Genomic DNA, 71,723 nt, shown 5'->3' on the forward strand with positions numbered 1-71,723 from the left:
GGCTTTGAATTAGAGTACATAATTTTCCATGCTCTTAGTCAGTTTTGCATTCTTGCTTTGTATGTTAATTAAAAACAGACAACACATTTTACATAAACCAAATAATGAAGCTTGGCCTAAACATCATGAGGAACAACTAAAAGATGCGTCTTGGAGCTTAGCAGAGAAACTGTAATTTCTTACGGGAAATGCTCAGAGAAAGGCACGTGAATCAAGATCGGATTCAAATGTTTGTCACTACATAGAACAATATAACATGGTTTGATTCTTCTTTTACTCACCGTGATTTATTAGCTTAAATATAAGAAATACAAACAGCAATTTAAACCAATTCAAACCAAATCCAAAGGAATAACATTTACATGCTTAAACACAGCACATAAGATGGAAACGTTCTTTTGTTCAGAAGGAATACAGGAGACCTTTGGGAAAAACAATTTAAGGTTGCATTTTGAATTAGTAATGAGACCATATTAAACATACAAGATATTAAATGCAGCACCGGTCATGCACTTCATTCCAATTAGATCTATGCTTTACTCATTATAGAAAGACATTAAAATTTATGAAAAATATTATTTTTGAATTTATTTTCTAAAAAAGCTTGAAAAATATGGTAGAGTGATCCCGTTAAACAAACATGATCCGTATAAATAGCCCTTATGGATCCCAGTAGTGGCCTCATTTCCTCTGCCAACAGCAGCATGAAACAGAATAGGGGAATTCCATCAACATTTTCTCCATATCCCTCTTCAACTTAAAAAGAGCCGAGGTGGCGCAGTGGTTAGAGTGCAGCACTGCAGGCTACTTCAGCTGACTGCAGTTCTGCAGTTCGGCTGTTCAAATCTCACCGGCTCAAGGTTGACTCAGCCTTCCATCCTTCCGAGGTGGGTAAAATGAGGACCTGGATTGTTGTTGGGGGCGATATGCTGACTCTGTAAACCGCTTAGAGAGGGCTGAAAGCCCTATGAAGCGGCATATAAGTCTAACTATTGCTATTGCTATTGCTATAATATCTAGCTTTAGAATGGAAAGCTGAATATAGGAGACATACAGTATATGTGCCTTTTCTGACTTTTCTCTTCAATCTCCTTTCTGTAAAATACAGGGCTGCAGTGGAAGGCCATGAAAAGAGTCTCCTAATGGATTTTTCCTTCAGGAGCCCACATTCAACTGATTCAGAAAAGTATAAAATGACCAGTCTTATGTTTACTTAAGAAAAGGATACCAATCAAAAGTATAAGGCCATTTTAAAGTAAATACTTTAGTTCAGTGTTACATAATTAGCAGGAAAAATGCCAGTCCTGCCGTGTAAACTTCCTTCCCACCAATCAAATTGGGAATCAGTTTTTGTTGTGACCTTGATTTTGTCTCCAGGGTTAAAAGTCAAATCTCCTGGCTGCTGTCCTTGAAAGGGATATATGGCTGTCACAATTGTAGGATTGAACTTGGAGTTTTCTGGGGGGGAAAAGAAAGAAAGTTAGCTTTGTACAAATTTAGCTGTGTCAAATTTTACCAGGAACAGCTAATTTCACAATCCAGAAACCTAAGACGCCCATGTAAACATCTGAGGAACTGCCTAGAACAGCAAGAAATATAGAAATTCTTAGTCAATGTATCACATTAGTCTTCCTTAACTTTAGTTTCTTAAAAGCCCAAATGCTTTTGAAACGGTGCAAAACAGCTAAATTGGCCAAGTTAATCTTTTTGTTGTTGTTGTTTTCATTCTAACACAGAATTGTTACTTATTTCAGCTGGATTAACTTTAAGAAAGTGATTGACTGGATTGGAAAGGGCCTAAATCTTGAGAAAAAGATGTTCTCAACTCAACTAAAAACACATTTTGAAAATATACTGGTTACTTGCTTCTGCATAAGTAGGCAAGATCATGCAGTACAAGCTTGCTTAATCATTATGTGCATTTAAGTTCTTTCAATTGTAACTTTTACGTATAAAGCATTCACAAGATGGTGCTACAGTGCTACCTTAAAAAAATAGATCTAAGTGACCGAGTCATGCTGATCCATTAATCTGTAACTTCTAAATCAAATAGTTTGACTTTATGAGTTATGCTGTTAGTATTTCTACATTAGAATAGGAAACAATAGTACAGAAACAGGTACATACGTCAGCTGAAAGAAGGCACCTCTGGTCAATTCCTCAATGCAAACTTGAAATTCGTTAGAGATCATTTTATGTGTACAGCTTTGATTACTGAACCTGATTCAGATGTGTTGTTGCTCTCCTCTCAGTGATTTCAGAGGAAAGAAGATCATAATCAGCCTATCCCAGAGAGACCTCATTAATCTAGACAGAACTTCCACCTTATTAAATTTTGTGAATTCCATATAGCACCCTTTACTGGCTCAGATTCGTAAATGGGACATGCCTATATTTTAGAAAAAGAAATAGAATAACCGAGTCGGAAGGGACCTTGGAGGTCTCCTAGTCCAACCCCCTGCCTAGGCAGGGAACCCTACACCCTTCCAGACAAATTGCTATCCAACATCTTGCCAGAAAGTTCCAATTTTGGAGCAGTCACCACTTCTGGAGGGAAGTTGTTCCACCGATTAATTTACTATCTACATATTTTGCAAAATAATCAGAAGACACTTGTTATTTATCATTGATCATGACAGCCAACGTTGGTGTGTCGTCAGATTTTGGCAGCAATATTTGCTCTCCTTTTTATGTGTTAGGCAGTGTTTCTCAACCTCCGTGACTTTAAGATACATGGACATCAGTTACCAGAATCCCCCCCCCCCCCAGCCAGCTAGTTGTAGTCCATACATTTTAAAGATACCGACGTTGAGAAACATTATATTCCATCACCCAGGCCAGGTCCAATATCTCCTGTGCAAACGCCAGAGAACCTTGAGCCTGGCGTGTCATCTGGCAGATTCTCTCATATAGTTTTTAAGCCCCCTTCTACTAAGAGGTGACCTATAATAAACCAAGTATATTGACAAAGTCTAAGGCTTCTCTTCTCGACATTCTCATGAAGCAGACGTTGGGAAAGTTTAAATATTTAAGCTATTTAAATGGCTATCCAGAATGACCTGACATATCTATGACTATTAATTTGATTTAAATAAAAAAAGCTGGTTTTTTTGCTGTCGGTACTGGAAAATACTTGCAGCTTTTGCAATAATATATCTACCATAATCTTCAATCATACTTTTGTCGGAGTTTAATCTTAGTAGAATTCTTGGATCATCTCTCAACGGATAATTACATTGCAAAAGGAAACTGTAAACTGAATGTTTCCCAGATTTCCAAATTCATTTCTGAAAAGTTAATATCTACCTGCTAAAATTGGCATAAAAGTCATTTTGTGGCAATGAAAGAGTAACTAATTATGAAATAAACTTTAACAATGAAGACAAAAAACACTTAGTAGCAATTTTTTTAAAAGCCAAACTATCATCTAATATTCTCAATGAGCACATATGCATATATATATCCCTACAGCAATTTGCAGGCATTACTTTGATCCTTTATTTTTGTACTGCTCTGTCCTGGAGAGACCCATGTAGAGCAAGCAATATCCACTTATCTAGTTTTTATTATTAAAACATATATTAATAATAATTGCTGCAGTGCATTGTTTTCACAGTGTCTAAGCTGGACATCATTAAATACAATGAACAAGAGACTCCATGCTACGTTTTGTAAAATATGCAAGATGCTTGTATTCTAGGGGTGTCAAACTCAAGGCTCGGGCTTGGGTTTGGCCCGTGCGGCCGCCCTGGAAACAGCAAAGGGCTGGCCCGGGGTGCCTCTGCCAGCAAAAACAGAGCACGGGAGGGCCGCGTTTTTGCTGGCAGCGGGTTGCAGGAGGCCGTCGCAGCTGAAAATGCAGCTTGGGAGCCTGTTTTCTCTGGCAGAGTGCTTGGGCCACCACAGGCGCCCCAACCAGAGTGATGGTGAGCTGGCCACGCCCACCCTGGCCACACCCACTCCAGCTCCCTCAGGTCAAGCACAACCCTCATGCGGCTGTCAATGAAATCGAGTTTGACACCCCTGTTGTATTTGGACAATATCAGCCTTTGGGTACAAAAAATTCAATGGATCCATATTGCCCCTGGAACTGGTATTTACACAAATATAAATTTTTCTATATCTCTGCACTGTTTAAGTATTGTAACCTTTACTACTTGCCTCAAAACTCTAGCACTGCTAGATGGAGAAGCGTTTTAAAGTTTTAGTGATAATTTCAATGATCTGAATGGCTGAAAAGACCATTGCACACTGTAAGAATCTATTTCTTTGGCAAAAACAGCAGAAGTACCAAGTTAAGAATGCTAGAAAAATACATGCTTCTAGTGCCTGCCTATTATTCAGTAAGTTTAACATAATGGCATTGGCCCAAAACACACATAAAACAAAGACCTCGGTTTTCTAGTCCTAGCATGCGCTGACCTCAGTTGCTATCTGCCTTCGCAATCAGCTGGCTCAGCAGGAGAATGGAGTTTTCAGGGTTTCTTTTTAATCCTTGTTACACTGCAACTTTTTTTGTGTCACTTCAAGAAAGTACACGTCAAAAAAGAGGCTTCCTTCAAAACGATTGTAGAATCGATCACAGCAATGTTTATTGTAGCTGAGTTGTTATAAAATAATCTTAGCAAGATTCCTGTGATTCAGTGGTGGGTTACGGCCGGTACGCCCTGGTACGGGCACAGCGGTGCCTCCTGGGAGCACCGGGTACCGTTCTGGTACAGTGCTCTGGAGGGATCGCCCGCCCGCCCACCCTCCTTACCTGTATTTGACCCAACCGGGCCATTTGCGCACACGCACGGAGCATACAGCACTGCGCAATGCTCCACCGAGCGGCTGGAGCATCACGGGCGGTGGGTGCGCATGCATGAGCAGCACACGTGCATGTGGTGAATGCCCGGCCCCGTCGCAGCAAACCGGTTGCGACGGGATCCTGAACCCACCACTGCTGTGATTTCCTGCTTCAGGAACAGCATTAAGGAAATTCAGCTTAGTTATAACAGCAAGAGAGATACTATTAAATGCATGCTTATTTTTCTTTAAAATCAGCGGTTAAGTTCCACCAGAGAATCACAAAAATAGACTATGCTCTCATAAATCTCCTTAAAAGGGGAAAGGATTCAGCGTTGCATGTCATGTTTTATAAACCTATATAGATTATACTTTTGCTTATGGATCTTCAGGTATACATATCTATCAGTCACCTTGATCTGGCTTGCTACCCTTATAGTTTATAACTAACTATAGGCTATTCCCTTAACATTATTACAAATATATTGGAACCCAGATTATGAGCCTCAGTTCTGATTATCCCAAAGCAGTTCAACACAGTGGCCCCCAACCTTTTGGCCCCCAGGGAACGGTTCCGTGGAGAGAGAGGTTTCTCTGTGGACTGGAGGAGGTTTTGCATCCTGCCTTTGCCCAACGGATGGGGCTTCACTTGTTTGCATGGCCCGGGGTCGGTCCATGGACCGGGGGTTGGGGTCAGAAATATTTTACCTTGCCTCAAAGGGCCATATGCAGTCTGTTCTTATGAGAGGCAAACATTATTATTTAGGTACTTTTTCAATGCTATTAGGAAAGCTGTTACTCAAGGGTGCGGTTAAATACAGCTATTAAGGCAAAGCCTGCTAGATGAGCCAGATGTGTTCATCCTGACTAAGTTTGCAACCCAACTCTTTCTGTTTCTATATTACAACTGTAGTGTGGGAGTCACCTTCCTATAAGCCTATTCTGTACAAACTGTGTCTACACTTAGAAACTACAACTACGCTTAGCTATTTGTTATTTGGTCTGAAAAGGGCAAAATATTACTATTTCTATGAAGTAATATAAGGATATTATGCACAACAGTCTGTGAGTATATTACTGTATCATTTAAAACAAGTTGATTTAAATCATGATTTAAATCACTACTAAAAAGGCTTGATTTAAATCAACTCAATTGAAATCATAATTTTAAAAGAGCCGCTGTCATCTCTGTCCCAGAACGGCTCCTCCTCTGACCCGCTACTGACTCACCGACCGTCTCGTTTGCTTTAGTGGGACGGCTGGTGATGCGGCAGTGACACAACAAGGTGAGGGACGCGGCAGGCAGCAGGTGAGTGGATGCCTGCTGACAGGGGCTGCCATGATGGATCTGAAGTGACAGGCGCTCTTTAATGTTATATTTATAAGCTGCTTAGAAGGCTTCACTCTCTCTCTCCCTCCCTCCCTCCCGCTCTCCCTCTCTCTCTCTCTCTCATACACGCACAGACACCTAACTGTTACTTTAAGCTTCTTTTAGCCAGGCACCACATTCCAAGAATCAAATTCTTCTGGATCAGAGAAAGAAAATAATAGCAGTAATGAGAAAAAGAGGTTTTTTGTTTGTACGTATGTTCCAGGATTGGAGAACTTTGGCCAAAAAAGTTTACCAAGCAAGTTTTCTAGAATCAGGATGAATAAGAATATGTAAAATAAGAATGTGTTCCTTCCTATTTACTTTTGAGAAGGAGAATGGAGGACTGATAGGCAAAAAGTGGAAAGGGAATATAAACTGTAGATTTTGCTCTATTTATTTATGCTGGTCCATGACCACAATATAGATTGGATTTGGTCTCTGCATTCTGAAAACAGCCCTGAGCATAGTAGAAAACATACCATCATGTTTTACTTACACTGAAACATTCACTTTCTGATTTTTCCAACGTATTTTCCACTGATCCAATAAGAAACCTCCCCACCTCCACATTTATAGGTTATGCCTGTGCAGAATGTTGTGAGCCATAGTCCGTATTCAAAGGTTCCCGAAAGAGGAATATGCTGGCATCAAACATCAACTAACCAGAGTAGAGCTGGAAGGAACCTTGGCAGTCTTCTAGTCCCCCCGCCCCCCCTGCTCAAGCAGGAGACCCTCTACCATTTCAGACAGTCTCCTCCTCTTAAAAACCGCCAGTGATGAAGAACCCACGACTTCTGGAGGCCACTTCTGTTCCACTGGTGAATTGTCCTCACTCTTAGGAAGTTCCTCCTTGGTTCCAGGTTGCTCCTCTCCTTGATTAGGAGATCCGTTTCTTCTTCTTGTCCTGCCTTCTTTGGTGCTTTGGAAAATAAATTGACTCCTTCTTCTTTGTGGCCGTCCATCGAACACTGGAATGCTGCTATCATATCGTCCTTCTTTTCTCTAGACTAGCCAAACCCAGATCCTTCAACCGTTCTTCATATGTTTTAGTCGTCTTAGTTGCTCTTCTTTGCAATTTTTCCAAAGTCTCAACAGCTTTCTTGTAATGTGGTGACCAAAACTGGATGCAGTATTCCAGGTGTGGCTTTACAAAGGCTTTATAAAGCGGTACTAATATTTTATCAGTTTACACAGCTTTCTTTTTCAAGAATACCAGGCTGACTTGCCAGTTCGGGCCAAAGGTTTTGGCTGTTTGGGTCATATGAGCATAAGAAAACCGAAAGTTTGAAGAACTCTGGATTATTGGTATCTCATTTTCTTTCAAAGTAACACCAAAAAGTAACATTCTAAAAACCAGTGTTTCTCAACCTTGGTCACTTTTAAGATGTGTGAACTTCACCTTCCGGAATTCCCCAGACAGCTATGTTGACTGGTGAATTCTGGGAGTTGGAAGTCCACACATCTTCAAAGTGGCCAAGAAAATACTGCTATAGACAGTAATTATTTGTTCTACTTGTTCTGTTCTGGTAGACCAAAACTGCTGAAATTCTAAATAACTGTAACCAATCTATGTGTCTATGTGTTGCCCCTTACCAAAAGCCGTATGTTTTTAACAGCTTAATCTTCTCCAATCATATAAATCATATTTAAATTGTAGGCTGGAATAAATTTCTACATGGGCATCTGTAGGTGGAACAAGCAAGAACAAATGACAAAACAGGCATCGCAACATTGCAACAGGAACGGCATCTCTTATGTATCAGTGTTGTAAGATTCTGTGGTCCTTTCTGAGTTCTATGTGGAGAAGTGGACCAATATCTCAGAAACCTCCATTTACTTCTATTCAAACAACTTCCTGGGTTCTAGAACTCTCTGTGTTGAACATGATGACTTACAACACTATAAATACTCACCTACTGCAGTGCAGTTCTTGGGAATCTCAGGATAAAGTCTGTTTGATGTTCTTGGAGCTATAGAAGAATTCAGAACATTACTATGTTAGTTAACACATCCTATATGATGGTAACTTCCTGTCCTATTATAAAGCTAAAACTACTGGCCCAAGCCAGTCGGGAACTACAGTATTAAGAAAATAAAGAGAGGAGACTAAATACTAACTTACCACGAGAAGGAATTCATAAAGCAACAGAAGGGAAAGCCCAGTCTTAATAGGTGTTGGTGATTATTTGATGCAGCACATTGTGTCTTCACAAAGCAGAAATTTAAGAAGATTATGGGAAAAAATGAATTTTTCTTTGAAAATATGTAATATAAATAATGGAAAATTGATGAGGGTAAAGTTGGAACATTTAATGTACCAAGAAGAAAATAATCTCCACTATTCTCAACCAAATCAGTGTAAGAAAAATAAAGATTTTCAAATTTAATTCAGTGTATTATAGTATTATAATTTCAACTTGTGAGTTATACTGTATTTACAATGAACTTAATTACATACTCTTAATATTTATTCCTAGTTTTGTAAATCATGTAGTTTATAATTCATAAGTAATTAATGATATATGTAGAACATAATCCTCATAACAGTACAGCTCCTTTATTCATTTGTATGTTACTATTTATATTTTATTCTTTTTACATGTTTTCTCTGTTTATACTCTTCCTCTAAAGTCTTTAATCACAAAGTAGAAAACAAAGATAATAATGAAGAAGAAGAATTAGAGTGTTTGTTAAAACATGCTTTAACACGCTTAACTCCTGATGCAAAGGCATTACTAAAATAAGCTTAGATTAAAATGAATAAAAAATGCAATGAATGTTCTACTGACTGATTCAAAAGTCCTCTGTTATTCTATTGTACAAATGAGAAAAATCAGTCAGTACTTAAAGATTGTTTTAAACTGTTTTAAACAACCCTTGTGTTAAAGAGGTGAATTTAATTTGTCTTTGTTTGACCACAGGACAAGGAAGAACACTGTCAAATTTTGGAGTTGCTTCATTTATAACATCATTTCCAGGCTCACTGCCCTGTTATTTTTTTTAAATGGCTGTTCTTTATCAGGAATTTTTATTATTTTTTTTTTAACGGTGCTATGTGTATTTGCATTTTTCTTTTAGTGTTACGAATGTATCTTGATTACCACTGTTTGTCAACAGCCCTTTGAGTTGGAACAAATATCAAAAGGTCTACTGGAAGTTGACTCAACAACAGAATATAATACAACACAATGTCACCTTGAACCAAGGAAAAAGAAGTGAAAACATTACTATGTTCTTAAAGAATGGCAGATCAACCATGAAATGCTGTCATGAAGCATCCTTTTTGTGGCAACGTATGATGTGTTCCCATAAAGCTGCAGTTTACACCCCTATTGCTTGGCAAAAGGAATCCCGGTCCCAATTGCCATCATAGCCTGAGGGCGACGTGTGCACCAAACTGGCTCTAGATTCCATTTACTGTCTCTTTTATCTGCTGAAGGTTCTCGCATTCCTTGGCCAACCTTTATCTTTGCCATTCTGTCTAAAAGTAGCCTTAGTCACAATACACACATCACTGTTTCAGACATTCACTCTGCATCCGTGCATGTGAGAGCAGAACCTTCCACCGCATATGGAGCAGAGGAGGGTTACCAATTTTCTTACTATTGGTTTGGGCGCGCTCCCATGCACACTTGCGCAGAAGCATCTGTGCATGCGCAGAAGTGTCCAGGGGTGGGCAGAGCCTCCCACCACTGCTACTACCGGTTCAGCCAATCCGGGCCGATACGGCAGCAACCCACCTCTAATACGGAGTCCGATTACTCCAACCCCCCCCCCTCTCAATGTCCAAAAGGATCGATCATTTAAAAAAGAACAGCCAAGGGCCAGAAAGGAGACTGAGAAAGGAAGAGCACTATAATTATTTCCCCTCAGCTTCTGATTAAAGTTTCCTCAGGAAAATGGAAGAACCGGTAACTGAGCAGGAAAAAAAATATATATATTTCTCCAGACTCTTCTGTTTTTGAAGAAATTGTTAAGATGTTTAGCAAGGATGTTGCACTGTAGATTTGATTTCTGTTTTCTATGTGGCCCCCTCTGCGAAAGCTGGGAACCACAAATATCTTCAGCCACTATCTATCGTTCAGGGTGGCTTCAAACATGCTTTCCTTACAATCTATTTGTAATAATATGAGAACAGACAGACCAGTACTATCTGGAGGACTAGATTTCTTAATTAAATTGACAGTTATGTGATTTGGATGGCTCTGTAGCAGAACCTCTCCATAAATGAATGTCCGCATTTTAAGTTCTAGAGTTAAAAGTTATTTTTAATGTTTTATATTTTTCTTTGGAAAAAAAAGAGTTCGATTTTGTTCATCTCTGAGGTAATTAATCCTCTACCCAAAAGGCAAGAAAGGGCTGGACCTTGGGGGGAGAAAAAGCATTTTTCAAGCAATATTGCAAATTGCACATTACCTTCTCTTGGAATGTTCTGCGGTGTCCTACTTGGCTGTTGCTTTACATGATTCTGTCAGGAAACAGCCAAAAGCTTCATCAATATACATTATAAACAGTTTCCTGATACCTTATAAACATACTGGGTTACAACTGTCATAATTTCCTAGCCAATATGGTTGTTGGCTAAGTATGTGGGAAAAGGAAGATACGGAATAATTCTTAGAATATGCACACGCTTTCTATGAGTAATTATTTCAGTTTGTGATTAGCTAATTCTGCACAAGCCCGACTCCGGCCTGAAAAAGTATACTGTCAGAGTTTATGGATATTATATTGTTAAATTTGGCCCTTTCTCTGCGGGCCTGGATATCAAGAGCAGCTCTCCATCACTTAATCCCCACATGTCACCTACAATTCCTCAACTGAGATAGCTTACACTTCCTTATCCATGCACCAGCAACAAGTCTTTGAGTCCACTGCAACACATCATAGCGATGGGCTGCCTTGTTGTTGAAAAACAGAGCAATCGTAGCTACCAGCTACCAGAATTGAAGTGAGCCTTGGAGTATCTTTATGGTTTTCATGTATACTAAGAGTCCCTGCCTCCTATTTTCACATGTTTAGCTTCTTTGGGAGATTAAATAGAACAGACCAGGATGTCCCAAAGGTGCTTTTTCTTTTCTTTTTTTAAAAGCTGGCTTATAACACAAAGTAGGAAAATAGAAAAGCAAATAGTAGGGAACAAAGGGGAAGGGGATAGAGAAAAAGGGAGGAAAGAAGGCATGCGCCGGGGGTGGTGGTGGAGGGAGAAAGGTGTTGACTTCCCTTGAGGCAGTAGAATAAGACAGCAACATCAAACCTCAACTTTTTTAACTTTTCCATAATTGCATAAACTAGCCATTTCTATAACAACGAATCTATATAATCAGTAAAACCCAAAATCAAAGTTTGATTTTTTTAACACTTCAAACACAAAGTCCAGAAGGAGTTTCCAAGTAGAAACCAAGGATGTTCTTTTCTTTCACCAAAGCAGCCAATTCAGACATCTCTGCCAGCTCCAGCAACGTTTGCAGACATCCGTCCGTTGTGGCAGCCAAAATGTCCTGCCATTTTTGCACCTAAATTAGTCTTGCTGCCGTCAACATATATAACATCAAAGTTCCAAATTGTTTTTCCAAGTCTTTTTCCATTAAGCCCAAAAGAAAAGTTTCCGGTTTCATCTTTATATTCGCTTTAGGAATTCTTCTGCCTTTTTCACGGGGCAACTGGGCTTCCTTTGTTTTTCCTTGAAGACTTTTTGCTTCTCACCCAAGAACTGAATACCTTCGATGAAAAAGCAAGAAAAAAAGCCCCTTTGGGACCACCGTGACCTGGATGGTTGAGAATCTCCATAGACAACAGAGAAGGATCCGCTTCAGATTGTATGTCGGACAATTTAAAATCTCTGCTGTCCTAGTTAAGAATGGGGGCGGGGGGGGGGAATGGCAGTTAATTTAAGAAAGCCCTTTCCTTCCTTTATACTTGCAGGTATAAATATGTAAATCTTTTCAGGGCTTTTGTCAGGATGCTACTGGCAGGAGGAAGATTTCCTTGCCCTCATTCAACCGAAACAATAAACGGTGAGAGAAAAACATACACCATAGGAAGGAACTAAGCAGGCGTGAAGCAGGTTAACACAGACCTTTCTTGATTCTTTGGCCATGGGTGGACCACTGCAGCTTCTCCCTTCCTCAACTTCATATTGAAGAGAAAAAGATTCAAGGATTTCATAAAGATCTTGTGCCTGCAGAGGAGGAGAAATATCACCAAACAAAATGGCGCTGGCACGAATATCTCGGCCATAGAACCTAAAAACAAACAAAAATCCTTTATGTTAGTCCACAAAGAAAATTTATACGGCTGCCCAACTCACTCTCCGGGACTCCAGGCAGGTTACAAAGTTATGGCGGGGGGGGGGGAACAGGACGGGGCACTACATGTTCCTAATAAACTGAAGTAAACACTTCATGTTCCTAGTAAACTTTCATTGCATGCTAACTAAATGTGAAACCTGCATGTTGCAATATGTGGGATCTGGGCTGTGGCGCTGAGTGTTCAGGTTTGGGCCATAGCAGCTTTCAGGATGTTCCAATATCTCTGCATTCATGATCTACATTAGTTGGAGTTCCTCACATAAATATACAAAGTCTTGGAAGAATGTACATAAATAAAATCTTCAAACATTTATATGTGTGCCAGAAGCGTACATAAAACAAGATTTTCACGATTAAGTAACCAGGCTTTCTACAAACTATAATCCTTTAGTGATTTCTCCCAGCTAAAGCATTTGATGCTGCATTTTGATTACAAAATGGTTTTATATGTAATAAATATCTCAAAACTGATCATCATTGTCATTTTATCAATATTTCTTGTCATAAATGCAAAGCTACTTTGAATCTATTCCAGTTCTAATCCAATTTAGAGATGCTGATGGCTGAATTTAACATTTCTTCCTGTTATTTCATATAAACCACATGCAGCATTTTCAAGAGATAATTTTTAAAAACAAACACTTTTGTGTGTGTGTGTGTGTGTATGTGTGTGTGTGTATGTATATGACAGAGAGTGGAAGTGTGACCTTCCTCCCATACTTGGGCATACCAGGGGTTGTGACTTTAAGCATATACCTCCCACCCTGGCTGGCTGATAAGGAGTCGTTCTCTGTAGCTCAAATGGTTAACTCCCTGCCTGGGAGGCAATAGAGCACAGGTTCGATTCCCAAAACTTGGGTATGGCTAGCTGATGAAAGCTAAATAGCTTGAAATAGATCTATACTAGTCTCCCTTTATTTATTTATCAGCATAAATATAGCAAATGTAACAAAAAGGCAACAGTAAAAAATATTGGGTTTCTGTCTGGATGGTCTCTTGTGACGAGCCTAATGACAGAGAGTGGAAGTGTGACCTTCCTCCCATACTTGGGCATACCAGGGGTTGTGACTTTAAGCATATACCTCCCACCCTGGCTGGCTGATAAAAGGAGTCGTTCTCTGTAGCTCAAATGGTTAACTCCCTGCCTGGGAGGCAATAGAGCACAGGTTCGATTCCCAACTTGGGTATGGCTAGCTGATGAGAGCTAAATAGCTTGAAATAGATCTATACTAGTCTCCCTTTATTTATTTATCAGTATATATATATATATTTTTACACCAGAGGATGCAAACGTTGAACTAAGCACATTGGGCTGTTCATTTAAACCTACTTGCTGTTGGTTTCTTTTCTTTCAATTAAGCAAGTTCCTTCCAAAGAGACTCCGGCAAATAGCCCTCGAGATTTGCAATAGGTATACACAGCAGCAGAGCTCCGCAGTGCCACATCCCCTTCTAGGTTTCTAAGAAAGGTGGAAAACATTTTGAATAGAACAGAACAGAATAGAATAAAATAGACTTTATTGTCACTTTGAATGTACACTAATCGGCATACATTAAAATGAAATTTTGTTGCATACAGCTCCCAAAGGGTCACCACCTCCATCACTATATATACACTATACAAACATGACAAAATAAATACTAAATTAAATGAATATAGCCTCATATATTAAAGACACAGAGAAACAATACAGTTTAGTTCAGATGGTGTACTTGTACATGGCGAGCAAAATGAATCCTGGAGGTTTACCAGACGGACTGCATAGGGAACAAAGCTGTTACAGAATCTGGTAATCCTGCTAGAAATACTTCATATTCCTAGTCAAATTCATATATATTTTCTATACTTGGGGACCAGAGCTTAAACTTCCTTTCACATTTCCCCACCTGAACTAGATTGCTGGAAAATGACACCAATAGCAATAAATTACTCCCTTGGTAGATGACAGCATCTCGTCAAAGTTGACTCTCCGATCAGCAAGTGGCTGGGACACCAAAAGGCTAGATGAGAAAGTTTTTAAAAACTTCTAAAAGAAGGCGAGGCAAAACCACTCTCCTACTGCCATTGTGAAATCTGCAGGATGATGGCAATGCATTTATCTGGAACTGAACTCAACTCAAGGAAGGCTTGTTTTTCTAGCAAACTGTTAACTGAATCTTATAATTAGATATAATGGAAGTAGTTAATTGGAAAATCCCTAATTAAAAGCTATCATGGCACTAAACTGCTGAGTCAATAATCCTCTGCTCTTCCAGCAAATGTTAAAAGCTGAACTGTTTCAGAGAAGCTTGACTTAAATTTACATCTGCTTTCTTGCCGTTTTCTGTGTTTTTCTATGGGTTTTGACATGATTATTTATTGTTGCTATCATTATTCAGATTGGACTGAAGCTAATGGTGGCTATTTTAAAATCTCAGTGGGTCACTGAGAAACTGCAACAGAGCAGATGTATGATTAATAAATAAAATAAACATTCTCCTCACTAACGTGAACATATTCATTAAACCGTACTGAACTTTTAATTTCACTGTTGCTCAGCTTTGACTTATGTGCCAATTATGCCCTTTCCTGGTCAGAGAGACTCTCCGCTAGGCCTCGTGCTGGGGCCATCTGCGGTCTGGAGCACTGTAATGCGCTCTACATGGTGGGGCTACCCTTGGAAAGTATCCAGAAGCCTCGACTGGTATAAAAGGCGGCCGTGTGGGCAATTTTAAGCACCCAAAGGATGAGACATGTAAAATCTCTCTCAAACTTGTCATTGCTTCAAGAAAGGTGGTACGTGAGGCAAACATGGGAGTGTTTTGCAGAATTCTTAGTCCTGGAAGATTTGCCTTCAGTGAAATTCTATCCAAGTCATGTTATCATTCCAAAATAAACCTTGGTACATCTCTTACTTCCTTTTAGGCTCCTTCTTAAAATATTTTGCGGTTTCAAGACATATTAAAAGAAATACTTCCAAAGATCTGAAAAAACCCAACAACCTTGAACTACTGTTTGATAACCAAGTCCAGAACTTGTAGAAAGTAAGCAAAAAGAAGTTAACCTTCCTTTTTTATTCATTAGACTTTTATCCCTCCTTTATTATTTTATAAGTAACTCAAGGGAAAGAACATAGGTAATATTCCTCCCTCCTCCTATTTTCCTCAGAAGAACAATCCTGTAAGGTGGTTGGGCTGAGAGCCACTGGGCCAAAGTCAACCAGGTTTCAGCTTCCACGTTTAGGGCAAGAGTAGAACATGCAGTCAGCTAGGTTTCTAGCCTGGTGCCTCAACCGCCCCCCCAAATTGACTCTTTTCATGTTTTCTTTTCAAAAAGTAAAGAAAAAAAAAGAAAAAAGAAGGGGAAGAGGAGAGAAATATTAGTAACATGTACTTGATGGGCCTTCGGGTAGTAATTAGTGAGTGGTTTGAGTCCAGAGCCCGAAAGGTTGTAAATGCCTTATTCTGCACCCTTTGGCACGCAACTCTTCTGACAGGGAGAAACATTAATTCAGGTGAATTCCCTCAGGCGCTGGGAATTGGAACAGGAGCCAGGGAAGTGGTATTACATGTTTTGCCCGAATGACTCTCCAAGCATAAGATGAACAGTACAATTTTCAATTTTCAAGAAAGAATTAAATAAGGAGCACAGAAAGAGTTTCAGGCTCTCTGACTTTGCAGGGTATTAATGATACTTACCTCCCTAAAGGTCCAATTGCCACTGTGAAATTTCCTCCCAGAGTAAGATTTCCACCTTTTGCAAAAGCTTCAACTGCTCTTTCATGGTTCAATATTACTACAAGATCTGATACCTGATGGCAGCAGTTTAGGGGGTGGAATAGGAGAGAAAAAAGGAATTTAATGTTATTCTTCTTCCAGAACCAAACTATGGGTTGTTGAAAAAAAATCTTGGCTTAGTGCAAAGGGAAACTATAAAATGCCTGTCGTTGTTTGTCAAGATACATTACAGGCACACATAAGACTACTGTAGCTTTTTTTTTTTATAACGTTAAAAATAGAAGCATTGATGAGATTTCAGCAATCTTGAATTAAATTATTGTGATTTTGTAGTGAAATTTCCTGTAACTTTGGCAGCTGTGACTGATATTCTCTGTTGTCAATCACAACTGGGGCAATAGATGAGGAATCTAGGTCAGACTGATCACCTCCAACTTAGTATAATGTAATAACAAAATCACTGTGTGTGAGAGACAGAGTGGGAGCAATTTCTTGAATTCTTTCTCAGTGTGGTTTGATAATTCCCTAGAATCAATGAAGTAACTTAAGTGGCTATCATCTCAAGGTAAATTAAAGGAAGGCAAACTCTTTATCAGGAACTGAAATATAAACATTCATTCTGAACTTGTCTTCACTTGCCTTGACAAAACCAGAATGGAATTAAATGCTATTCCCAAACACTGCTGCAAAAAAGCAGCATTTCTTTGAGTGAAAGGGAGCAATTCGGTTGACTTTGAAAAGAGCAGAAAAAATCTTGGAGGGGGAACAAAAAGGAAGAATGATTAGGCTGAGAAGTATTCTTGAAAATACCTGCTGAAACCATCATTATTTATCAAACCAGAGAAATCATATGCCCCATAATGAACTATGTAGGATTTGCCACGTGACTAGTTAGTTGTTGTGAAACTATTACTATAAACTACATGAATGCTTGAAAAGGCCACACACATCATTTCTAGTGGAATATAGCTGAGGGCTCATGTGTCAAAGGCTATTTCCCACCAAGTCAACCTGGTTAATCTGACAATAGTAATAACTGTGAGAGGGATCTTGGAGTCCTAGTGGACAGTCACTTAAACTATGAGCAAGCACAGTTGTGCTGCAGTTGCCAAAAGAGCCAATGCAATCCTAGGCTGCATTAACAGAGGGATAGAATCAAGATCACGTGAAGTGTTAGAATCACTTTATAATGCCTTGGTAAGGCCACACTTGGAAAATTGCATTCAGTTTTGGTCACCACAACATTAAAAAAGATGTTGAGACTCTGGAAAGAGTGCAGAGAAGAGCAATAAAGATGATAAGGGGGATGGAAGCTAAAACATATGAAGAATGGTTGCAGGAATTGAAAAGGACTAGGGGTAAACCGATAGCCGTGTTCCAATATTTGAGGGGCTGCTACAAAGAAGAGGGGTGGGTGGGTGTATCAACCATATCTCCAAAGCACCGAAGCAGGACAAGAAGCAAGGGATAGAAATTAAACAAGGGGAGAACCAACCAAGAACTAAGGAGAAATTTCCCGACAGAACAATTAATCAGTGGAATGACTTACCTCCAGTTGTGGGTATTCCAACACTACATGTTTTTAAGAAGAGATTGGACAACAATTTGTCTAAAATTGTAGAGGTTTTCCTGATTGAGCGGGGGTTGGACTAGAAGGTCCACTCTCCCTTCCTAGTCTGTCATTTTATTAGCGACCTTGGCATCGGTCTTCAACTCAGAAAAACTTCTGACCAAGAAGCTTCACTTTCTAATGTTCTAATTTTAAAACTCACATAGCTTTTATTTCCTTCCAGAAAACAGTAATAGTGGGATACTGGATGGATAAAGCTAGAGGAATAGTTGTGTCATCCCCACCAATTTACTTCAGTTCACTGCTTGGCTTTGATAATTGACAACTGAAAGGCAAATGTGGGCAATACAACTGAACCAAAACCCCAGGATCCTGAAGCCAAATCAATTAATCATCATATAGAGGTACCCTGCTCCTCTTTTAATCCACAAACTTTGATACTTTATTTTCTTATTTTCATCTTAGAATATAATTCTTAAATAAAGCAGAATACATCTGCATAACAGGATAAATGAGTTTGGCAAACTACTAGCTATGAAGCTGCTATCCACTGTAAATATTCGTTCTTCCAGGGCATAATGTATATCAGTGCAGAGTAAACTCTGATGGAATTGTTTTGAAAATATAAATAAATATGGAAAGAAAATGAGCGTAAAAGCAAAAATACTGTACGTTTGGCTAAGATCTTATTAACACCGAGAGCTAGTAACTTAAATCACCTCGGCAAAAAAGAAAAAAAAATGGGATTCCAGAAAATATCTCTTAGCATTATTGGATCATATTAAATCTAGTAAATCTAGTTAAATCTAAATTTAGAGAAAATCCTCTCCGAAAACAACTGCTCCCTTTGATCATAAAGGACGACTCTCTGTTTACTTTTGGCGTTTTACATATTACATGACTTTTAAAACATTACCAAATATTTCAGACTGTTGTCTAATTCCCTGGACTCACCTTTTTAGTCATTTCTAGAACTATTCAATGTAACATCACAGCTCAATACTCACCTCAATACCAATTTCAAATCCACCACCAAGGCCAGCAATTCCTATGGCAGAAGGAGCAGACCAGCCTATGAAGGTAATTTGGAGAGAGAAACCTTGTGACTATGCGGACTCCTTAGTTTTGATAACAGTAAAAATTGAAAGATGATAGAAGCCGTTTCCAAGAAGGATGCAGCAGTGAGGTTCTTGTTCTCTTGAAAACAAGAGAAGAAAGAAACCTCACCTACGTACGGAAGATAGTAGAAAGCAAAGTCACCTCCCCAAAGCCCAAACCTTTGTCCCCTCTGCCCCATCTGTCTGGTGAACCCGCAAGATTTCTTTCACTCGCCATGTACATGTAACCATCCGAACTGGACTGTGTTGTTTCTAACTATGTCACATATGGGAGCATATACATAATAATTCTGTATCTATTCATTTAGTCACGTTTACGTAGAGTACATTGGAGGTAGTGACTCTTTGAGAGCTGCATGCAATGAAATTTCATTTTGATGTCTGCCAACTAGTGTACATTCAAAGTGACAATAAAGTTATTCTAAGTCTAACTCCACATCTACAGCAGAAAGAGACTGTTGTGGTGCCAGGAGTATTTCTGATAATGACACAGGAAAGTGTGAAAGTATCAAAAGCAACCAGTTGTGTCCAACAAGGGACATAAAGGTATGAACGTGGCACACTGTGAAAGTAAACGGACACATGGGGATGCAAAGATGTAACCATCCTATTAATGTTCTTAAGAGGAAGGACAAGAAAGGGCAGGTAGTTAAGGTTTGTCTGGGGCACTCAATTAGAAAAGGAAAAAAAAATTACCTCCATTAGGCAGGCGAGCTAGAACTACCCCGCTGCCTCCTCGAGCTGTTACCAAGAATCCTGCTTTGATAACAGACAAGATTGCAAGGCCTTTTGCTTTGGCAATGACGTGGGCTGCAAGCAACAATACAATTAAAGATTGCATTAGAGGCACTTTTATGGAAAGTTTACATTAACAGAATCTTGCCAAGTCTGAAACTATTTTCCTCCCCCTTTATTTTCCCCTTTACCCCCAAAAACAGGGAGGGTCTCTTCTGAGCCTCTAGCCCTACCCACATTCCTGCTGCTAAAAGGCTTAGCTGCCTTTGATTCGGCAGTTGAGCTGGCCGTGTTTCAGCGCCCTGTGCCCCAGTGTCATTCCCACACAGACCATTACAATATGCTGCTATTATGCTAACAACCAGTTGCAGACTTCCTGTTAGCAGTGAAGAGCCCAACCTCTTTGGTTTTTTTCATTAGGAAATTGTTAGAGTTAGTCTCCACACCAAGCAACGTGGGGTTGAATTGATTCTAAATTGAAAATGATTTGGTTCTAGTAATAGTCTTAATTCCATTCAATCTATCTCAACAAACCTTATTAAACAGAACTCTGAGAGTGCTGGGAGCATGGAGGGATTTTACTTTAAACAGCTACCAAAGTGCCTGAAAAAAAGCTACTTTCCTCCCAGGGTCAATGGGGCTGGGAAACCTGTCTTTCTTCTCAACAGTTGCAGGTACGGCCAAGTCTCTTGCCCCGGTCTTCTCTGGAAGGCCACTCTGCCTTCGCATCTAAGGCACCAACACAGCTCTAATTATTACAGCATTCTTGAGAAAGACCCGTCAGCTCAATTGAATGATTCCTTGTCATTTTACACTGATTTGGGTTTTCAGTTTATGTAGAGCTGTCTTGATTATTGTAGCTCTTTAGAAAGACTTGGTTCTGATTTAATTGAAAAAATAAGTTTTGGATTCAGATTGATTTATTAGAGTATGCCATTAAATTAGTCGTTTATTTGTTTATTTTATATGGACTAAATCCAATTTAACTCTAAATTTAACTCTAAATTCCCATCCTAAGATGTGGAAATTACTACTGTATCAGAATCAAAACGGAAAAGATAAGATCTCACAACTGTCGTGCTTGAAGTCAGTCTTTAAAAGAAATATATTTTCCCCAAGAGACAAAAAAAGTAGTTTTTTATTACCAAAAAATCAAGCAGAAAAGGCAAACTCTAAAATCCATTTATTTGTAGGTTTTAGTTGATGGTATAAAAATATTACAATACTGCTGATGTGTAAATTTTTCTCTTCTAGATATTTTGAGACAACATTTTGCTTCTTGAACAAGAAGCAATGAGGTATATGATCATTAATATTCTGAATGCCATCTGAATAATGAAGGACAGCCAGGGAAGCAGTTGTCTTTTAAACTAGACCTCTAGAACACATTATTTCTAAGGGCAAATGGAATAGGAAAGGAAATATGCCATAAAAATATTATTTCACAATATTATTTCAAAACATTGTTTCAAATATTATCATTATAATCCATCTGAAAGAAAGCACTGTGTGATTACAAAAACATTTCAAAAACCCATCTTGATCTAGTGCTACTGCCATTGGCTACTAACTGCTATCTTAGGTTTTACAGAAAGCAGGCCCCTTAAAATATAACAGCATATGCTTTTTACAGGCTCATAACCCATTTCCCAACGTAAATACAGAATCCGTGCCTTTACAGAATAATTTTTCAAATAAACTCAGCAGGCAAAGACAAGGCTTTAGAGCAGTGATGTGCGGTGAGGTTTACGGCTGGTGAGGCACTGACACAGTGGCGGGTTTCAAATTTTTTTAGACTTGTGGACTTCAACTCCCAGAATTCCACAGCCGGGCATGCTCAGTTCAGATTTAAAGCGACAGCATTTGTTTTTCTCCTTTGCGAAAAAGTTTCCTTTATTCTTTTCTTCTCCCTCCTCCTCCTTCCTCCCTCCCTCCGCCCTCTCTCAAACAGACACACGCACACAGAGAAGTTGGATTGGACTATCTCTCCTACCCCCTTCCCTCTCTCACTCACTCTCTCAAACAAACACAAAAACAGAAGTTGGAGCCGATCCGAGCCTTAGATTGCAGGCGGAGCCACGTTGCCTTTTCAAACTTGTAGTCAGTGAAGCTGGGCTTATATAGTTTTATCCAGGGGTGTGTGTGTGTGTGTGTGTGTGTGTGTGTGTGTGTGTGTGTGTGTGTGTGTGTTTGAAAAGGCAATGTGGCTCTGCCTGCAATCAAACTACATTTGGGGAGGGTTCTACACTTGAGGATGAAATTTGAATTCCTCCCCCTCCCTCTGACCCACACATACCTTTTCCAGCTGTTTCAGAGAGGATTTCAACTCTGCTCTTGCTTGTCATCATGAAAAGGAAAAAAAATGTAAAAGGAAAACGGCAAGAGCTGAGGTAAGGCTGAGCTAGTTCCTGCCAGAGTCACCGTGGATGACTCTGCTTAGTGCTTAACTGTTTAAAAAAGCCTTTTAAAAAGCGCCCTCTACAGGAGGAGTCAGGAGAACGACGTGCCTCACCTACGTCAGGAATTTTTAGGCTTTTAACCCTTGCTTAACTCTACTCGAGTGATCATAAAATGCCTAAATTCAGACTAAATGAGGCACATGGTTCTCCTGACTCCTCCTGTAGAGGGCGCTTTTTAAAAGGCTTTTTTAAACAGTTAAGCACTAAGCAGAGTCATCCACGGTGACTCTGGGAGCAACTAGCTCAGCCTTTTTCCTTTTACATTTCCTTTTCTTTTCATGATGACAGTGGTGAGGCTCTGCCTCCCCTGACTGCACGTCCCTGCTTTAGAGGTACTTTAAAAAAGAGAAAGGAAATCATAACTCAAGGCAGAACAAGGCTTCCATAACATATAGAAATGAAAATCTCTCTCTTTACCAGGTATGAGCTTGTCAGGACCATTCCTGGAGGTTATTTCAGTAAATTCTCTTAAAATTTTAGCTGCCTTTTTGGCTTCCGATTTCAAATTGGAAGGTATGGGATTGTTCACTAGAAGACAAAAAAAATAAATATAAAAGGACATTATAATAGTATAACGTTGACAAGAGAAGCCGAGACCATCTTTCAGTTTTTCCAATGGTTTGTAAGACTTGATTGGACCATAACTCTCAACTTAGTCGTATTCCGTGTTGCTGTTACAATTCCCTTCGATACCTGCGTAATAATGGCAGAACTCAGGTGAACCTTTGGCCTTGCACGGAATGAGGAACCGAGGGACAATTTCTTTCCAATGACGTCCACCGGTCCTTCAGCTCACCTGGGACGGGGATGTTTTGCAACCTGTCAGCTGGGGAATGTTGTCTGGCTGGAAAGAAACGCTCTTTACGCCACGGCTCCCTCCCTTTGGAGCATCATTCCTCAACGGTCAGATCAGCTTCGACCTCCAGGCCTTTGAAGTAGTCCAGAGAGGGAAGCACTAACCGTGAACATTGACAGCATGTTTATTGTAAAGTTACAGTAGCAGCATCTTGGGGGGGCCTGAAAGTACATCTCCCTCATCCACCCACCTTTACAGTCCAAGAAGTCAGGGAGGATTCTTTTTTTAGGCCTCCGCCACATTGCTTCCGAAAACCCAGGTGCCGTTGCTCTGACTGCTGCCAAGGTCCTTCTCCTCCCGTCCCTCACGGAGATTTTCACAGACCATAAGGCTGACCTTGCTGGCTCCCCACAAGGCCTTGAAACGTGGTTTCACCTTGGAAGTGTGGTAAAGAGAACCAGTGCGGTCTAGTAGTGAAGGCTCCAGGCTAGAAACCAGGAGATGATGAGTTCCAGTCTCGTCTTAGGCACGAAAGCTAGATAGGAGAATCTGAGCCTCTCTCTCCACCCAGCCCACCTCCTCATAAGGCTGTTGTGGTGAGGAAAATAGGGGGAGGAAGGAGAGTTAGGTACTTCTACTGCCTTAAGCATAAAAAAAAAATAGTAAAGGCGAGATAAAAATTAAATAAATAAATACATACACCCATACATACCACGTACATACATATACCCAGTGCAGTAATTGTACAATTGTTGATGGATATTGGAATACCTCAGCTATAGATTTCGTTATATGGCTTTTCTATTGTTTTTAATTGTTTTTAATCCTTGTTTTCTGTTATTTTTTAAAATGTGATGAGCTGCCCTGAGTCATATATTTGAGGTTGGTAACTATATAGATAGTTATAGATTGAAATAAATAAAGTAAAATCTTAACACAGGAATATTTATTGATATTGAAGTGACGGGTTAGGGGTAAATGATAATCTTTTTCCACTACATACCCTCTGAAGTTTATTTTAAAATCAATAAGTGATTGGTCTAATTTAATTCCACCAACTATCAAGAGAAAAATGTAGCAGGAAATAGAAAAGCAGTTGTTCCGTTTCAGCAAGGAAATTTACTGTCTGATGATTTTGAAATGCTTACTTCCCAGCTATTAATTTGAGAAAGATGATCATGAACAGGAAACCTTAATGCGGCAAAAGATTTAAAACTTTAAAGAAAACTCAGTTTATAGTTAACAATATAACTAATCACTCACTGTGTTTATTCTGAAAATGCTCTTTTTCTCATAAAACTAATCCTAGTGAAATAAATGAAGTTATGTTGTAAATTGTAATGATCCCATTAAATTCTACAAATATTTAAGGATCTGTTATGATATTTTCAAGAACTTGTACTAATGAATAGACTACTGCAACTTAAGAGAGAAATAACCATTTGAATTGCAATGTATATTTACTTATAAAAGCTACAATTAAATACTGAGCTGTCCCCCCCTCTGAAAGAGAGAGAGAGAGAGAGAGAGAGAGAGAGAGAGAGAGAGAGAGAGAGAGAGAGAGAGAGAGAGAGAGAGAGAGAGAGGTATTTACATATATGTATATATTATGTGTTTTTTCAATTAAACACTGTCAAAATTGTATGACTCCTGGGGGTTTCTAATCGAAAAACAAAATGAAATTTAAATACAACTTGTTCAATTTTTATATTAAACAGATTTAACATCGAAGCATTAAAATAAACATTTGGGTTCTTCACATCAGGCAATATCAATTTCAAAAGCTCCAGTATCTATCATAGCTGTAAGGACTATTTCATAACAAAAGCTTGCAGCCGCCTCATGTGTCAATATTTGATCAGAGGGCAAATATTATTGTGTACTACTGGGTTGCTTTCGGTGACATGAGCTGCCACACAAGTTGGATTAATAAATAAATTATAAAAAATGGAAATAGGGTAGGAGGTGGAAATATTTCAGGAACATTTTCTTATATTATTATCCTTTTACTACAAAAGGCCAGTTTTTGTCTTAATGGGTTTACAATCAGTGTTTGATCCAGAGAGAGGGATCACATGGGATTAGCCACATTTTCACATACTTAATTCTAATTTACAGTACAGAATGAATACACTGCTTTGGAAAGTATGAGATTTGAGAAACTCTTAAGAAAGAGATGAGATAGATAAAGGAAGGAGGGAGGGAGGGAAAGAGAGAAAGAGATGTCATCTCACAAGAATTTTTGCCTTGCATTATAATTAAACAAATACATGGTGCAAGACATGATTAGAAAAAAGCAATATACCGACAGTATTAAAAATACAAATAAAACTGCTCCTACAAATCGGCATCAAATAAGTTAAATTTACTTCAATAATATATAGAAGATTCAAACTTCTGAATGATGTGGTGGCCTAGTGGGAGCGATGCGGTGGCCTAATGGCCTAAAGACTTTTGCCTCCTCCTTGGAAGATTGAGAGTTCAATTATAGGCAGTGCCAGATATTTCTCTCCCAGGGGCCAAAGAAAAAAATAGGTGCTGTGATATTGCCAGGTGTCAGGAAGGGTATCCAGCATGTTTAGCTCCGTCCACTTTCTCCGATTCTACCCTGAATTAAGGGATCACAGGGTTGTAAAGCGGGAGCTCAGACCCAACACCCGAGGCACCCCGTGAAATACTGCCATTCACAATGTACTGCCATACATCAAATACAATAAGTCCAGGAAATCACAGTGTATAACTATTATATCATTTTCCCCATTGACCATTTGCAATACCTCCACACAAAATAGACAATCCATGAACCATAAGTTGGGAACCATCGTAGTATAAAGTAGTCCTCAAGTTACAACCATTCATTCAGCAATCAGAGTTACATTGACACCGAACAAGTGGAACTTACAACCAACAATTGAGGTTGTGACTCTTGCAGAGTTCCAGCAGTCTCGTGATTGCAATTCAGGCTCTTGGCTGACATTCATAAGGGTTGCAGTGTCCCATGGTCACGTGATCACCAGGCGTAACCTTCCATGCCAGTTTATCATGAGCAAAGTCAAAGAGAAACTTCAAAGCAGAAGCTGGTAGCAGGTTTTAAGTTACTCACAATCCTGCTGCTTTTCCTCCTGAGGAGCCCCGTGGGGATCTTACCCACCCATACCCTGTGGTGCCCACACTTTTGGCGGCTACCAATTTGCACCTTGTAGCACCCACAGGCCTGCATGTCTGGGATGAGCTTTCCCAGACTGCATTCATACGAGGTCCTTGCTTAATAACCTGTGGGATCCTTGCTAATGACAATAAGATCCTCCAGGATTGCCATCACTAGTCATGCGACTAGTTGTCTTGCTGTTGTTAATAACATTAATCTCCCTTTTGCAGACGTTTTCAAAAAGACGATGAAACACCAGAAATAACAATAAACACCCCAAAGCTCACATACCCTTTGCATATCTTTCTTTAATGAATAATATCCGTTAACTATTTGTTGATTTAAATGTATAGCCAAAGCAGCACAGCCCTTCTGCACTGTGCAATTCTCTCTACCCACATTCTATTGATAATCCTGTTCCCATTGGTTGTAGAAAGAAAATTTGAGAAGTCTCAGAAACACTCATTCTATTAGCGTATGCTTCTACCGCTTGCTTTCTCTGTGCTCAAAAGACCATGTCCATTTTTTTAAAATTGCAATTCATCCATATATTTACCAACAATGAGGGGGATGCTAGGTTATTTGAGATATTCATAAAGACTTCCTAATATCGAAGATGATTATTAGAATCTGAAAGTTTACTGAACGTATTAATACAATTTATCATCCAATCGTAGCTAAATAATTCTGCTTTCAGAAACTAAAAGACTTGGTTTTGTTCATTCCATCTAACCCTGGGCATCTCTCTGGGCAGTGGTTAAATGCAGCACTGCAGGCTACTGCTAGATCAGCAGGTCAGCGGTTCAAATCTCACCGGCTCAGGGTTGACTCAGCCTTCCATCCTTCCGAGGTGGGTGAAATGAGGACCCAGATTGTTGGGGGCAATATGCTGACTCTCTGTAAACCGCTTAGAGAGGCCTGAAAGGCCTATGAAGCGGTATATAAGTCTACTGCTATTGCTATTGCTATTGCTATGAAAGAATGAGCATCATCTGAAATAATTGGGATGTAGGATAAAAGGAATCTGCAGAAAATGGGGGGGAAATGACCTTATTCCAGGGCTACAATTCATCGACCAGTTCTTTGCAACAAGTGGTTAACTACTTCCTTATCCAATCCCCTCCCCCCCCTTTCAATTTTTATTTTTACTGTGAACGTATTTACATTAATATATTTGGTCCACATCTGTTGTAATATTCAAGCAGATCAAACAGTAGAGAAAAGGTGGAAACATTTGCACAATTACTGCACCTGTGTGTGAACTACACAAGGTAAAAGGAGCAGCTGAATGGTTTTTCCTAAGGGAAAAAAATCAATACAACTTTAAAGGAAGATCTACCTTGAAATTTCTTTAACTTGTGTGTGTGTGGGGGGGGGGGTATGTGTGTGTTGGGGAATTCCCAGTCAGCCTAAGTAGCTGAAGAAAATCAAAAGATATTACAAGCGCAAAGTATATTCAGGACTTTAATAGTTAAAAGTAGAACAATGATCTTAAACTTTTTGGTCCTAAAATTTAACTGGTAGTTAATGCAGTCGTGTGAAATTAAAAATGATATGCTACTCATAGATATATCCCCTGCTAAAATTATCCACAGAATTGCCACAAAGGTGCTTTTTTTCGAGAGGCAACTGGACTTTCTGGTTTTTCTTTGAAGACGCTTAGCTGAAGAAGCTTCTTGGATGAGAAGAGAAACGTCTTCAAAGAAAAACCAGAAAGTCCAGTTGGGTCTCGAAAAAAAGCACCTTTGGGACAACCAGGACCTGGATGAGACTGAGAATCTCCACAGATATCCACAGAATCATAAAAAACCGAAGCTACCAGCAGCTTCCAAATTAGGAAAAAGTTACTTGAACAAAAATAAGTTTTAATAGCTTCCACTAACTCAGAAAGGCACGAGGAAATAGAATTTAAACCCATAAACTTAAAAAGAAGAGCTTTTGCTTCTATGTGTTACAACAGATAAATGTATTGTATACAGATGGCTTCCTGCTTGTCTGCTATAAATTAATGAAATCTTTCCATTGTAGTCATGAGTCTTCTGCTCAGAAGCCAATTCCTAAACAAAGGCTAGGTATCTGGAGAACAGAGTTTTACTCTGCCTAGGCTAAGGCTAATTATATATTAAAATTAAATTTAACTCTTCAACTATCTTCATGAGATTAACCTCATGTAGTAATCTAAAAAGACTATAGTCAAAGCATAAATGATGTAACAGTTCAATTCAGTTTTGTGGAGTTGGCCCCTTCTTCTAGTGTGTGGGTGAAGGGTTATCGCTCTCTCTTGTAATAAACAGTTGCAGCTTAAATTAATAAGATGCCTGGAGCCTATAAATAAGTAACCAACTTGGAAAACTTGAAAGTGTCTTAATATCAACTCCTTGGGTCATGTGACCAGGAAGAATGGAGGAATCTCCAGCAGAGTTTTGAGCCTCTTCTAAGCTGCCTCTTCTAAAAGGATACATTGGGAGATATCCCCCATCCCCCCCCCCGCAGTACCCTTATCCAGATCCAACCAATTTTTAGATATATTCTCTTCCTCTTCTTTTCTTTTCTGAAGCAAAAAAGCAATATCTTGAATCCTTTATTCTTAATCTTTTTTTAAATATTCAACTACTGGGAAGACTAAAAAAGGGATATTAAGAGATCTTCCAGACCTGCTTTTTGGCAAGGATATATGAAATCCCACCATGCCAAGTTCACCTTAGTTTTGTCTATGCAGCAACTTATAATGGAGAATAGTTTATTTAAAGAACTGCATGGCATTTAGAAAAAGCCTGTTCTTGTGGTTTCTATTAGTCTGCCCTCCATTCACTGCCTGAAACAAACACGGAAAGAAAAAATGGAGCAAGGGCTTACTGTCTATCTGGATTTTCAAGTGTCAAGAATACTTTATCCATTTACTAACCATAAGAATGTTTAGGGCTACTTGTAATTACTAGGTAATTAATGTGATGTTTCGTGGTCTCTTCTGCTGATGTGTTTGGGAATTGATAGTTAATATTATAAAGTGAGAAGTTTTCAGTTACTATTGAAAAGTAGTACTTTGGGTACTACTTGGATACTATTTAGGTAATGTTTCTGGCACTGCTTTTGCCACAATTTCTGGCAAAAAAAACCCCTCCCTTTAGCACAAAGAAGATACTGCCCTAGATTACAGTTCAGTTGTAACATTTATTGTAGTAACTCTCGGGTGCTTCCAAAACTATATTTTGATTATAAAATTCCATTCATGGTTCTTCTTTTTAGGTATTTAGGAGAGCAGCGTTAGTTTCCAATATCCCAAAATTAGAGATCTATTAGTATCTTTCCAGACTGCAGACGCTTCCTCCTTTTACACCTGCCTGCCCATAAAACTACTTCCCAACATTTAAAAGAAAAAAACCACATAAATCACCAGGGGGAGAAATCGGTCTGCCTGTGCGCCCTTCCACTGGTCACAACAAGAGTAAACCAAACATAATTTGGCCTCCACAGGTGGCAGCACAGGGTTTGCGCTGCCTGGGTTACTCATCGCTCAAGCACGGTTGGGCGTGATGGGTATCTGGATGGGAGAGTATCGGGAAGAACAAGGGCTACACAGGCTAAACTAGGAAGTCAGACAACACAAACAAAGTCACATCCCCATCCTGAAAAAAAGCCACATGAAATGACCATATGTGTGTCAAGAGTCCTTGAAATATACATTCATTGGGTTTTTATCCCTTTATCGTCATTCGAATAAAGAAGCCACGTCTTTAATCTCAAAGATTATGAAGGAGATGCATAAAGCCTTCCGTTTTAGCTGGCGTAGGTCTATCTTCCCCACACGTTGGTTGCAAGCTCAATGCTCAATGCATCTATACTGTATAAAAACCTATTCATTACAGTCAAATAAGAAGATTTCTGACCCCCGAGGCGTTCCCTGGAGGGGTCTCTGCAACACAAGGAAGAAACGCAGGCAGAGCCTCCCGCACTTAACCCCGCAGCCTTTCTCGGAATCCCAGTGGATGAAAAACCCTTCGCAGATCAGCATCCGCATCTACTCACTTCTGCCGGGCGTCCCTGGTTGGAAAAGCTCCCCTCGGCTCAAAGGCTCAGCCGCGCGAGAGGAGCGACACGCTCACATCCCCACCGGAGGAGGAGCCCTTCGGCTGGGCGAGGCGGAGGCGACCGCGGAGGAGGCTCACCTGAAGCAGGTGCATTTGGGAGGGCGGGGGGGGGGGAATAGCTGTCTTCCCGAGTGCCTGATTTTTAGAGGGGGGAAAACGAGGGAAGGAAACCGGGCGGGTTGACGGGCATTTTGCTAATATCTCGGGCTCCTGTTTTGAAATTCTACGTATCCCCTATCCAAAGAGGCCACCAGATGTCTCCGGTTCTGACATCTTAAATTAATATCCAGGCAATGGGCGAAGACGGACCCGGCCGTTGCCGTAAAGCGGCGAAAAGAGGCTTTGCGTCAGTTCGAGAGGAGCGCCGTCGGCTTCTGCTCCGCTCGTGGCCTCGGGGGGGGGCCTTTGGGCGGCCATGGCGGCGGGGCAGGCGAAGTCCGTTTTATTCGTGTGTCTGGGTGAGTGAGTGGGCCGCTTTCCTCAGGGGAAGGGCGGTGGGGGGGGCGCCTCGGCTGGCAGGAAAAAGAAGGTGGGGGGGGGGCACTAGCTATTGGCCTTTCCTTTCGTTTTTATTTGTGCCCCGCGATGGCTGCCATGAAGCCTGTTGTCCCTGAGGGGTCCTGGGTGAACGCATCTTGCCTCTTCATGGCCCCCGAGGGCATCTGCGCCAGAGACGAGTCCCTTGTGCGCACAGCCACGCCTGGCCAGGAAAGGACGTTCTATTTAACACGGGGAATAAAAAGGAGACGAGAAAGGAAAGATTAGAAATTGAAAGGATTTTAACTTGCTACTTCCCCTCCCCCCCCCCACGGCTGCTCCCAAGGACCGTTGTTTTCCCTTGCCCACGTTCCCCGTCCCTCGTCCCTCGTCTCTTCGCCGCTCCTCCCTCGCGTTTCCCCCCAGTTGCCCCTTTTGCCCCTTTTGCCTCCGTCTCCGGCCTTTGCCCGTCGCCCAGCAGCGGAAGGGAGGGCTGCCCTTTCTGAGCCCCGAGGCTCCGTCTGCAGGCCCTGCGGTCCCCGGGGGGGGGGGGAAATAACTGCAAGGGCGGGAGGGGGGTCAGCTGTTTATTTTGGCCAGCAAAGTTTTGCACCGTTTCTGCGGAGGTGAGACTCTACTTGTGACTGGAGTGTTTCCTTTGGATGGCTTCCCTACTGGTGAAATCAGACACGTTTTAGTCCATTAGCTTCATAATTCTACCCACTTCGTATTTTTTAAATCTTACTTTCTCCCCCTTTTCCAGTTAATTTGGGACGCGGTGAATAACGATAAGCAATATGAAAATGACTCTGCTTGCATGCTATGTATACACTTCTCTCCCCTTTTGCTATTCTTTTTTTTTAAAGCTGGATGATTGATTCCTTAAGGCAGCTATGGCATATACTGAAGGACACCAGTCATCCATTAATTGAAACAAGTGACTTGGATTTTTAAAAAAAAACAAAAAATACAGCAAATAGGATTTAATTCATACTATAAACAATTTCTATTTCTTGTTTGGGTTTGTACAAATGGGGCTCCTGTCATTCACAAATGAGGCAGTGAAACATGAGACAGCTGTAAACCGGAACTGTTAAAGAAGATACACCAATCAGTGTTTTAAAGAAAAATTTTAAAATGCCTAATATGTGCTGCCTAAAAGCATGTTTACTTATGCCTACATATATGATTACTTTTATAACAAATATATAACTGCTACAAAAAGAAACCTTAATATGCACATAAATTGACAGAATAAAGGTTCCTCAGTCGATATTTTAACTGATTCTTGGTAATACTAGCAATCATGGTAGATGTTAGTTTAATCATCTTTGCAAATGCCGCTTTGAACCCATTTTAAGTGTCTTAAAATATAACTTCATATACATGGAAAGGTGAAGCAGAATGCAGAGACATCTGCATTCTGATAATTCTTTAATCCACAACTCAGAATAATGAGCATCTGGAGTGGGGGCATTGGAAGCAAGTGATAAAGTGTGCATGATGATATCCTCCTTCAAATGTATATGCGTATTTGAATCAGATGCTGGGACCAAAGTATCGCAGCATTTACATGGTGATCCTACCATACACAGTATGTGTCGGTATTTTGACATGATTATGATTTGCTATAGCTACCACTACTCAGAATTACTTTCTGGGGACTTTATTACTATAAATTTCTGATTGTTAGAGTGCAGTTCCGGGACTCAAAAGAATTCACTAGTGACCATTTCAGAAGCCATTGTGTTGCTTGAAATATTTACCTGTACTGTGAAGACTTTATTAAAATGTTCTCTATTCAATTTGTCTTGTTGGTGCACCATGGTTTTGGTGATCTGTTACCCTAATCTGCAGAAAATTAGATACAGATAATCTTATGCAAGATTGATCATGTTAAATTCAGTAGAATTTGCTATCAGAATAGTCTGTAGAGGTTAAGGCTCAAATTTCTGTTATCATGACAGGAGAGTCGTGACTCATTTAATTTCTGATAATTGCATTAAAGAACATGCAAGTAAGTTTCTATATAGTCACAACTCTATTTAACTTCCCTTTGAATATTTGCAGAACAGAGAATGAGGTACTGCAATGGTTTGGTTTATATTATGTGTAAACTTACTGAATAAGCCCCAGTGGGTTATTTTATATACTAAGTACCATAACATTTAGCAAGCCTAGTATGAGCTTGAATAATTTGTCATAAAACCAGCAAATAACCTATAGTTTAAGGTGCTGTGTGATTCCAGTAAGTGAATTAAATTTGATCAGCACTTTTTTAGTTGCACCTATTCTCTACTAAGTACAACCAGATCTACTAACTAATTTTAAAAGTACTGTCCTAGTAATTTTATAAACTTTTGAAACCAGATAATGTAGGACAGAATACCCTATAGGACACCCTTCCCTCAGTACTTTGTTGAAGCACCTTTGGCAGCAATTACAGCCTCGAATCTTTGGGTATGACGCGACAAGCTTTGCAGACCTGGGATGGGGGATATTCTGCCATTCTTCCTTGAAATCCTTTCAAGCTCAGTCAGGTTAGGTGGCGACCTACAGAGATGGTCAATAGGGTTCAGGTCAGCCATTCACAGAGTTGTCCCTAAACTACTCCTGTCTTCTCTTGGCTCTGTGCTTAGGAATGTTGTCATGTTGGAAAGTGAACCTTCAGCCCATTATATAAATATATTTAATAAATAAATTTAATAAATAAATTCTGAGGTCCTGAGTGCTCTGGAACAGGTTTCCATTGAGGATATCCTTGTACTTTGCTCCATTCAGCTTTCTCTCAACCCTGACCAATCACCCAGTCCCTGCTGATGCAAAATACCCCCACAGCCTGATGCTGCCACTGCCACCATGCTTCATGTTGGGGTTATATTGGGCAGGTGATAAGTGGTGCCCGGTTTCTTCCCGACATAATGTTTAGAAATGAGGTCAAACAGTTCAATCTTGGTTTCAACGGACAAAGAATCTTGTTCCTCAAGAGTGTGAGGGTCCTTCAGGTCTTTCTTTAAAAAGACACCAAGCAGGTTTTCATGTGTCTTGTACTGAGGAGAGGCTCCTGGCTAGTCACTCTGCCACAAAGCCCAGATCAGTGGAGAGCTGCAGTGATCCAGCTGCAGAAGGTTGTCCTTCTGGAACTCTGTCCCATCTCCACACAGAATCTCTGGAGCTCAGTCATTTCTCTTGCTAAGGCCCTTCTCCCCTGATTTCTCAATTTGACCCTGCCACCAGCTCTTAGAAGAGTTCTGGTTGCTCCAAATCTCTTCCATTTGAGAATTATGGAGGCCCCCTGGGCTCCGAGGAGCCTTCATTCCAGCAGAAATTTTATTGTAGCCTTACCCAGATCTGTGCCTTGCAATAATCCTGTCTCTGAGCTCTGCAGGCAGTTCCTTTGATCTCATGGCCGCTGCTGTCCTACAGTATGTCCCTTGTGAGGGCTGCTATAGAGAGGTCCGTGCCTTGCCAAATCATGTCTAATCAATTTAATTTATCAAAGGTGGACGCTAATAAAAGTTTAGAACCATGTCAGCAACGATCAAGAGAAATGAGAAGCACCAGAGCTAAATTTCAAATGTTGTTACAAAGGGTATGAATATTTATGCCAGGGTGATATTTCAGCTTTTTAATTTTTAATAAATTTACAGACATTTCTAAAATTCTGTTTTCACTTTGTCATTACGGGATACTAAGGACAGATTATTGGAAAATAATGAATTTCAACAAGTTTAGAATCAGGCTGCAGCATAACAAAATTGACAAAAGTGAAGGAGGTCTGAGTACTTTCTGAATGCACTGTATAAATTAATTAAATATTCCCTACATTAGAAAAGGAAGACATAATTGGAAAAGAAGGCCAGGAGAGATTAGATTTGCTTTTAGCCAAAGCCAAAAGGCTAAAAGCCTACATATGTCTCATGATTACTTATGTTTTTTAAAATATATGTAAAATTGTATTTTAGAATCACTGGACTGAATCTTTATTTCTACAGGGAATATTTGCCGGTCTCCCATAGCTGAAGCTGTTTTTAGAAAACTTGTAACTGAAGAAAACCTTGAAAACAAGGTAAACTTGATTTTAATTACTCCAAGCTTTTTTCTGCTAGCATTATTTAAATAAATTGCTTTGTTTTTCTGTAGTGGAGGATAGACAGTGCAGCAACCTCTACGTATGAAATAGGAAATCCTCCAGATTATCGAGGCCAGAATTGCATGAGAAAACATGGCATAAGTATGAATCATATTGCCAGGCAGGTACTGTACCCGTATTCTTTTTAAATGCGTGTCTATCTGTGTTCTTATTGTTTGCAGTGGATAATAGACAGTGGTGCTGTTTCTGACTGGAATGTGGGACACTATCCAGATCCAAGGGCTTTAAACTGTCTGAGAAATCATGAAATTGAAACAGCTCATAAAGCACGACAGGTAGAAAGATGTGTCTATGTGTGTGATTGAGTGCATGTGTTTGCAGAAAACACGGGCATACCTGTATGCCACAACTGTTTTGTGTTCTGTGAAAGGGTGGATAAAGCATTATATACTGAATAACCAGTGCAACATCTTTGTAAAAGTGAAACTATAGATACTGATAACACTGTAACCTGATTCACCTCTCAACATGGGGCTTTGATCCTTACTGGCAATGTCATTGGCCATCTCCTCAGCTTGGACACATCCATGCTTGAGTTTGCACATGGTGAATAAGATGGCATCCAGGCACAGATTAAAAGTTAATGATTTTTAAAAAAATGAATTTCAAAAATTTTAATGGGATTTTTTTATTAATCAGATTTTAAATTGTATACAATATGTAATCATGAAAACTGAATTATATTCTACTTTATACAAAGTACTTTATAAGGATAGTTCTCAACCTAGGATGGTGCTATATGAAAGGACAGCCACATGAACAAAATTTGGGCACAGGACCTTCAGTTACGATCACAGGAGCTCTGCAACTCCCCCATGATCTCCTCTGCATCTCAGCTGCCTACCTAGTCAGCTATTGAGTGCAAACCTGCTACAGCCAGGGAGGCCATGGCTGGCTATGGGATCCACTCGCATGTACAAAGCATCACACTTAACCACTGTTTTTCTTCAGCTGCTGATGCATATGGCCAGCCTACCTGAGGCATAGCCTTCCTACTGAAGCTGCCTCGCGCCATTCTCCAAGCAGCATTAGTTAATACAGGCAGGTAGCCTGTCCTCATGGTTGCATGGCCCTCTGTGCTTCCCCCAAAGGCCACATAGCCAGGTTTTGACCCCTTTGTGGAAGGACAGGAGCATGGGGGCTGGCCTCTGTGAGCGAGGGGCGGGCGCAGCGGCAGAGAAGGCTTTCTTCGTAGACCCCACCGAGACTGCAGCATATCTCCCCTACCTGAGGAGCGGGATGGGCTAATGTAATGGAGCAAAGCTGGTTCTATAGCAAACATCGTGTCATCACACAGATGGCTTTATTTGCCTTTATTGGAAATATATTCGACATGGAGTCCATTCTAACAAAGTCCACCGAATTGAGGTGTCACTGTACTCACCATTAAAGGAGGTTGTCAGATTCTTTTCATCAAGAGCTTGTGATTAGGAGCTGTATGCAATTATTTGTTGTGGATGTTTGGAGGACATTATTATATTCGCCAAAAGAACAATAGTTACCGGTTTTTATAAATTGTACTGGAATCTTTGGTTCTTTCTGGCTGGCTTTCTTGAGCAAACACAAAACATGGCTTCTTTGTTAAAATAGCAATCAATTGCATTTTTAACTATTCATAAATAATCTTATTTTTTATTTACTTAAACGTTAAAAATATCTTTTGAATTTTAGATTACGAAAGATGATTTCCTGACATTTGATTATATTCTTTGCATGGATGAAAGCAACTTACAGTAAGTGGTAAAAGCTATGATTTTTGCTAATAACTGTTTGCATATCCTAGCATACTCCCTTCACATCACTTAAAGGGAACCCTTGTGAAATTCAACATTCCTCCTTCTAGACAGACGCATGTAAGATTATTTAAAATGTACAAACATATTAGAATGGAACATGAAAGTGTGAAAAACAGGGCTCTTCCTTTACATCCAAAGCCCTGAGACACAGTATCTCTCAGCAGCCCCTTTTGTCTGCGGTGTCTCTCATGTTACCTTCGTCTTGTTGGGAGAGCTTCAAGTGGTCCTCGGATTCCAGTTTTAAGTAGTAGCATTTTCCCCACGAAGCTGGTTGCATACTGGGACAGTTTTACAGGGGGTTCAGTTTCCCTGGCAATTCTGCTGGAGCCGCAGTCATGTGAAACCCAGCATCTATGAGTCACTTTAGCTGGCACAAGCACGCTCTGTCTCCCCCCCCCCCAATATTTGAGCAATGTCAGATGTTTTAATTTTGAACAGCAGGGAAGTCCAGTGTATTCACACAGGCTCTCCCCTTTCCCCGACCAGTTCTCCAGGCAGAGAGGCCTTGATTAGTTCAAACGAAGTTGACCAATTCCCTCTCTCCCACTTTATTATAGGGCGCTGCCCTTCGGCCATGCCTGTCAGCAGCAACTGCTTTGGCGCTCTCTGAGCTTTAAATCCACATCCAGTAGAAGAAGCCTCTGTGAACAGACTTGTGCGATGCACAAAGTCAGAGTGGATTTTAACAGATCGCTAAATCCAGCAGCCTGGGCATCTGTTAGAGCTCACTTCCTCCTCGGTCCCATCCCTCACGAAGGAGTAGTAAATGTTCTCCTCAGAGTTGGTGACGCTTGATGGATCAGGAAGGAAAGAAAGCTGGGGGAATCTCCTTGTCCCTCTCCTTAACGTGTGTCGTGCACAGGGCAAAATGAGGTCATAGCCGTTTGGGAGAATTATCCCTGTGGTAGGAGAGGTGCAGCCAATACAGTAGTCAGAGGTCCTGGGGATAAGTGCTTTAACTTGGCTGTGGGGAAAAGTCATCATGCAGCTCCATTGCTTCATCTCCAGAACTTTGATTGCCATTCTATATTTGACAGACAGACAGACTGACATCCCTTAATTGCAACGTCCCTGTACAATTCATGCATTTCCCCTTGCTTTAGGATTCTCTCTCTTACATCAAGCCAAGGGCTGGATCATGAATTGATTAGGGCTTGCCTACTTTAAATGAGCCATTCTGACAATTATCCTTTTTGGATAGTTGCAAGAGGTTAGCCATTTCCTACTGGCAGGTACCCGAAGGAAGATGCAGCAGCGTTTTTCCATGTGATTTTTCATCCCATTTTAGTGGCTGAGAGTAAAACTAAGATATTTGTTGCTTTCCCCCCAATTTTTCTTTCAAAATGAATTACAAACACATTTCCATTTCTACTTTGCAAAATGCTTGAAAGCCATAGAAAGTTCCTCACTGTAGATCTCATTGTGAATAGATGCCTTTGTTATTAGCCGAGTCAATTATACCGTTCCAAAAAGCAGATGTTTCTTTTATATACAGCAATACTGATTAAAAATATATGCTTTACTTAATAATAATGAAAAGTTAACTGATCTTTTTAGTGACTTGAGAAGAAAATCCAATCAAATTAAAAATTGCAAAGCTAAAATTGAACTCCTTGGTAGTTATGATCCAGAGAAACAGCTTATTATTGAAGATCCATATTATGTAAGTGTTTTCTCATTTAATCTACTTAATTATTTTTATTTGTAAGGAAAAAAATTGTAATTTGGGATTCTATATTTTCTCTCTCTTTTCTTTCCTTTCCAACTCCAGGGAAATGATGAAGATTTTGAAACTGTTTATCAGCAATGTCTCAGATGCTGTAAAGAATTTTTGGAAAAACCTCATTGATGTGGTTATGTTTCTGAACGTAAATAATTCTACGACATTAGTGCAAAATCTCAATTAACATTAAACTATGGTAGTGTGCCTCTAAAATAGATACATTTGTGCATTCTTAATTTTAATTTTTGTAATATACCAAATGGGTATACAGTACATTATTTGAGAATATTTTTTTTAATTAAATTTGATCTTATCAATTATACGATGAATGAATATTGTGCTGGTATGTAAGAAAAAAAATCCTGTTGGTACTAAACTAAGTGGATAAACATGTGTTATTCCATATACAGATATCCTTGACTTGTGACCACAATTGAGCCTGGAAATTAAGTTGTTAATTAAGTTCTTACGTTGTGGTCATTAAGTGGATCACCACATGACCTGACTCAACTTTAGAACCATCATGGCTTTCCCAGGCATGGGTGTTAAGCGACCATGCAGGTTGTTAAGTACGGGATGCCTCAGGAGGGGGGAGGTCTCTGGGGAGTGCCTGGCACAGGCCACACACAAGTTGTGGGGGTGCTGTGGCATGGCGCAGATGCACGGAGGCCAGGGAAAGAAGCTGTAGTTGGCCGTGCAGTGAAACAGTGCGACACTCAGAAAGAACAAAACATCTGGGAAGCTTCATGGTGACGCATAAAGCAGCCCTCCCATCATCAACTCTGGATGCTTGGGAAGCTCCAACCCAGCTCCCGGCCCTGCCCGTCCCGGCCCGGCCCTGCCCTGCCCCGCCCCGCCCAGCCCAGCCCAGCCCATGCTAACTGACCTTCACTAGCCTGGCACTTTATGAAAAAATCAGAAAAATGCTAAAGGCAGCAGCTCAATGAGAATACCTTAAAATGCCCCTTTCTCCATGCTCCTGGGCATGGCTGAAGCACTGGTGTGTGTACGGGGGGGGGGGGATTTGCCCCATCTTTGTGAACAGAGCACAATTTCCCAAGGCTGTGCAAAGCATCCTCAATTCTAAAAGCAAAAGTTTTGGCAGCCTTTAGCATTTTCCCACCCCCTTTTTCCCCCTGCAAAGAGTCCGACTGGGCATGCCTCATAAATTTAATAATTTTAAGACGTTTCGGGTTGACTTTCCTGGATTAAAACCATCGAGCATGCGTTCCTAGAGGAGATCGTCTTCAGTGGAAATGGGTCCGTGGGGTGAGGGGGAGTCTCCTGGGCATTTGGAAGTTCTGATGGGGCAGCTGCTTTGTGTCGCATTGTGGAAGTTTCCAGGGTGTTCGGCGCTGGGGGGGGGGGGCAGCGGGCTGACTGCTTTGTCCTGCCCCATTCCCTGGCATTTGAAGTCATAGATGGAGGCAGGAGAGAGAGAGAGAGAGAGATGGGGAGGTGGAAGGAACTTGAATTTTGATCATGTGACTGCAGTGGCTCTAACTTGAGACACGGGTCATAAGTCGTTAAGCGACCATTTGAAGTTATGGCAGCACTGAAAAAAAGTGACGTATGACTGTTTTTCATACCTATGACCTTGCAGCATCCTATGGTCCGGTGATTGGCAATTGCAGTGATTCATTTAACAACTTTGGCAAGAGGTTGTAAAATGGGCCAAAACTCACTTTGGGGCTCAATTGTGGTCATAAGTCAAGGACTGTATGTATTGAAGATACATAAAAAATCTTGGAGTGTAAATGTGTAAATATGGCACAGAGGTCTGTTTCCTGTTGCTATTATTAACTAGTGTTTTTTTTTTCTTTTCACATCAAAACTTTATAAATTCTTCCCTGTACATTTTTATTTGTCAATTGCTAGATGCCTGAAAACTACTATATTGTATGTTATACAAAGTATAGATGTGAAGGTAAGCAAGCCAGAAGAAAAATAATAAGATAGGAAAGATTTTATGATATTTAACAGCCGTATAGAATGTTGTGATGCAAATATTTGCAGTTCTGCCTTAGCACTGACAAAAGAATTCCCTGGTGGTATAATCTTTTTCAAAAGAATACAAATTACAGTAAATAACTGCTTATTTATTTTTAAACTTAAAAAGAAAATAGCTTTAAAGGCTATTGACATAATGTTTGAAAAAAGTACTATAGCATTCTGAAATAAGATAATGAGAGATTATGTGTTTCAAGTTCTGATCAGTTCCTCTACAGCTCCAGCACTCATAGAAATAGAGAAGACCAGCCATGGAGGGCCTTTTCGGCAATGAGGGCCCAACCGCAGTGTGTGTGTGTGTGTGTGTCCGTGCGTGCGTGCGTGCATGCATGTGTCCGTGCGTGCATGCAGATCTGGGCACATGTGTCGGAGCGCTGGAAACCCAAAGACCAGATGCGCGCACCAGCCAGCTTGTGTTTGGGTTTGTGGCGCTCTGACGCATGCACATGCACACCAGACACCTTCGGGTATCTAGCATGTGCACATGTGCACCGGCCACCTGGTGTTTGGGTTTGCGGCGCTCTGGCGCACAGAAAGATCAGCTAGCCAGTGCGCATGTGCACATTGGAAACCAAAAGACCAGTTGGTGGCGGTGGATGTTCCCACAAAGCGGGCTCTGAGTGCCACCTCTGGTTCACCATTGCGGGAGTAAACTGGTAAACTTCCTTCATTTCCATAATATGAAAACATTAAAAAAAAATGTTGGGAAAGTATTACATTTTTGTTTGTTACACAAATGTAACCTTTTGGAGCCTGGTATATATTTGTGGAAGGCATAAAATGATTGAGGGAAACACTTGGAGAGTTTGTAGTTTTCCAGTGGAAATAAAACCCCTCCCCTCCCCTCGCATTTCTTGCCTCTTTTTACTGATCTTCCGTATGACATCATTGGTTTCTTCCTTTTCTTCCTTCCCTCCTGCTTTTGAAACAACATTGTTTATGGATGCTTCAAGATGAAGCCAAAGAGAAGTTGTTAGACAGAAGCAGGCAGCAAAGTCCATAGTAAGCTGGCAAAGATCTGCTTATTTAAAAATCACATACTGAAGGATGTTGACAGAAACCAGTGATTCTATGTAAATACTCTATCAGTCATTCCTGCTGATTATTGTCAGTACATGCAGAGTAATATTGTGTTGTTAATTGTTTAAAAGATAACAGAGGATTGTATGCAATTGTTTGCCAAAACTTTCATCATCTTCTACTCAGAGTATATTTTGTCTGCATTTTGCAATTATTCAGTGTTGCCATAATCCCTTTTTAGCCAAGAGTCCTTATAAACACTGCATGGGGAAGTAGAAGCCAGCACTATTTTCCCCACTTCTCTTTTAGAGTTAGTGTTTGTGTGTCTTCAAATCTTTCCAAAAGAGGGACCCTCACAGGCCTGTAGCGGACTTTGCTGCTCTCCGTGTTACCGGCTGGATTTGTCATTTTTAAGCCATAATTCCTATTAATAAGACACTTTGCTCAAGTTCTATTAAAAATACTCTAGGGACCTGTTCTGCTTTCATGAATGTCAGGTTTTATTTCAAGGCCTGTGATTAGTATGTGCAAGTCCAAATAAAATAGTGAAAAAGCTCTCTTTCTATGATATCTGCTGATTTACCACTTAAAAATAAGATACTATTTTTATTCCACATATTAAGGATATTAAAAATGAGTGTTTCGTATATTATCCTTAACTGGAGTTTTTGATAGCAAAATATATTGTTAGCAAGGAACAATACATTTGAACAAGGTTTATCTTATTCTACATAAGTTAATTGAATACAAAGGGATTTTTCAGAAAATTTGACATTTGTGTTTCATAGCCAGCAAATTTAGCTTCACTTTTTAAAAAAATTAGAATGATTTGATCATAAACATTTTTTATTACAATTAATCATTGGGACATATTTTGATGTATTAATGATTTAAAGCAAATTCCACACTTTCGATATATTTAATCAAACATGAGACTATTCAAATATCCTTAAATATTAATATTTCCTCTGAACAGATTTTAAAAGTTACATTTTCCCAGGTCTTTGGTATTTTTTAAACTGTCTCAATTTGTGGGTAATTGATGCCAGCACTGAATGTTTGTACACATAGAAAACACTGTTACCTATTGATTTAAGTTTGAAAAAATAAGGCTATTTTAGAAAAGCTTTAATCAGTTATAATTTTACCTGAAACTTTTGTGTGTTTTTAAGGGCAGAAGATCTAAATAATTAGGAAATCAGTTAAAATGCTTATAGCTAATTAAAAATAAACTGATTCCAGTTGTGAAAAATATACAGAAGCTATGTTTGTAGTCTGATGTAGTCTTGTCCAAAATAAGACTGTTAAATTCTTTCTTTTAATCACGTAGTTTTCAAGGATGCTGTGGTAATGACATATTTTGAGCTCAGTAAAGCATTTGACCAAAAACCATTATGGATGGTAATACCTATGAATTGACTCCACAGTGGACCCATGGTGGGTTTAAATGAATTATCATATAGTGATATCTCTTCAATTTGATGAGATATCTCATCAAATTGAAGGGAGATCTTGTTATTACATTTTTATTAGAATCTTGAGCACATACACATAAAATTCTAACTACTTCCATTCCAAAATAGATAACACCGCTTTCAAGCTACACAGAATCTTGGAATTGAAGACGGCGTTTTGGCCAATGATTTCAAACTTGCTCAGTTGACATAAGATTGTGTCATGTGAACTGAATAAGAATTTGGAATCAGTGGCCAAAACACCATCTTCCAATTCCAAAATTCTGCGTAGCTTGAAAGCGGTGTTATCTATTTTGGAATGGAAGTAGGTGAAGCAAATTTGGAGTTAACTGGTCTTATTAACTGGTAGAATGAGAGGGACGAAAGCATGATTGAGTAGACAGTAGCGTTTCACTTTGAAAGAGCTATTTGGCAAGCTTAGTGTTTGAAACATGACCTCAATTACACCTGTGGTAACTGACTGCCATCACTTTGCAGTGTCAAGTTACATTAAATTAATTCTTATTAGAACTATTTAAATCCATAGTCCTTATTACCAACCCTCAAGTATTGAGAAGTATTGCTAAAATTGTAGTATTGAGATCCGATAGTACCCTTCAGGTTTATTCAGTTGTAAGCTTTGAAATCCATCCAGGATATACACTGTATAAGTATTATGGGAAGAATAGTAATCCAACATCAGTGGAAGGCCTCAGGTTGCATATCTCTACTTCACAAACATAATTTATTCCAAACTTGAATGTGCAAGGAATAAACACAAAGAACCAGATTATATACAAAACATTTTATTACATATATTTGTGAATTTACAGTATGTACATATTGCACATTTAGCTGGAATGTATATTTCTATTACACAGGAAAGAAGTGACTCCAGAGTGGATACAGAATCTAACCTAAAACCATGTTCATCCCTTGCCTATGCCATGCAGTCTAGTAGACCAGCATTGTAACAGCTTTATGGAAAAGTTTGTAACGTAACATTTTCAGTTGCATAAGCGAGAAAGATGTTGAATAATGCTTCTTCCATAGGCAGGTTTCCTTGACCGTGTGGTGTAATGTCTCTTAACGGGAAACATGTCTATACTTGAAAAGATGGTACTTGTTACTTTTTTGGCAGTACAACGCAACTGTTGTAGAGCAACTTTAAAGCATAAAACATGAACAATTAATTAGCCTTTGGGTAGTTTTTCACTAAAAAGAATGCATCTGTAAACAGTGATGATGGGATACAAAACACATTTTTAAAGTTTTATGAGAAGTAGTCCATCAATTTCCAAAAATAAATCTCTGATTCATAATGCCATATGTTACAAAAATGCTAAGTTCAATTTCCCTGTCAGTTTCCAAGGCACTTCTCTTGGTTCTTTTATATATTTTTCCTTTGATAATAGTAGCATCTAAAGTAAAACAAAAACACAAAAGATTAAACACTACTTTTCCTATAATTCACGTTAATTTTCCATAAATCCTGTTAAATAATAATTCAGATTATTTCCAGTTCCTATTGGAATGTGGGAATTGAGACAAGTGAGAGAAACTTTCCATAGTATAAAAATCTGAATTTGTTAATCCATGTTAAAAGTAGAGTAGAATATTCCCAGGTTCAATTTGCCAATTTGCATCTCTGCTGCACAGTTTCTTCTTTCCAAACTTATTAATAACATTCTTTTACACAAGGGTTATCCTGATTGGTATTCTGAAGCACAGCATAGGCAACTTGAACATTGTAAATAGAAGGAATTGTATTAAATTTCTTTTATATCAAATTATTGATTTAGAGAGAAAATAATCCAGTCATTCCCTTGGGGGCATCAATAGTTCCTGGTATTGCTGTGCAATATTGCTGTATTGCTAGCAAGTATAGTAATTCAAATACAAATTGCTACTGAATAAGCAAATAGATTTTAATGCTGTTTCATTCTATGTATAACAAAAACAACATTTACATACTGAATTATATCATGAATGGTGTACACATATATAATATTAAAAATGTCTTCTTATATCAACAAAAAGGTATCCAGTATAAATAGAAAGGAATAGCAGTTGATTTAATTCCTGAAAAATTAGCTATGCCCAATACACTACTAACTGCACACTACTATGAATAATTCACAGTTGTTTCCTGAGAGTCTGTACTGTATTGCTTTCTAGTAGCGGGTATGTTTTTCTAATGGTAAATATTTTACCAAATGCTTTTGGAAACAAGCATATTTCAGTCCAAAAGATATTCTGCCAATGTTTATGAATTACTCACAGCGGCAGCATGCAATTGTTGCTCTCAATAATCTTACCTTATCCTTCTGTGCACATTGGACTTACTGCCAACCGAGTAAGGAGCCTGGCACATCTTTTATAATCTGTGGTGGGGGAAAAAAGATAAATAGCAGTTTAGAAAGTTCTTATGGGGAGGGTCAGGTTATTATATTTTTTAAATGCAATTTGTATAAGGGAATATAAATGTAACTATTTCATTTTTTTTAAAGAATTTTTTTTATTTTAGTTAAACAGAAAGAAAAATAAGGGGGAAAAAATCATCTTTCGTTACATCTTGTTGAAAGCGTATTGATTGGTTACAAATATATTCCGTGCATTTCTTTCAGTCTTTACATATACTTCATTCAAATCATGTTGTACATTTTAAATCAAGAAAGAAAAATTATATATTTTACCATCTCTGTACCATAATTCTCATTTGGTTACCATTGTTTAAACATGTTTTTATCTAGAATCATTTATATTAGAAGACACAACCACCTACTGGCGTTCATTTGCAATTTCAATAAATCTCCAATACCATTACACCTTTATGATGTGTTCGAAAATTAATTCGGTTAAGTAGGATATCTGAGCATTCCCCCCCCCGCCTTAACACACCTGTATGTATCATTAAATATTGTCCATTAACATTTCATTGTTATTGTAGTTAACTAAAGGTTATTTACTAATTATCTCACCTCTCCTCTCCAGGCCCACACAATATTATAACTTTATAACCGTCTTTAAACAATGATTTATTAATAAGATTTATAGGACTTTTCCCTCAATCCCAAATTAGTTAATTACGGGCTAAGAAAATAAACATTAGACATCTAAGACAATATAAGAATTGTGCCAATTCTATGTCCAAAACCTTTCCAGGGTTTAAAACTTCTCTCTGCACATTGAAGCTTAAACGATCTCTCATGTAGTTTTGTTGCCCTTGAGTTGTTATTAATGTAAGCTTAACTTTAGTTGTCAGATTTGTTTCTGAATAGATTTGTCTTATTACCTCCATCTTTTTCACTCTTTCTTTTTCTCCTACTACTTGAAGTTTGGGGTGGAACACCAAATTATCAAAGTCACTTTTCCAGCTTCCCTTCTTTCCACTTTCACTCACGTTTACTCCATTTATAAGTTCATCTAAGTTCTTATCTTTGTTTTCTGTATTTCCATTCACTTCCTTAATTTCTGGGGCTATAACCCCATCATCTTTTTCTGTAATATCCCATAGTCTGCCCCATTTCTTGTAGAATCTCTCAAATCCTTCTGAGATGTTTTGAAGTCCAGCCAGGATGTTTTGAATTAACAAGTTTTCTTCATCTGAGTATTGCTCCATTTTTAAAATAAGGAATAATGTATGGAAAGAACAAGGAGAGAAGAGGAATTTGGTACAATCTGCCACTCTAGCCTATTACAGATTTTGAAGAATATATCTATTGTTATTTTAGACGAATGTTCTTTTATGGTTTTCAAAGAAGAAGGGTTCTGAAGTTTTTCTTTCCTTTTCCAATTCTTGTCAAAGTGTTTTCCACACACCACTATTTGTTGTTGCGCACTCGCAGTCAGTATAGTCAGGTAAGGGTGAACAAAGAAAACATTGTTACAGCAGCAAGAGAAGAAGAGCTTCAGATTTGGGCTTTCAAGTGGCAGATTCGTTTCATTTAAAATCTCTTTCCTTAAGTATCTCCAGTATAATATTGCAACAAGTAGAGGAAGAAATTTATTGAACTAGAAAGAGTTTTAATGTAAGCCAAAAAAGTTAAAGTAATAAGGGAAAATAAGGAAAAAAGAGATCCCTTCACTTCAAGTGGAAAAAACAGGAGTGTTGCAATCACTCAATCCACAAAAGGTTACAAGCAAGAGCAAAAAAACTTTCTAAAGCAGTCCGGTGGGGATTAAGTACGCCGCTTTGTTCTTGCTTAATGGACTAATTAAGCTTAAGAAAAGAGTTTCTTAGGGCAATCTTCTAAAAGAAAAGAAAAAAAAGAACCTCACCAGTAGAAACACTTTAGTTTCATTCTCTCTTCCGTGGAGCCGTGTCCAACTATGTCAGCCGGGGGGTGGGGGGTCTGCCTGTTTGCCACCGGTTGGAAGCTCTCCTCCCCCCCTTGGGCCGATCAGGGACTTTGCCATATCCCTGCGACCAGCAAGGTCTCGTCTTCCCAGCCACCGTCTCTTCAGGACGGTTTAGGTCCTGCTGGGCCGTCCAGGGGCAAAAGTGTCATCGGTGGATTCGGACAGCCAAATCCAACAATGTAGCGTTGCGACGTTGGCTCCTCCCATCCTCATAACTATTTCACCTTGAAGCACTGTAGCACTACAGATTTGAATGTGTGTGCTTGAGCTAATTTTAAACATGCTTCTTAGATTTTTAAGAATGGTATATATGGTAAGATTGCTATCCTATGAAGATTGACGTGGCACAGGGCAGTGTTGAATGAGTGGATATTTCATCATACTAAGACGATGAATATTTACTAATATCCATGAAAAGACTTTCCATTTGCATGTGAAAGAATGGTTTGTATGTTTTTATAGTGAACTATTTATATAACTAGCCATGCCTATAAAGAAAGTTTTTAAAAAACGAGGTTAATCATGGGGCAAGTTAATCAGCATCCACCTATCAATTTACCATGGAATGAGATAGCTGCTAACAGGGCAGTAGCAAGAAAGGAAAGGATGACTCGGATGCTGCTGAAAACATGTAGAAAAGGAAGAAGAGTAAAGATGGTTTAGCATAGCAGCTCCCAATCTTCGGCCTCTTAAAACATATTATTACTTGGTCCATCAAAAACTCATGTCTCATAATAAGATCTACTATTTCAAACAAAGGTTTATATATGTTTAGGCTTTCTGTTGCCATAAATATGAGAAGTTTTAAACATTTCAGTGAATTGCCCCGTATCCCATTAAACAACACTATTTATTTATTCAGCATATTTAGGAAGTACTCATGTTCCTCATAGAGTGATTCTTAAATCTTAAATTATGCAACATTGCTTGCACAATGTCAACCTTTAAATGAAGTATATTTTGATGCTCATTAGTTAAATAGTTCCAGAGCACGTTAGTAAAAACACTGGGAGCTAAAACAAGTAATAGAAGCAGTAGCAAAGCATGTAAATTCATTTTCATCTCATGAACTAATGGCATGTTTTTGTTAATGAGCAGTTTCTATTGTATGCTTGTACCCATGCAGATTTATGCAGAAATGTTGATGCAATAATAAGCGAGAAAAATAAATGTGTCTTACTAAACACTGTACAGTGTTTAGGCTGCCACTTAGTTCTGTAATTCAGTTCCTCGCGTATCCCGTAAATTTACCCTAGCAATCAGGATTGGTTTTAAATCCTGTAAAAAGTAATCCTTAGTGGAAAAACGTTGCTTTAGGGTAACATATGTTGCCCAGGATCTACGGTAGTTTTTCTATTATGTAATAATGTAATTAAATTCCAATTGCCAAGCTTATTTTAAAATATTGATTTATGTTCAGTTAAAATTGTTGGAAAATAAGAAACAGATATACTTTGTTGAATTGCTGACTTTATTTGAGAGGCCTTTAACTAGATTGGATTAAATAATAAATTTGATCATTATGGTGAGGTATAATATGGTTCCTTCATTTTGGCTTAGACTAGTTTAACAAACAAATGTTGGTTTTTTTCAGCTACTCTAATAATAGGTATTAACAGACTTTGCACAATGTGTGAGAGGTTTTGTGGTCAATTTGTGAATAGAGGGATAAATTCATAAGCAAAAGTCAATCTACTTGTAGAAATACTACCTCCTGTTTATATCTTAGAAGAAAAAAATGTACAATTTATGCAAGTTCAAAACCTATGTACTAAATGACTTATACTTTTCTAGCAACAGTAGTACCAGGATTTTTCAGTGGTGTATTTGTGCTTTAAGCATAAAGCAGGTATAATTTGTAAATTTCTGTTATCTGATGTGATAAGAAATTCGGTTTCTGTAGTGAAATCCTAAAACAAAAAGAGGTGGCATATAATGGAAGAGCAGATTGCCTGCCTGCACAAATATGTTTTAAATGATTGTTTATGAAATTAGAAATTAGAACCATTAGATCTCCCAGAGGAATTGCAAGAAAGCACTCCTCTATTTCATGGCTTTAACTCTACAAACTCTTGTAATCATGTTAATTATACAGCTACATTTATTAGTAATTCTGGTCTTGGATGATAGAACTTACATGCAGGTATGGTACAATCTCTTGTATGGTGATAAAGTCTATGAAAGTGTTTAGTGCATTTTGGGCCAAAGTAAAGGTGACCTGGAAAAGAAGAAAACCAGCAGATTAATTGAATTGCTGCCATGATAAAAAGGAGTATAATTAAGGCAATTATTCTGATGTGAAGTTTGGCTTACCTGTTAAATGGTTTAAAAATTTGTCTTTCATTCTTAGGTCTCTAGGAAATATTTCTGTTAAAGAGAATAAAGACACTTCTTTAGAATAGTCAGTATTTATATTCTAGTTCTGTAATTTCCTGGAATGTACAATTCAAGGCAAAATTAAAAATTTTCTGAAAGGGCAATGATGTTTTAGAACAGGGCTGTCAAACTTGCGGCCCACAGATGCATCATGCGCTGGCCACGCCCACGCAGGCCGGTTTAGCAAAGGAAAAAAGTCGTCATACGTCACCTGATGCTGCCGTGATGCCGCGCGTTTGACACTCCTGTTTTAGAAGCAAATTATAATCTCTCTTTTTTCCATTTATACAGTTGGAACAAAAGTCTTATATAATTAAGATATTCCCATTTAATAAGAGCAGCAAGATTTTGAGTAAAGATGACTAGTATTTGGCTTCAAAGCTATAATCTTGCTAAAAATTCTTGGAAACCAGCAAATTGTAATTATTTTGCTTTATTTCCGTGCTTCATAAGAGACAATATTAGTGATTTAAATTGGTACAATTAAATAATAACTAGGACTGCCTCAGAGGGATTGAAACAGGGAGATACTGCCATGCCACGACCCTCTTCCCTAAAGGGTGTTTCTGGCACTAAGGATTCAGAGAAATACGGTCTCTGATTCTGAACAAGCATCCCGCCACTCTGAGATGATCTGCAATTTGAACATTGATAGGTCCGCTTAGGGGTGTCAAACCTGCGACAACACGTCACGTGATGTATCGCAACTTTTTTCCCCTTTGCTAAAATGGGAGGTGTGGCCAGTGCGTGACACATCCGTCCTGCTCCCCACGAGTTTCACACCCCTGGCTTAGTGGGACAAGTGGTTACGGTAGCAAAAAAAGGTTTTGCCCATCTTGTGACCTTTCCTGGATCAGAACCCCCTGCTCATCGATCATAGTTATCTAACAGCCCCTTCCAGTGTGGACTGTTGCAATACGTCTTAGGTGGGATGGCCTGAAGAGCATCAAGAAGCTGTAACTGCTGTGGCCTGAGCAGTCACGGGTGCATTTGTATGCATATAAAATGAAGTGGCTTGGGCAATCCTAGGTGTACTTTAATCTGTTCTGGTGAGCTCTCTGCTTTGGGATTACAAACTAAAGGGATTCCTCTGGTCCCTTCAAATTCCAGCTTCTCTCTCTGCATCTTTTGGCTTGGTGCTGATTTGCTGGCAAAGGTGTCATGGACCTTCTAGTTCTTTTAGCTAAAGCTGCTCTGACGTGAGAGGGGGGAGAAAGGACTGTCGGCTTAAGTCCCAGCAGCTGTGGGCAATATCCTTAAAATGCAAGATCATTCATCTTAAATTATGCAACATTGTTTGCATAAATCACCTTTTAAATGAACTATATTGACATTAATTAGTTAAGTAGTTCCAGAGCGCATCAGTGAAAAACTGAAAGCTAAAGTGAGTAATAGAAGCAATAGTAAAACATATAAATTCATTTTCACCTTGGAACTAAGTGTAGCATATTTTTCTTAAGGAGCAGTTTTATATCGTATACTTCTATCCGTGCAGATTTATGCAGAAATGTGGGTGAAAAATAAGGAGTGAGGAAAAGAAACGCGTCTTACTAAATACTGTTATTTAGGCTGCCATTTCCTTCTGCGACTCAGTTCCTCAACATCCTTATCCAGGATGGGACAATATTGACACACATTGACAGAGAAATTGATACAATATTATATTTTGAAAGAAATGAAACCATGTTGTTGAACAAAATATGGAGGCAGTGGACAATACATAAAACTGTTTTGTTACTATTTGCTTTCTCATGGCTTATTCAACGGATGGAGATATAACTAGCTTATTGAAATCCTCTTTAGCTTCTTGTGGCCGTCTCTTGGATTTAGTGTCATATTTAATATTGTTATTTACAATTTTGTCATGTGGTCATTTATATTACCATAAATTAATACATAAGTGACATTTCCCTTTGTGACTTTAAATCCAACTATATCTGGCAGACTGGGGAGTTAGCTGTTTCTCAAAATTCAGCTTTTATTATTATCATTTATATATTTTTATTTTATTTTTATTTTATTATTTACCTATCATATTTTGATTTAATTCTGGCAAGTGCAGCACTAAATGCTTAGGTACATCTCTCAAAAATTGGCAAGATGAAGGCAATTCTGAAAAGTACTTCTGGCTAAGTTTCTTCAGAAAAATATTTCTGAAGTTGGCAAGTTTTCATTAGAACATATAGTCTGCGTCTGTATAGGCCAATTAAATTCTGCAAATTACACACTGAATGTCAATCTGTTGCTTAAGCAGATTTTGCATTTGTCTTAAAGTTGTATATTTAAAAAATTGTGAAATGTATGATAGAATATACATCTCAAACTTCTGGTGAATGCGTCTTTGTCGTTTTATGGATAATATTGAAGTAGTTTGCATTGCCTTCTTTTGGATATGTTTTTCTTTCAACTTCTCTCTAGCCAACAGTGCTAAGGTTTCTAGCCAGAGTTGAGTTTAGCCAAGGTGAGCTAAACGTTCACCAAATGATGAACACATGAGTTCCATAAGCATTTTCATATAACCAATGTTAGCTCTAGGGTAAACAAACACCTATTAAAAGCACCAAGCATGTTTCATCCATGCATTTTTCTTTTTCCTATAATGATTAAAACTGTAGCACTAAGCAATCTTAATTAATTGATCCCTGATAGAACTTCTTCCAAAGAAAGATACAAAGCATGTATTTCACTAGGATGAAAGTTACATTAAACAATAGCTAATATGATAGATACAACTGATTTTCCCATAGCAGGATTGTACTTTTTTGCTACATTGAAAGTTCCCTTTCCTCAACAAATTACTAATACAAAATATTACATACAATACAACTATTCTAAGAAAAATCTTTAAATTTGACGTTCTTATAGTATTTTGCCTATGTGGGGAAACAAAAAGCTAAATCTATGTATCTAGTTTCTGGGGAGTCAAATGTTTTTAAAGTATGTTCCATAGTCACTGTTTTCTTTAGACTTAAGACCAGACAATATTTTAACATGAAATTTAGTTCATCAGTTCTGTTGAAACTTTAAGAAGAAACACATTTGTTTCAAAGATACCAAAGCACCGGCATGAAAGTAAAATAATTTATAAGCCTGCAGGTTTTAAACAAATGCAATCACTTTCAAATCTCATTGGTTTCAATGTGAGAGGTGGGGAAAGAATTATAATTGCTTACAATTGCTCTTTCTATCAACAGCCTTTTGTAAAAGCACAGTAGTCTAATATATGTCATCTGGTCCTTCCTGTAGAGGATCGGGTGAGTGGAGAAGACATTCATCTGATTTAGACATTGCACTGAACCATTTGAAATAGACAGTAGCCGGGATGGCGAACCTATGGCACACGTGCCACAGGTGGCACATGGAGCCATTTGTCAGGGCACGCGAGGTGGTTTTTAAAGCCATTTTTTTGCCCTCCCCAGGCTCCAGAGGCTTTATAGGAGCTGGGGAGGGCGAAAAGAGCCTCTCCCCACCCCGGAGGCCCTCCGGAGGCTTCATGCAAAAACCGGCCCTCTGGGCAAACCGGAAGTTCGGAGGGTCTTTTTTTGCCATCCGGAGGTCCCTGAAGCCTCCAGAGGGCCTGGGGGGGGGGCAGGGAGGCTTTTTTCACCCTCCCCAGGCTCCTATAAAGCCTCTGGAGCCTGGGGAGGGCGAAAAAAGGATGCAAAAAATGGAGGGTCACACCTGTAGTGTGGACTGGGGGGGGCAGTGCATTGCATTATGGGTGTGGCACGCCCACGCACGACCCCCCTGCGCTCCCCCCACTTACGGCACGTGAGCCAAAAAAGGTTCACCATCGCTGGACTATAGCAATAGCACCCAGACTTATACGTAAAGCGGTGCATAAGTCTAAGTGCTATTGTTGTAAACTGCTCTGCCGTGTTCTACAGCCCTTTCTAAGCAGTTTCCAGAGTTGCCCCAACAATCTGAGTCTTCATGGGAGGCTGAGTCAACCTTCAGCCTCATGACATTCGAAGTGCCAAACTGTAGTCAGCCAGCAGTCAGCAGAAGCAGCTGCAATACTGCATTCTGACCACTGCACCACCACAGCTCAATTATCATTAGTTGGGCTGCACAGCATGCGAAGTCAAAAGCAAGCAATCCCGTGTTGGCTGAGGGCAGTAAGTTATTGTACATATATTAAAAGGAAACCTTATTTTGCTGTAACAGCAGAAACCTTGTGTCACTTACGAGATTCACTTTGAAGACATGTTAAAATTAATGAGGCTTTAAAATATTAAAGTATTGACCGCTATGCTATATCACCTTGAATGAATAAAAGGTATGTATCCCATTTTCTCAAAGCCCCAGTTGTAGAGGTGCTAGTTGATGGGTGATGACTTCCCATCTTCTTAATTTTTCCATTAATTTTCCATCAATACCAGTGAACTTAATATAGAATTAATAAACAATAGAGAAGAAGCAGAAAATCTCAGACTCAGATGTGACTCAATAATTTCACAGGATTGGATTCTTGGACAACTGTTTCTGATTCCAAGCAGACAGCAAGCAAAGCGCGCTTAGAATATGCAGATGAAGAAATGGGGATTTTGCCAGATTCCATGCATATAAGACGGCACCTGCATAGTAGGAATGAGAATCTGAATGATAAGAAATGAAACATTTTATAATGAGTCGCGGTGGCGCACTGGTTAGAGTGCAGTACTGTAGGCTACCTCTGCTGATCACTGGCTGCTAGCAGTTTGGCAGATCAAATCTCACCAGACTCAAGGCTGACTCAGCCTTCTATCCTTCCGAGGTTGGTAAAGGAGGATCCAGAGTGTTGGGGGGGGGGGGGCGTATGCTGACTCTGTGAAGTGCCTAGAGAGGGCTGGAAAGCCCCGTGAAGAGGCATATAAGTCTAAGTGCTATTGCTGTAACCCCATACACCGTGAATATCCCTGTAAGCAGCTCTGGCAGCCATTGGAAAATTCCCATTACTGTCACTATCATAAGTAACCAACTGATGGCATATTAAACACAGACTGATGACTTTTTGGAATTTCTACATGCGGATCTGATTTTTTGCACCTGATGCCCAGTGAACTAGGGACTAAACCTTTCATGCATTATAATTTACACCAAAACAATAGTTGATGATATTTTATTTCTGTATCATTTTCCCTCCTAGATGAGCCCTGAGCAGTTCCATAAGGAATAAACACAATTTTCAATAGAATAATAAAAATAAGAGGAAAAATAATAGATGAAAATGGTTAAATGTCTAATTTTAAGAAAGGATGATAAAATATGATATACTGGGAGCAGTTATCTATTCATGCCTGGATGAAGAACTATTATCTTCAACATTCATACAAAAAGATCTGAGGCTAGCTATGCTTTCCATAATGAGGAGTATTCAGAGAAGACTTCCTGGCCAAACCCAAAGGCACATAGAACCTCCTTTGCTGATGTTTGATGCAATATTGTAAGCCTTTGATTCTTAAACTGCTCAGAACTTTATAAGTGAATGGGAACACTTGTGTTGGCCCAAGGACTCGCAGTCTGTGCATCATTTTCAGGATCAACGTTATTTGATTCATCCATTCCACCTAGCAATTGAGCTGCTACATTCTGAATGTGACAGTGCCCAGTGGAAGCCCTTGATTGGGTACATTGTGCTTATCCCATCATGTCATTACTAGGGAATGGTTCACCGAGGCTAGACTAAGTTAATAGCAATAGCAGTTAGACTTATATACCGCTTCATAGGGCTTTCAGCCCTCTCTAAGCGGTTTACAGAGTCAGCATATTGCCCCCAACAACAATCCGGGTCCTCATTTTACCCATCTCGGAAGGATGGAAGGCTGAGTCAACCTTGAGCCGGTGAGATTTGAACAGCCAAACTGCAGTCAGCTGAAGTAGCCTGCAGTGCTGCATTTAACCACTGCACCACCTTGGATGCCTGAACAAACTTGGTGATAAGATTTCTTTGTTACTGAACTACCTGTCCCATTAGTTGACAGAATCAAAGAGAGACCCCCATTGTAGGCATCTTTGGGAGTGTTGGCTCATCTAGAACAGGACACTCAGCGCCCAGATCTGAAAATCACTCATCTACAACCATTATATTTGGTTCGGCTTATTGGACCTTATCCAATTTATCACTGCCTCTAAGCCAAGAGAGTCTGGACTTCAAATGACCACTAGACCTCTATGTAGTCTAGTTCCTTGGCCAAGAACTGCAACATTAGTCTTTTCATGTCACACCATTTCCTAAAGATACAAAAATGTTTAGGAAATAGAAAATTAATAGTGTCATGATAGGCCATTAAGTATAAATTTAAAGAAAAACTTTATTGAGGAACATTGATCATGTGGTCGCAAAGGGTCAGACAGGACTTCACAACGACAGTAAAAATGCCAGTGACTTTACAACCACTTCACTTTAGCTATCTAGCTGGGAAATTTTTTACTTAAAATAAAAAAAAATGTATATTTGATTCCCAGATTGATAACATAATCTAGAAAAGCCAATCTGCTAAAAGCTGTTACCCAAATTTTGCTTTTATTTTTCTGTCTTCCCTCTTTCCATTCTCTTTTGTTTCATGACTTCAAACAGTCCTTCATTCCTGCCTTCCCTTAGCAGAGAGAGCTCGCTTCTCCACTGGCTTCCCAATTCTTTGCTCAGCAAAGAAGCCCCCCCCCCGTAGCAGGACTCCAGGCCCCCTCCCGCACCCAAAAAGACCTGGCTCCTTCCCCCTCATCTCCCTTGGGTAGCCACAGTCTCCCAATGCATCTTCTAAGGGCAAGCCTTATCCTCACTTATTCTGCACGCGCACGCACACACACGCACACACAAAACCCCTGGTGTCATCTCAAATAGCACCCTCTAATGAAGACGATACCTCTGTGGAACCTCTGGTCACGAATGCTTCTGACCACGACCAAATTGGGTCCTGACCCAAAAAATTAACAATTTTTTTTCCTGCGGCCAATTTCCCCTTCTGTGCCTTTTTTTTTTGTAAGCACCAAAATTTCCAAAATTAGGTTCAGGTCACGACCAAATCAGTTTGCAACCAAAGTTATAGAACGAATTATGGTCGTGACCAGATGTTCTATTCTATTAGGAAAGAGATTCCAGAAGATGGTGCTACTCAATACGGGAGTTGGTGGGGCACCAAATGTATTGAGCAACCAAAAGACTCATTACTTTTAGAAGATACACTGTGGTGAGGAGACTTGCTGGGCCATTACTGCTGCCACACCACTCCTGGAGCATTCCCTATGGCCCAGGGTGCACATATCCATGGCATTCAGCATCCTAAGCACATCTTTCACTCCCAATGTAATATGGGCCACATAAGACAAATCGGAGCGCTGCATATGATTCATGCCCCTCCCACCCCAAGTATGTGATTCCTTCTCTAAGCCGCTTACTAGTATCAGTGTGATCTACGCTGATTAAGAATTCTCAACACATTCTCTATAAATATCTGCCTGGGCACCTCAGTAGTTGTTGAACAATCAAAAAGAAATAATAGCTTTAACTCTACAAAGAAATATCTCTCAGCTACTCTGATGGTCACCCTACAAACAGGACTAGAACCCTTGGCACAGCTGAGCTGAGCTACTCCAGCCATGCCCTGTGATCACGGTGGTCGAAGGCTGCCAAGAGATCCAGAAGGAACAACGTGGTATCATTTTCTTTCACTGCTGAAGGTAACCAGAGAAATCCATGCTTGAGTCAGCCAAATGATCGACATTTTCAACTTTTTCCAAACACATTTGGTGACCACCGGCCCTTTCTATAAACCTGCTAAAGAAAAGAGGACTTACAGCTGAGTCAGAATTATTCCAAATCTTGAGGTTGAGAAAATTACTTCCTCTACAAAAAGTCATGTCTGGGTCCACCTTTTTTGCTAGATCTTTACGGTCAAAATGGACAATGATGGAGGCTCCTCAAGTTACGTATTCACTTCCTCAGCCAGCAATAATTAAAATCGCCCTTGAAATGGCAGCTCCCATATAAGTCAACGTGTTCTATCATGATTGTAGTATCGAACACGGAGTCCATACGAGGAATCTCTCTCTAAAATTGCTTCAAATCACCTATGAAACAGCTCACCTGTGTCGTACACTGAAGATGAGTGCTGGTGGAGAAATAAAATGCACAGAAAGGATATCCTTGTAGTCTTTCCAAACAATCATATTCATAGTGAGAATTAAACTCACATATTTTCTTACTAGTTAAAAGTCAGGATTTCCTCATTGCCTAGAGGTCTATACTTCATGGCTCCATATTGAGAGACCATACATGGTGATGACAGACAGAACACTCATTTCATCCCCAAATGACATAAGAAGGCCAGAGGTACACCAGCATTGTCAGATATTCATCTCTGAAGCTGGAGCATCTTGAACCCATCGGAAGCATTTTCAAATTGGAGTTGTTGCGAGATGGGCCATTTTATAAATGAGATTGAGATCTAAGTAAGTTAAATAAACAATGCAGCCATCTCAGATATGGTTCGGGGGCAGCAAGGTTGTTGCTGTTCTGTCTCTGGATCCCAAGTCAAGTAGAAACTGACTTTGGCAAATGGAATATGTCATCTCCTCTCTGTTGATGCTAAGCCAAATACCCAATTGGGCAGAACTTGGGTCAGATCAGATTTGGTCCTCTCATTTCCTCTAGCTTCAGAGCAGCTGAACCCATTCCTCTATGCAAAAACCAGCCAGGTTATCTTTATAAAAACTTTATAGGATTCTTCAGGGACAACTGGCAGTGTGATGGCACATTTTTCTTTTTAGTAAAGAGGGAGTGGGAAGGATCATATTAAACTGTATTTAATACAATACAATAGACTTACCAACTTTCTGTTCCTCCTCTGTGTAAGTTCCATAGTCCGGCATTTCCCTTTGATCAAGAGGTGGATAGTCTTGCTTGTACTGCACTCCATTTTCTTCATCCTCTTCTAGGTGGTATTTTTTCAGTTCTTGAATGATCTCCATTATCAGATTTAAGAGGTTTTGCCTTTCCTTCAGCCCCACGCCAGTTTCTGGTTTTTCTTTGCAATGTCCTGCTGAAAGTATCAATGCTATCAGCCCAATCAGCACTGAAGGCCTTAGAAGTTTGCACATTGCACTTGTGGGGACAATCCAGGGAAAGAGAATGTGTCCCACTTACTCCCTGAAAGAGAGAAATTTAAAGGAAAAAACCAGAAAGACTTTGAATAGAATATTTTTCATTGTATGTATGGAACAAGCTACAGAGTTGTTGCTGCTTGCTTTTTATTTCAGTAAAATATTCTTTAGCTAGGAAGACAGTTGGACTTCTAGATGCATTCGTGTGACCTCGTCCTTCATACTCAAAAGTGTCAAGAAATATAATGAAATCGGTGAAGGAGAGAAGATGCCCTACAAAATCAGCTAGGCAAAGAAAAAATCAAAAACAAAATCTTAGAAAACAGCCAACTATAGCAAAGATATTTTTTTTTCATTTATTTGGCAGATCCTAAAAATCTGAATGAAATTTCTGTGTTAAGCATCCTGCCTCTTAAGTTAAGAGCAGATAACAAGTTTCAACAAGGAATAACCAAAAATTTGGGGAAGGGGAGAGAAATCAATATTAGTACCTATATGGCTTCTAAGTCACTGGGAAATTTTTCAGCCTACTCAGATTTGCTTGACTTGATCTTGTTAATTTATTAAAAACTTCATACAATTTTCTGCTGGTGATTACAGAGGCATTGCTCAAATGGTAACTTAGCTAAGCATTTAAAAATCTATAGGACAATCAGAACGGAATTACTACTTTTATTCTTGGTTTGGTAATGTTTTCACTATTTTCAGTCAATATATTGGGAACTATTTCTAATCTGTACACTGGCCTTCTGTTCAAATTCTCAAAAGCAAAGTATCTTTGAATGATTTGCATCTGCCTCCAGTGGGGGTAGGATTCTACAAGGCTGCCAAAATGCTGTTACAGACCATCAATTTACTAAGTGATTACACACATTGCGCCCCATAGGATATATGGTCCTACAGTGGAGCCACTTCGGGATGCCCCCAAACCTTCCAAGGAAATCTTCCACACCATGCAGCTCCAGACCGAATCGGCCTGCCCTGATCCCATCCAACGCTTCCTATTCAAGGCATAACATCTGAATTTAACGCCCCCATTTGTCTTATCTGCCCAGACATCCACCGTGCGTCTATTTGGCGGACCTTACTCAGAGCTTCTTCCACATCGCTTGGGATGCTCGGTGCAGCTTCACTCCCTTTGGATTCCCAAAGCTAAAAGGGTTGCAGAAAAGAAAGCGCCCAGCCCAGCCCAGCATCGCGGGGCGCTCTTGGTTTTCACGGGACGGAAGTCCAATTCCATCTAGAGACACCGACGCTACTTAAAATGCCCTGATTCGGACTAGATCTCCCCCTCGGGTCCTTCTCCAGAGGGACCCGTCCTGCCAGCAGATCCCTCTCTGGCTTTGGTTTCTACGGAGCAGAATTCTCTACCGCCAAGCGACCCCCCGGAGGTGCCTTTGGGTCTCCCTGGACTGACACCAGCTCCGAAGCAGAACCGACGCACGGAAGAAGAGCTCGCTTGCAGCCTAGCAAGAAGGGCGCCTTCTTCCGACAGGCGCCCCCAAATCCGCCCGCGCCCGCACTCGCCCAGCGCCGCCAACCAGAACGCCCCGAGAACCGGAGAGGACTCCGCTCAAACTTGGCCGGGAGCGAGCGGCGCTTCCAACTGCAGGCAAGCCGGAGGCGCTGGCCGCTCGCCCTTGGAGACCGAAGGCGCGTACCTGTCTCCGCTGGCTTCGGTGCCCCGCTCACTTCGACGGTCCCCTGGGCCGAGCCTCTTCCCGCAGCGAACGCGGAGCCTTCGGCCGCCCTGCTCGGCTTCTCCCGTCTGCTTCCCGACGCGCCCGCCGCCGCCTCTCCTCCACCTAGTCCATGGCCGCGCTTTATATCGGCTCCCGAGGAGTTCGCCAGGGGGCCGCCGCCGCCGCCGCCGAGTCAGCCTCGCCTCGATGTGCGAGTGGGTGGACGGCCGGCTCGCCGCCGCTCTTGCCCCGTTGCTGCCGCCACCGAAGTTCCCCCGGACTCCCCCGCTCTGCCGCCGCGGCTCTCCTCTTATGCTGCTCCCCCCCTTCCCCCCGCAGACGTCGAAGGACCCGTCCCGGCTCGGGCGAAGGGGGGGCGGGAGGGAGGGAGGGGGGAAGGGGGGAAGGGAGGGGGGGCACCCGCCAAGTTCCTTTAGCCTCGCCGATCATTTCCCGCACGCGCGCGCACCCCCCCCTCTCCGCTTACACACACGCACACACACACACGCGCACAGCCCACGTTTGTGTGGGCCGTCCAGTCTCCCGCAGGCTTCCCGTCTTGGGGCTGCATGTTCGGGGCAATCGGCGGCTCTGCCCACTGAGCACGACTTCCAGCAAGTTCTGTGACTGGACGCGCTCGGAGAGCAAAGGCCGGGCGGGGTGGGGAAGGGCGGGAATGAGGACGGGCGGCGGCGACGGTTTCATCTTCCCGAGCGAGAAGAAGCGGTGCCCGTCCCGCCGCCTTCCGGGCGAAGGGACGAGGCTGTCCGGAATTCCCTCCCTGCCACCCGCAGAAAGCTTCGGCCAGGCCTCCCCCCGGGATCGCCCCCTCAGTCCGGGACAAAAGTCTCGCCCTCGAATGGGTCTCACCCGACGAGGAGCTCCGCTGGAGCCCGGTGTGGGATGGGAGTGGGCCAAGGCCCCGAAGACCCGGCCCTCCGCGGTCCCCCACCATTGCAACCCCCTGGAGAGCTCTGCAGGGGGGGGGCGATTCTTTGCCACGGTCTCTCTGGTGCTTTTCTACGCAGCTTCTGCCGCCCCCCCCCCCCCCCCCCAGCACGCAATGCCAGAAGTTGCGGTAGAGAATTCTGCCGGGCGAATTAAGTGCTCCAAGTTGTGGGAAGAAGGAGCGCTCTTTATTTCTAAGCCTTGGATATCCTGTCAGCCCCATTAGACGGAGGAGCCTCTGAGAAGTTTCAGAGGAAACGTGTGGCTTTTTCTTTATTACTTTGGTTTTTTTCCTGCCTTTCCTCCAAGCAGCTCAAGGGGGCCTCCGTGGCTTTCCTTCCTTTCATCCTCACCCCGACTCGGGGGCGGCTGTGCCGGCACAATCGGTGCTTAAGGGAACCCAGCCAGCAACCTACAACTTTGGCCAGTCAGAGTCTTAGTGGACGAGTTTGACTGAGCAATCAGATCTCGTGTATGAACGGTATACTGAGTAGTAGCAATATAAATTATTTCTCACCATTCCTTAGTTTCTGGCATCTGTAACTGCAGCTGTTAAATTGTATATAGAGATTTAATTGCTTTAAATCTGTGGTTGGCCAAGTAAAAGTACATATCAAGAGGGCGCCTTTCTTTTTCTTTTTCCCCATTTATTTATTTGTTTGTTTATTACATCTCTAAGGAACCCATCTCACCTAAATGACTTATCTAAGTGATTAAATTTGAAATATATACACTTATAGTAAGGTCAGGACAAAACATTGGCATCAGAAAAAATACAATTAAATTCAACTGTATTAATTAAATAAGACAAGTAGGATTGCTATCCATCCATCCACCCTCCCAAACCACCCACCCACCCATCCATCCATCCATCCACTATCTATTCTGCTTTGAACTTCAGAGAAAAGGCCAGCTATAAGTCTCATAAAACTAATAAAAATAAAGTTCATTCATCATACATTGTATAATTTGCTACTATGCTAATTTAAGCAATCAAGACAGACAGTTTTCAAGGAGAACACCACATAAAGCATATAATAATAAACAATATAATAATAATAATAATTTTCACCAAGATAAATACTATAGAAATGAATGGATTAAAAACTGCTAAAAGGTTCTGTGTTTCTGATATATGCAAGTGATTAATCATAATAATAAAAAAATGATTATTTAAAAAAAAATCAGATTTCTTAAATGAAACACATTCATTTCTTACAAAGAGCTATCATATCATTGCTAAGCAAGAGAATACGGGACTAAACCCTTAACTGAAACAGGATACAGCAGAACAATCTTATTTGCTCTAATGGTGTGTACATAAACCGATCCCTTTTCTGCTAATAAAGTAAATAGAAAGTTGGCGTGTTGTGATCATTTCTCAACCGGTATGAAATGGATAGAGGGAAGCACTAGAGGTAATTAAGATGAACTCTGATTGATGTAGATAATCATATTCCTTGTAACATAATTGTTTCAGAGGCAAAGAAAAAGCTGATCAGGTGGGCTGAACATTGTAACTAGGTACCCTAGTAAAAGTAGTGACAGATAATGGTGCTGATTGGTATTGCTCTGGGGAAACCTTTTAACCAAATAAGTGTAAGAAAGACACAAAAAGTGTTTAATTAAAAGTATTCCTCCAAGAGCATTGGTTCTATGAGTCCTTTACTACATGCACATTTTAATTCATGCAAGCTATCTCCTGTTCATTACTAAAGTATCATTACATTTCTGTGGCTCAGAGCTATGGGTTTTACCAGTTTCATCCTTTGAGACTTTTACAAACACAGAGAAATGCATCCCATATTATTATTAAAAATGCTTTTGTGCCAGTTAGCAAAGTGAAAGTCCTCATACGTGCCTAGACATGACTGTTTATCTAACTTCATTTTAATCTCCATGATGAAATCAAATCCATTTCAGACAAGGCATGGCAGATATTATCCTAATAAACGGTGTATTATAAAATAATGGGTGTTTCTTGATGGATAGTTCCTAGGCTACCAATCAGAAGACTCAACATCTTTTTAATAACAAGGAAAAGACAAAGGAAGAGTGGGGCATATATGTGAGTTAGAAGCGAGAAGTATCATTGGTTCCTCCTTGCCCCCCCCCTCCATCTCATTAAATTTTGAAGAGGAAATCAGGAAATGGCAAAGTAAAATTTTCAGCTGGAAGACTCTATTTAACAGGGCTGTCAAACTGGCAGCCTGTGGGCCACATGTGTGTCATGCACAGGCCATGCCCACCCCGGCTCCAGAGGGAAAACACCGAGAAATGTTACGTGACGGCAATGTGACACGGTGAGTTTGACACCAGTGCTCTATTTATTTATTTGCATCCCGCCTTTATTATTTTTACAAATAAAACAGCAAACATATCCAACGTATCTTCCTCCTCCTATTTTCCCACAACAACCATCCTGTGAGGTAGATTGGCCCAAGGACACCCCAGCTGACCTCCACGGATAAGGCAGGGCTAGATTCTCAGCGTCTCCCAGTTTGTAGCCTGCTGCCTTAACATGGAACCAAACTAACTTAATTGGTACTAAAGCCGATAATATTTACCTACAGCTGTACCTCTGCACTGGGAAAACTTGCACTTAAGAAACATAGATGTCTTTCTGTCCCTCACTAGAAATCGATTCCATCCCAGAGCCAAGACTGTCGAAGCAAATGGAGGGGGAAATGCCAAGGCCATTTTATCACATGTGACTTATTACACTTTCAGAATTGCATTCCTTCCTGTCAGAATAAATGTCTTTTCCCCCAATCAAAGACTGTTTTTGAACTCCCACAGTGAAGCAGTTAGTTCCATGTATGGCTTTGCTCTCTGTTTTGTCAGAGGATTGTCTGCACATTTCAGTTGTACATAAAAATGCCATGCTTTCAGAACTACATGCTCAGTCTTCTTGGCCTTCGGGTGGGACAATTTTCAGCTTTCCAACTATGAGGAAATGCTTTACCTTTTTGATACCCCAGTCAATGAATTTGCAACTAAATTTTGCACGTAAGCAAATGTATTTTTCCAGCATGATTATCTGTACATACCTATATAGCATCATTATTGAAAGTTGCATCTCAATTTTTTTTAAAAAAATGGGGAAATTAGGTCCAAAGAAGCAGACATTTTTCATTATCCCAGCTAACTTTAAAATGGGATAATATCCAAGCTAATGTATGTGCATTTTTCTGTATGAATTCCCTAAAGCAGATCACAATATTCAAGATTAGTCAAAATCTTTTAATTCAATTGATATATTTCAAAATACATCCTATTGGTTCTGCAGTTATCAAAGGAGACTTGGACTTCTTTTGCTCTAATATAAAATGTCATAACAAATGGCAAAGAATAAGCATAATGCAGATTATGAAAAATTGCGAGAGAGACGGGGAAGGGAGTGATATACTCTTCAGAGGAAGAAGGGGCAATGTGATCCTTTGAAAGAAGAATCCGATCCTTTGGATCCCAAGAACCTTTCTTTTCAGGACATTTACATTTTTAACAAAACCGAAACAAGAAGAAACACGGGTAGCAAAAAGTAATAGAAGCATTTCTTTTTCCAAAATACCACTTTAAAATTAGAAGAGATTTTAGACAGTTGGGGTCTGTAGCATTAAATATCTTATTGTAAACATTAATTGTCTTTCACGAAGTTATTCTCTCAAGAAGCTGAAAATATAACATAATCATCCCATACTGTGTACTGAAGATCTTGGGAGATTACACGCTTATTTTCTATTTACCTAGCAGTGAGAATAGACATTCTCCTGGTGACTTTTAATTCCAGTCTGTTACACATTATATCTTGATCAAGGAAATTTAATTAGGTCGGCTTTCTGCATTTTTTGAAAAGCCCTCATGAAATCAACATTCATATAGTTTGATTTCAATCTCTCCAACATATAATGTTATCTCAATTCCAATTTGTAAATCATAATATTTAGAACAATAAATTGTAATTTTAACATTTTAAGTAGAATAACTGACACAAGGAGAGAGTGACAACTCTCAAGCTAAGTTAAGAGATAATAAGGAAGATTCCAACTTACATGAAATAGTTTCTAGGATCAGATCAGTTGCATCTAAAGAATTCGCTTATATCAACTGGCCCTCCTAATTATGGATTTTGAGAAATCAGAGAAGATGAGCATAGGTTTGCAAGCGAACTGAAAAAGTACAACATCCCTCTTCTTTAAAGAGACGTGGTGGGAAAAGATGACCTAGATAAATACAGACCACCTCTACAAACTCCATAAATCTCTCTATAAACTCCATAAATCCTGCCTAATGCTTTGCTCCAGTTCTGGGCATTTTGAGATGATAAACTGGAGCGTGTCCAGAGGAGGAGCAACGAAGGTGATCAGGAACAGGGACTTACAAAGAACAGTTTGAAACACTGGATAGTCTGAAGAATTGTGAGAAGATATGCTTGTCTTTTGATATCTGAAGGACTCTCATTTAGAAAACAGACCAGAATTGTTGAGAGTTGATGACAGGTAAAAAAAAACAAAAAAAAAAACCCCACACATCTAAATTGCCAGGAAGTGGACTTTGATGATGGTAAGAACTGTCCAACAGTAGAAGAGAGTCTTTCTTAGGGGAAGATGGATGTGCTGGGGATAATACACTGGTGGATTTCTGTACTTATAAGACATTGAACTAGGTTGCCTTCCCCTCACCCAAAAATCTTCTATGTAACATTCCATGATCTTATCGTATTTTTTAAAAATCAACGCTGCATTTGTATTTTTTAAAATACTGGATTACAAAACACGAGGCGCGAGCAAATTTCTTGCATTCCTGCCCGTATGCTCATCAGAAAAAAAGATACAGAGTGATGTTGATGAGTAAACAAAACTTGAGAAATCATCTCTTGCACAAGGAGAAACGTCTTTTCATCAATGAAACGTGGAATATTATTGGATCCCAAGTACAATTCAGCACTTGATAAGAGTTGATAGTGAAAAAGCAGAATAGGTATTCAAAGAAACTAATAGATGGTATTAGCAAAGATATTGTTTCATTATTTATTAGCAGTATTTACATTACTTAAATGTTCCTGAATTCAGAACTCAGGGCAGCAAACACCATGGTTTTTTTTTTTAAAAAATGTCATCATTATTATCATCGTTATCATGATCTATTTTCCCACTACCATGGGAGAATTTTCAAAAGGGGCCGTCATGCAGATTTTAACACCAACCGTGCTCATAACAGAAGATGCAGGGCCCTTGACAGTGAAATCTAAATTATTGAGGCTCTAAAGGTAAAAAAAAAAAAAAAGGCAACATTATACATAATGAACAATTGGAAAGTACTGCAAATCTAGTGCAGATATCATATGATTCATGCACTCTGCATCATTTATCTACTAGCTGCCAGTTAATAGCTTTTACCATCAGTCAGAACTTAGATTTATGCGTTATTTTTTTAAATGAAGGATCAATTATTTCTTTACTAATTACATAAAAATTAACCAGTGAGACTTCATGGTCGGCTGATAAATTGTAGATTCAATTCTGGAATGAAATTATGAATACTAAGATAGGCATGTTACAACTAACTTGAGCCAATGTGGATTTGTCACAAACAAATCATGTTAAACTAATTTTATCTTATTCGTTAGAATTATTATCTTAGTTGATCTGGAAAATGCTGTAGAGATCCTAGAACTTAGCAAAACATTCAACAATGAAATACTATGAAATATTAAAACAGGGGCTAGAAGATACTACCGTTAGATGAATTCACAATTGGCAAAATGATTGCATCCAAAGAATGTTTGTTAATGATTCCACTTTATCTTGGAAAGAAATATCAAGGGGATGCCACAGGGCTCTGTCCCAAGGTTTGTCTCTTCAATATTTTTATTACTGTCTTGGATGAGAGAATTGAGTTATAAAATTAGCAGATAACAGAAAGCTGGGAGAGTAGCCAGTATGTTGGAGACAAAGAGAGAATATACAAGATAATCTAAAGTGGTTTGAACACTAAAAGAATAAGATGAAATTTAACAGGGCGAAAATAAAGTTCAGCAACTCGGTAACAAAAAGTATAAGGCACAAGTATCAAATTGTGGAAACCTGGCTTGGTTGTAATACCCGAGACAGAGATCTAGGTCTCCTTGTTACCCCAAAATTGAATATTAACCGGGAATGTGATGCAACTGGCAAAATGACAACTGCTATCTTAAAGTGCATAAACTGTATCATAGTATCAAGGTCATAGGAAGCCATTGTTCTTCTGTACTTCCCTGATTCGGACCCCACGTGGAATGTTGTGTCAGTTCAAAATGCACGATGATAAACTGGAATTAGCCAGAGGTGGGTTCCTACCAGTTCGCACCTATTCGGTAGAACCGGTTCGTCAAATCTACCGGACCGGTTAAAAGAGGTTCCACCAGTGGACACGGAAAGCAGGCCACACCTACAGAAGAGGTTCCAAAAGTTTTTTGAAACCCACCACTGGAATTAGCTATCAAGATGGTGAAGGGTCTAGAAAACAAATCCTTAAGGAAGCTTAAAGGATCTGGTATGTTTAGCCTACATTGGTAACAAAATTCAAATAACTATCACAAAACAGGGGCTAATCCTATTTGGTGTTTATCAGTCAGAAAGCACATAATGGCAGTACAATACAATACAATACAACATAATTCAGTACAGATACAGATACAGAAAGATACAATACAGCTCTTCCTTGCTTTTCTTTCTATTTCAGTACATTATTCTTTCAACGAAAAGCTCAACTGCTTAGAGAAGTTTGGGTATTCTAGATTTCTTAATATATAGGAAGTTATACCTTGCAATTCCAAATTCATATGCCATTACCCAGTATACTACATTTCATTGCAGAAAATGCATCCGTGGTATGCATTATGATGGAATTATTTTCCATAAAAAGAAATATCCCATTGGTTTTACAAACAAACATTCTCCATCCTTTTTCAATGCCTATCAATTGGAAAACTTTGATTAAAAATATGCACTTATTTATTCCATTTTTTTCTAATCTGCCTAAATATAAAGATCTTAGCACCTCCCATTTCTCTCTTTCTTTCATTTTTAAAAATATAACTTTTAAAAATACAATGAAGAAATACCACTTTTGAACTGAAGAGAAAAAGAAAAGGGGGAAACAATAAGAAAGTGAAGCAAAGGAGAGAAAAGAGAAAAAAGAGAAACTACTAAAGAAATGGCTTCTAAACAACAGTTATAAATATATTTATATTTGATCCCTTTTTATCATTTTTGTAGCTATCATTTGTCATATTTAATATCAAAATGTGAAACTATACAATCCTTAAGTAAATTAGAACAGTTTTATGTAGCTCCCAACAGATCTAATTTCAGAAGTGCATGGATTGTTAACAGATGTTCAATATTATACATCCAGTCCTAAATCTACGTGGAATCTTTCTCCTTCTACTGGATTCTGAGTGGGATATTTTTACTTCTCCCAGCTTCTGCCAACCTAGCAGTTCAAAAGCATGTAAAAATGCAAGTAGAAAAATAGGAACCACCTTTGGTGGGAAGGTAACAGCGTTCCATGTGCCTTTGGCATTGAGTCATGCCGGCCACATGATCACGGAGATGTCTTTGGACAGCACTGGCTCTTCAGCTTTGAAACGGAGATGAGCACCGCCCCCTAGAGTCGGGAACGACTTAGCACATATGTGCGAGGGGAACCTTTACCTTCAGTTGATCAGAAATAAATCCTTCCATTCCAGTGAGAATTGATGAAGCTTCTTGGATGAGAAGTGAAGTGTTTTCTTTTTCCTCGGTTGCTTTTTCTAAAGCACCTTTGAGACAACTGGATGACTTGGATGATTGTGAATCTCCATAAACACCTGAAGGCAAATAGCAGAAGTCCTCCGGAGCTCCGATCCAGCTGGGGGGCATTTATAACTTCAACAGTAGGGATTCTTACATCAGTTCAACATATGATATTCCCATCTGGCGCTCATGTTAGAAAGATTAAAATCCTCACTGACACTATTGGAACCAAAATCCAGAGAAGTTAGATAGACACCTGATACATTACAAAGGGCCATAACTGCATGTCAATATGGAATTCCAGTAAATGATTGTAAATCAGTTTTCCCCAAATCAATGTATCAGTTCAAGGATCAGAGACTCTCCTGAACATTTTCTATTTTACTTTTCAGCCAAGGTGGCGCAGTGGTTAAATGCAGCACTGCAGGCTACTGCTAGATCAGCAGGTCAGCGGTTCAAATCTCACCGGCTCAGGGTTGACTCAGCCTTCCATCCTTCCGAGGTGGGTAAAATGAGGACCCAGATTGTTGGGGGCAATATGCTGACTCTCTGTAAACCGCTTAGAGAGGCCTGAAAGGCCTATGAAGCGGTATATAAGTCCACTGCTATTGCTATTCTCTTTGCACATTTTTGCCTCTTGACAAAAAAAGTGAATTATTTTATCAAACCACAAATCTTCTGCATTTTCCTATATATTTCTGTGATGGAAGCTCAGATTTATGGACAGCGTTTTAGTATTTGCTATCTGCAAAGAAAACTTTATACAGGTTTATCAATCTATAAACATTTGTTTTAGGTAATGATTTTATAAATTTTCAGCACTTTCCTCATTAAATATTTCTCGTTGAACAAGTTATATTTGGAGGACTCCTGCATGGCCCCATGGGAGTCTGACAACCAATCAGAATACATTTCTTACCCAGGAACAGGAAACAGAGAGGTGGGACTGAACAGGTTATAAAAAGCCTAGCAAGCCCCTCCCTCAGCCCTTCTCTTCTTCTCCACCAACATTGGAACATGTGATCACCTTTTCTGTTCAGGGCTCAAGCCATGTGGCCCCGTCCAACAATAAACCATCTTTCCAAGCAGCCTCCATGTCTCCAGTGTCTTTTTCCCCACTTGGAGCCGAACCCAGAAGGACATTTCTTTCATCAACCCCCTTTCTTTAAAACAGGTACTCTACTTATATAATTATTTCTTAAATTGCTCCATCCATCCATTTATTTAATGCAATAAGCTTCCAGGGAGAGAGAGAAATGTATCGGAATCAATTCTGTATCATTCATTGTGACACCATGACAATTGGAGCTAACTTTCCAATTCCCTATTTGCATGTGCCTTTGTGGGTTTATTATTCTACTGTCACAATTTACAAGGCTGTCATTCTGGAGATCTTTAGTCCTATTTTATTTTTCATATATAATGGCATCTGACAGTTTCACCCACAGCAAAACAATACACAGCACCCTACAAGTTGTTGGAATAAATAAATGGCAGCTAGTCCTGCTGGCCCACCTTATTTCAGAATTGTGTTACTCAGGGGTTGCCAGCCTCTGGGCCACTTCCAAGCAAAAGATGGAGACACCACACCTTCATTTGCTGCACCCATTCCTTCTTTAAGCAACAGTGTTAGCGTTTGGTTCTTCTCTGACAGTGTGAGAAGGGACTCTCGCAGCAGTTCTAAGAGCCGAGGTGGCGCAGTGGGTAGGGTGCAGTACTGCAGGCTACTTCAGCTGGCTGTTATCTGCAGTTCAGCGGTTCTAATCTCACCGGCTCAAGGGTGACTCAGCCTTCCATCCTTCCGAGGTGGGTAAAATGAGGACCCAGATTGTTGTTGGGGGTGATATGCTGACTCTGTAAACCGCTTAGAGAGGGCTGAAAGCCCTAGGAAGCGGTATATAAGTCTAACTGCTATAACTGCTAGTTCTGCTAGGAATTTTGTCCACAGCCATGGTTGCAACTATTGGGCGAAGCTTCTAGGCTCAAAACTGATGACATGGCATTAAACTACCTTCCCTGCGCCCAATGGGAATCTAAAAGCAGGAAAAAAGCAGCTGCATCTCATTATAAATGCTCAGGGTTTTTTTACTGCAAAGAAATGGACAAATACAAAATGTATTAAAAACGTGGAAGGGGGCATCAGAAGTTTATTTGATCTGTTTCTTCATGTACAGTAGAGCAAAGGGAACATTTTGTATCTCAAAACTGATAATTATAATGGATAAAATACTGAAAGTTACTTTTTTTTACATGTGATCTCTTACATTATCCCCAGGAACTAAGATAATACTCTATTCTGTAATATATTAGATACTGTCAAAATAAACCGTAGACTTCCATTAAAGATTTTTTCTTTGCAGAAACGTCCCTAAGACAAAATAAAAAGAAAGCAGGACATATTTAAGCATGCAAATTAAGCTAAGCATGATTAATGGTGAATTAACATGATTAATGGGGGCCAAAAGCATTGACCAATATGATTATTATATTATCTTGTACCCAAACTCTGTTAGGATCGATTGATACTTCAGAATTTTTCCCCTACTTACTCATCCCAATCCCTTTTGAGTTACTTGTGTTTTAGAGTTCTGCCTTTTTAAAAGCTTCTGAAAAATTATCTAAGGCTAGTTGAACTTTTTACTATATTCCTATACCAATATATCTGGCTGTATTTAGGGGTGTCCATTTATTCCGAATGAAACAAATAAATAGGAAAATGCACCATGCAATATCTAATGAGCAAAAAAAAAAATCACTTTGAT

General features: G+C 39.8%; 3 protein-coding genes and 1 long non-coding RNA gene across 6 annotated transcripts; 2 read left to right on the top strand and 2 right to left on the bottom strand.

Annotated features, from left to right (window-relative positions):
* Nucleotides 1-423: 423 nt before the first annotated feature.
* On the bottom strand, nt 424-30,188 carry SH3YL1 (SH3 and SYLF domain containing 1). The gene is made up of 10 exons (XM_014071780.2): nt 30,040-30,188; nt 22,487-22,597; nt 19,572-19,685; nt 18,765-18,829; nt 16,149-16,261; nt 13,802-13,930; nt 12,240-12,405; nt 10,577-10,628; nt 8,074-8,130; nt 424-1,458 (listed from the first exon to the last, which is right to left on the bottom strand). Coding segments are annotated over exons 1-10 (1,002 nt in total). The 5' UTR covers nt 30,041-30,188; the 3' UTR covers nt 424-1,264.
* Nucleotides 30,189-30,411: 223 nt separating this feature from the next.
* On the top strand, nt 30,412-38,572 carry ACP1 (acid phosphatase 1). 2 transcript variants are annotated; one of them, XM_087718999.1, is made up of 6 exons: nt 30,412-30,559; nt 34,574-34,647; nt 34,722-34,835; nt 36,403-36,464; nt 38,085-38,190; nt 38,299-38,572. In XM_087718999.1, the coding sequence occupies exons 1-6, from the start codon at nt 30,517-30,519 to the stop codon at nt 38,374-38,376; spliced, it is 477 nt and encodes a 158-aa protein (XP_087575125.1). In that variant the 5' UTR covers nt 30,412-30,516; the 3' UTR covers nt 38,377-38,572. The 2 variants fall into 2 exon arrangements, with proteins under 2 accessions (XP_087575125.1, XP_087575127.1); XM_087719001.1 differs by lacking the exon at nt 34,722-34,835 and adding an exon at nt 34,893-35,006.
* Nucleotides 38,573-40,919: 2,347 nt separating this feature from the next.
* Nucleotides 40,920-51,806, top strand: LOC148045233 (uncharacterized). Its single transcript, XR_015697113.1, has 2 exons — nt 40,920-42,717; nt 43,616-51,806. It is a non-coding gene; the product is annotated as an uncharacterized LOC148045233 (long non-coding RNA).
* ALKAL2 (ALK and LTK ligand 2) lies at nt 44,020-60,554 on the bottom strand. 2 transcript variants are annotated; one of them, XM_087719002.1, is made up of 6 exons: nt 60,215-60,552; nt 58,280-58,599; nt 49,410-49,463; nt 49,234-49,314; nt 45,053-45,118; nt 44,020-44,155 (listed from the first exon to the last, which is right to left on the bottom strand). In XM_087719002.1, the coding sequence occupies exons 2-5, from the start codon at nt 58,548-58,550 to the stop codon at nt 45,054-45,056; spliced, it is 471 nt and encodes a 156-aa protein (XP_087575128.1). In that variant the 5' UTR covers nt 58,551-58,599; nt 60,215-60,552; the 3' UTR covers nt 44,020-44,155; nt 45,053. The 2 variants fall into 2 exon arrangements, with proteins under 2 accessions (XP_087575128.1, XP_087575129.1); XM_087719003.1 differs by lacking the exon at nt 44,020-44,155 and having other exon boundaries at nt 45,042-45,118; nt 60,215-60,554.
* Nucleotides 60,555-71,723: the final 11,169 nt, after the last annotated feature.

The sequence above is a fragment of the Thamnophis sirtalis genome, unplaced genomic scaffold, assembly GCF_051295495.1.
Source record: "Thamnophis sirtalis isolate CommonGarterSnake01/CBP01778 unplaced genomic scaffold, rThaSir2_p1.2 scaffold_6, whole genome shotgun sequence".
NCBI classification, from domain to species: Eukaryota; Metazoa; Chordata; class Lepidosauria; order Squamata; family Natricidae; genus Thamnophis; species Thamnophis sirtalis.

Coding starts and splice junctions, on each gene's coding strand:
- ACP1 (XM_087718999.1), top strand. CDS start 30,517: ATGGCGGCGGGGCAGGCGAAGTCCGTTTTATTCGTGTGTCTGG. Junction 34,648..34,721: donor AAGAAAACCTTGAAAACAAG/GTAAACTTGATT, acceptor GTTTTTCTGTAG/TGGAGGATAGACAGTGCAGC. Junction 36,465..38,084: donor ATGGATGAAAGCAACTTACA/GTAAGTGGTAAA, acceptor TGATCTTTTTAG/TGACTTGAGAAGAAAATCCA.
- ALKAL2 (XM_087719002.1), bottom strand. CDS start 58,550: ATGTGCAAACTTCTAAGGCCTTCAGTGCTGATTGGGCTGATAGCATTG. Junction 49,315..49,409: donor ATTTTTAAACCATTTAACAG/GTAAGCCAAACT, acceptor CTTCTTTTCCAG/GTCACCTTTACTTTGGCCCA. Junction 45,119..49,233: donor AGATTGTACCATACCTGCAT/GTAAGTTCTATC, acceptor CCCCCACCACAG/ATTATAAAAGATGTGCCAGG.
- SH3YL1 (XM_014071780.2), bottom strand. Junction 19,686..22,486: donor TCCTGACAAGCTCATACCTG/GTAAAGAGAGAG, acceptor TGTTGCTTGCAG/CCCACGTCATTGCCAAAGCA. Junction 18,830..19,571: donor AGCTCGCCTGCCTAATGGAG/GTAATTTTTTTT, acceptor TTACCTTCATAG/GCTGGTCTGCTCCTTCTGCC.